This window comes from Zingiber officinale, chromosome 3A (assembly GCF_018446385.1).
Source record: "Zingiber officinale cultivar Zhangliang chromosome 3A, Zo_v1.1, whole genome shotgun sequence".
Taxonomy (NCBI): domain Eukaryota; kingdom Viridiplantae; phylum Streptophyta; class Magnoliopsida; order Zingiberales; family Zingiberaceae; genus Zingiber; species Zingiber officinale.
Genome location: NC_055990.1, coordinates 20,479,823 through 20,541,855, shown reverse-complemented (window position 1 = coordinate 20,541,855; position 62,033 = coordinate 20,479,823). Strand labels below are relative to the sequence as shown.

The 62,033-nt window shown below is 37.9% G+C and overlaps 8 protein-coding genes and 1 pseudogene across 11 annotated transcripts; 4 read left to right on the top strand and 5 right to left on the bottom strand.

Moving 5' to 3' along the window:
- Positions 1-23,134: 23,134 nt before the first annotated feature.
- On the top strand, positions 23,135-28,534 carry LOC122051318 (prohibitin-1, mitochondrial-like). The gene is made up of 6 exons (XM_042612382.1): positions 23,135-23,207; positions 23,294-23,492; positions 26,339-26,455; positions 27,400-27,570; positions 27,661-27,873; positions 28,024-28,534. Exons 2-6 carry the CDS (start codon positions 23,316-23,318, stop codon positions 28,222-28,224), a joined length of 879 nt encoding a protein of 292 aa, XP_042468316.1. The 5' UTR covers positions 23,135-23,207; positions 23,294-23,315; the 3' UTR covers positions 28,225-28,534.
- Positions 28,535-28,876: 342 nt separating this feature from the next.
- Positions 28,877-36,317, top strand: LOC122050250 (annotated as a pseudogene).
- LOC122051317 (4,5-DOPA dioxygenase extradiol-like) lies at positions 36,235-39,632 on the bottom strand. Of its 2 annotated transcripts, XM_042612381.1 has the most exons (4): positions 39,370-39,632; positions 38,868-39,238; positions 38,561-38,734; positions 36,235-36,365 (listed from the first exon to the last, which is right to left on the bottom strand). In XM_042612381.1, the coding sequence occupies exons 1-4, from the start codon at positions 39,595-39,597 to the stop codon at positions 36,356-36,358; spliced, it is 783 nt and encodes a 260-aa protein (XP_042468315.1). In that variant the 5' UTR covers positions 39,598-39,632; the 3' UTR covers positions 36,235-36,355. The 2 variants fall into 2 exon arrangements, with proteins under 2 accessions (XP_042468315.1, XP_042468313.1); XM_042612379.1 differs by lacking the exon at positions 36,235-36,365 and having other exon boundaries at positions 38,310-38,734.
- Positions 39,633-44,516: 4,884 nt separating this feature from the next.
- On the bottom strand, positions 44,517-45,828 carry LOC122051316 (50S ribosomal protein L7/L12-like). Its single transcript, XM_042612378.1, has 2 exons — positions 45,654-45,828; positions 44,517-45,225 (listed from the first exon to the last, which is right to left on the bottom strand). Exon 2 carries the CDS (start codon positions 45,203-45,205, stop codon positions 44,627-44,629), a length of 579 nt encoding a protein of 192 aa, XP_042468312.1. The 5' UTR covers positions 45,206-45,225; positions 45,654-45,828; the 3' UTR covers positions 44,517-44,626.
- Positions 45,829-46,753: 925 nt separating this feature from the next.
- Positions 46,754-50,156, bottom strand: LOC122053589. The gene is made up of 4 exons (XM_042615606.1): positions 49,967-50,156; positions 47,973-48,145; positions 47,363-47,463; positions 46,754-47,281 (listed from the first exon to the last, which is right to left on the bottom strand). The coding sequence occupies exons 2-4, from the start codon at positions 48,068-48,070 to the stop codon at positions 46,785-46,787; spliced, it is 696 nt and encodes a 231-aa protein (XP_042471540.1). The 5' UTR covers positions 48,071-48,145; positions 49,967-50,156; the 3' UTR covers positions 46,754-46,784.
- Positions 50,157-50,333: 177 nt separating this feature from the next.
- LOC122051315 (glycolipid transfer protein 3-like) lies at positions 50,334-52,985 on the top strand. Of its 2 annotated transcripts, none has more exons than XM_042612376.1 (6): positions 50,334-50,825; positions 50,961-51,016; positions 52,017-52,147; positions 52,246-52,381; positions 52,470-52,613; positions 52,715-52,985. In XM_042612376.1, the coding sequence occupies exons 1-6, from the start codon at positions 50,441-50,443 to the stop codon at positions 52,748-52,750; spliced, it is 888 nt and encodes a 295-aa protein (XP_042468310.1). In that variant the 5' UTR covers positions 50,334-50,440; the 3' UTR covers positions 52,751-52,985. The 2 variants fall into 2 exon arrangements, with proteins under 2 accessions (XP_042468310.1, XP_042468311.1); XM_042612377.1 differs by having other exon boundaries at positions 52,687-52,985.
- A 1,143-nt stretch (positions 52,986-54,128) lies between these two features.
- Positions 54,129-54,718, top strand: LOC122051313 (heat shock factor-binding protein-like). Its single transcript, XM_042612375.1, has one exon. It carries the CDS (start codon positions 54,222-54,224, stop codon positions 54,501-54,503), a length of 282 nt encoding a protein of 93 aa, XP_042468309.1. The 5' UTR covers positions 54,129-54,221; the 3' UTR covers positions 54,504-54,718.
- Positions 54,719-56,000: 1,282 nt separating this feature from the next.
- Positions 56,001-58,753, bottom strand: LOC122051312. The gene is made up of 3 exons (XM_042612374.1): positions 57,414-58,753; positions 57,193-57,311; positions 56,001-56,612 (listed from the first exon to the last, which is right to left on the bottom strand). Exons 1-3 carry the CDS (start codon positions 57,750-57,752, stop codon positions 56,465-56,467), a joined length of 606 nt encoding a protein of 201 aa, XP_042468308.1. The 5' UTR covers positions 57,753-58,753; the 3' UTR covers positions 56,001-56,464.
- Positions 58,754-58,897: 144 nt separating this feature from the next.
- On the bottom strand, positions 58,898-61,738 carry LOC122051311 (carboxymethylenebutenolidase homolog). 2 transcript variants are annotated; one of them, XM_042612372.1, is made up of 3 exons: positions 61,502-61,738; positions 59,782-60,071; positions 58,898-59,576 (listed from the first exon to the last, which is right to left on the bottom strand). In XM_042612372.1, the coding sequence occupies exons 1-3, from the start codon at positions 61,664-61,666 to the stop codon at positions 59,036-59,038; spliced, it is 996 nt and encodes a 331-aa protein (XP_042468306.1). In that variant the 5' UTR covers positions 61,667-61,738; the 3' UTR covers positions 58,898-59,035. The 2 variants fall into 2 exon arrangements, with proteins under 2 accessions (XP_042468306.1, XP_042468307.1); XM_042612373.1 differs by having other exon boundaries at positions 59,782-60,082; positions 61,502-61,641.
- Between the last annotated feature and the right edge of the window lie 295 nt (positions 61,739-62,033).

Below are 62,033 nucleotides of genomic sequence, written 5' to 3'. Positions count from 1 at the left end.
CTTTTTATCAACCATGAAGGGATTTTAAAAGGAAATTTTATTTTTTAAAATTTTCAAAGACAAAAAAGGAAGTTTTAATTGTTGATTAAAATTATCCTATTTGCTCTACATGAGGTGGTCGGCCACATACAATTAATTAGGAAAATTTATTTAATTTTTTCTTAATTAATTGTTGTCAAGGAAAGTTAAGGAAATTTTATTATAAATAAATTTCCTTATTTGTCAAAGCCAAGGAATATAAAAGAAGGGGTAGGGGTGCCTTCATGGAAAACAACCTCTATTATTTTTCTCCCTCTTTTCCTTGGTGTGGTGGCCGTTCCTTTCTCTCTCTTCCTCTTGTTGGCCGAAACCTATCTTCTTGGTGGAGCTTTTGTTTGTGGCCGAATCAAGGAAGGAGAAGAAGGAGAGAAAGCAAGTCTCATCTCTAGCATCCCTTGGAGCATTGGTGGTGGCCGAAATTATTCATCCTTGAAGAAAATTATTGTGGCCGGCCATCCTCTTTCTTTCTTCCTCTTTTGTGGTGGCCGAAACTTATCTCTTGCTTGGAGTTCTTGTGGTGGCCAGATACTACTTGGAGAAGAAGAAGAAGAAGGAGAGAAAGCTTGTATCCCTTGGAGCTTGGTTGGTGTTTTGTTCTTCGTCCTTGGTGAAGCTTTTTTGTGTTGGCCGAACCTAGCTAGGAGAAGAAGAAGGTGCTTGGTGGTTTCTCATCTCGGAAGATCGTTGCCCACACAACGTCCGAGGTTAGAAGAGGAATACGGTAGAAGATCAAGAGGTTTTTCTACAAGGTATAACTTGTAATTTTTCTTTCCGCATCATACTAGTTATTTATGGAAATAATACCAAATACAAGAGACTTACGATTCTAGAATTTCGAATATGTTTTTCGATGTTGTGTTCTTTTATTTTTTTTTTCTTTTCCTTGTGATTTGATTGTTCTTTTCGGTTAACCTAAAGTTATTTTAGGAAATTAAATATTAGCTTTCTATAAAAGGTTTTGTCTAGTCGGTGGTGGTTGCTCCCATATCCAAGAAGGCCGTGTGCCTCGCCACGTCAGTACTGGGAACCAATTATGGAAATTAATATTTAATGGAATTAATAACTTAAGGTGATTTGGGTCGAACGTGTTAAGTTCCGCAGGAGATCCAAGTCAAAACCTAAAAGAACAAATAGATTAAGTTTTGGATCAAACGTGTTAAGTTCAGCGATCCAAAATTTAATTTAAAAGAACACATGGTAGCTAGGAAAAGGTTCAGACCTTTGTACAAAATTTTTATACAGTGGAACCTCTAGGTTTTCCGAGTAGCAACCAACAATTGGTATCAGAGCTAGGGTTTTGCCTCTGTGTATTTGGTATTAGTTTAATTATGCACATGTCATACATAATTTAGGCAGGTTAATAGTAGGATGTGCTAACTTTGTGGATGCAGGATCCAACTATTATGGCTTTTAGTTATTATGTGTGTGATTGGACCCTTGGACATGTCAAGGGCATTTATATGTGTGTGCATGATTGTATTAAAATACAGCAGGAGCTGTATTTAGTTTTATTAGGATTTTATTTTTGATCTAGATACATGTACATTCCTTTTATGGAATATAGGATCAAAAATGTAAAATTCTATTTATGTCGCGGATCAAATCTTGCAAAGCGTGGAACCTTCTACGGACCAGAGGCACAGCGGAACTAGGAGCAAGATGGATGCGACAGCTAGACCCGGTGGCGGTGGCCAAATATGGCAGCAGCTTGGGATGACAACACAAGGAGGACAACTAGAGATAAAAGCCATAATAGTTGAAAATTAGATTTTCTATTTATTGCTTTTATATTATGCTGTGTGTGCATGTTAGTTTACAAGTAAAGTAGGCTAGCATAGTTAAAATTCCTCATTTATAAATAACTAAGTGGGAGAGGGATTTTTTTAAAAAAATCCCATGGTCTCCATTACTGGTTTGTAAGTGATGCAAACAAGCTTGCGCATTGGCTCTGAGTGCCTTCCTCCATAACGGATGAGCTTGTTTGTGGATCACTAGAACAGACTTCCATTTTTGGATGACTATAGGAAGTTAATTAAGAGCGTGTGATCTTCCCCAACGGAAGGGGCATAATCTTATTAATAGACTTAGTGTCAAGTAATGGTATACACTTAGACACATTTAATAGTATCCTCCCCAACGGAGTCACTACTATCACTTGTGTGACCAAAGGGAAACCAACTATTGATTTGTCATAAAACTAGATTGGCAATATAATAAAATTAATAAACCCCTCTTACAAATGTTTGAATTTGTATACGTCCACACTAACGTGGCATACAAGATTCATGGTGTTTGAGGTAATTTTATTTGTCAAAAAGTTATATTGACAAGATAGTCAATGGGTAAAACCCTCCTCTTACAAATGATGAATTTGTATACGTCCACACTAACGTGGCATGCAAAATTCACGGTGTTTGAGGTGTTGGTGAATTTAAATAATATTGTTTGAGGAATCAATGTTATTTTAAATTCAAAGAGTTTTGACCAAATATTTGATCAAAGACCGATCAACTATTAATTTTATTCGTCATAAAGTAAAGTTGACGAGATAATAAAATTAATGAATAAAATCTCCTCTTCGATTTTGTATACACAAAATTCATGGAGATTTTAAGGAGTTGATCTTGACCAAATATTTTTGTAATTCTTAGGATGTTTGTCAATCCCTAGTAGTCATACTATAGAAAAAGACTTAGTAGTCTCAATTGTAATGATTGGAAATATGACTTGGACATTAAGGTAGACTGTCTTCTTAGAACTAAGAACAATTTAGGTGTATTTAATTCATTAGTTGAAACATGTCTAGTGGTGTTATCTACCAGAACCTAGAGTGTAGATACAAGATGCCATTAATCATGTCTGCAATTCATTGTAGGGTTCCAGGAAACCCGACAACTAAATGAAAGGTAAATCACCATCCACATGGGCACTACTGTAAAAGTGGTAGCTGTTGCAGTGGGAGATGTTTATCTTTTGATAAGAATAAAATTTGGATTTTAAGTAATTGTCTTTACGTACCAAGTTTAGAAAGAACCTGATTTCAGTTTCTAAACTATTATAGATATTGTGTCTATTTTGATAACAAAGTTGTTATCAAGAAAAATAGGGAAGTTATCTATTCTGGTATGATGGTTGACAATTTATAATCCAATAACTCCCACGATGCAACAAATGGAAATTAGTAACACATCTTCTAATTTTAAGAGAAAGCAACCTTCGGAAATGAACCAATTATATCTTTGGCATCTAAAAGCTAGGTTATACTTGAGTAGGATTCATTGGTAGCTAATGAACTTTTGGGTTCATTGGTAGTGGAAATATTTCCAACCTGCGAGTCTTACTTGGAAGGAAAATAACCAAGAAGCTTTTAAGTCCAAGGGGTATGGAGTCAAAGATATGTTGAAATCGGTTCATTCTGATTTGTGTGATCCTATGACTATCCAGACAAGAGGTAGTATTGAATATTTTGTCTATTTTATAGACAACTATTCAAGATACAAATAAATTTACTTAATGTACCGCAAGACTAAGTACTTTGATTAGTTCAAAGAGTACAAGGTTGATGCGGAGAAATGTTAAAGTAAAAAGTCACTATGGAAGATCGTAGTGGCAAGTACCTCTTGAGAGATTTTAGGAGTCACTTATCAGTAGTTGGATTTCAATCCCAACTAACTGCATCTGGTACACCCCAACAGAATGGTGTAGTAGAAAGAAGGTAAAGGACTCTTATGGAATAATTAGATAGATGATGAGTTATTCAGAAAATTACCAAATTTGTTTTAAGGATAAAACTCTGAAAACGAAAGTGAACATAGTACCTTCCAAGTTAGAACTCTCTGCTCATATAGAATTGCTGAATAGGCGTAAGCCTATTTTGAAGCATATTCGGATTCGGGTAATCCAGCACATATGTTAAAAAGAGATAATAATAAGTTGGATAGGAGTTCACTTGTTTATAAGTTATCCTAGATAAATAAAAGTAGGTTTATAGTCTTAAAAATCAGAAGGTCATTGTTAGCATCAATGACTGATTTTAAAAGGACTATATAATGAACCACGTGCTCATAAGTAAATTTGTTCTTAAGGAAATAATAAAAGACATGTCTAATCTAGTACCAACTGTACAAGATGAGATACCACAAGAAAACTGCAACACGTATCACAAATGATACACAATTGCAGAAAATGTCTTGTCGTAGTGGGAGGGTTGTTAAGCAACCTTAAAAGATTCATGTTTTGGGAGAGTTTTTGAACTCGATCCCTGAAGGACATGAACCTGATCTCCGGACATATGACGAAGCACTCCAAGATAAATATGCAGCATCTTGGCAAAGAGTAATGAATAATAGAATTAGAATATATGTATTCTAATAAAATCTGGAAGCTTGTAGAACCACCAAGTGGTGTAAAAGCCTTTGGGTGTAAAAGGTCTATAATAGGAAAAAAGAGGGATAGACAGGGAGGTAGAAACCTTCAAAGCAAGGCTTGATGAAAAAGGAAACTTTTTTCACTGGTAGCCATGCTTAAGTCTATCCGGATTCTTTTATCTATTTGGCAAGTAGATGTCAAGACAGCATTCCTTAATGGAAGTCTTGAAGAAAGCATCCATATAAAGCAACCAGAAGGGTTAATTGCAAAGGGCTAAGAGCATCTTGTGTAAAGCTCAATCAGTCTATGGACTGAGGCAAAGCTTCAAGGTCTTGGAACATCCGGTTTATCAAAGTAATTCAGACCTATGGATTTATTTAACCGGGTAAGTCTTGTGTATACAAAAGGTGTGATGGAAGCGTGGTGGTATTTCTTGTACTATACGTAGATAACATTTTTGGTAGTTGGAAACAATATCAAAATGTTGTCAGAAGTAAGGGTATGATTGTCCAAACAATTCGATATAAAGGACTTGAGAGAATGAATATATTCTTGAGATCAAAGTAATAAGGGATCGCAAGAAAAGAATATTTTACTTATCCCAAGCTTCATACATCGGAAAAATCCTTGCTCGTTTTAAGCATGCAAAACTCCAAGAAAGGTTTCTTACTTTTTTAGGATGGAGTAACTTTATCTAAAGATATGTCTCTGTAGACATCAAAGGAGATAAAGGAAATAAAGGCAGTTCTTTATGCTTCGGCTATCGGAAGCCTAATATATGCTATGCACGAGATCAGAAATCTGTTTTGCCAAGGGCATAGTTAGCAGATATCAAAGGAACCCTGGACAAGGACAGTGGACTGCAGTAAAGCATATATTGAAGTACCTTAGAGGCACTAGAGATTATATGCTAGCTTACAAGGCAGTTAATTTGGTCCTAGTGGGTTGCATGGATTTTGGCTTCCAATCGGATAGGGATAATAATAAGTCAACCTCGGGGTTTTGTGTTTACTTTAGAGAGGTAAAGTCATAACTATGGAAGAGTGATAAGCATAGGTGTTTTTCTGGACTCCACCATAGAAGCTTAGTATATGGCAAGCCTTTGAGGTAGCCATAAAAGCTGAACGACTCAATAACCTCAAGATAGGCTTAGATATGATTTCTGGTTTGTCCAAAAATTATTACAATTTATTGTAATAATGTTGGTGCAGTAGCAAACTCGAAGAAACCATAAGTCTATAAGGCAAGTAAACACAATAGAGCGCAAGTACCACCCAATACGAGGAATCGTATAAACGAGAAGAAGTTGTTACCGCCTAGATTGCATCAGGTGATGACCTATAGATCCTTTCACTAAGGTCCTTAAGGCAAGAGTTTTTGATGGGCATGTTGAAGGGATGGGAATCAGATGTATGGCAGCAGATTTGGCAGCTTAGTCTTTTAGTATAAGTGGGAGATTGTTAGAGTGTATACTAAAAGCCTAGCTTTTGGTATAAACATTTATCTAGAAATAAGAATCACATTGGTCAAATGTCTACATTTATGATAAATGTAGTTGTTCAATTAATTTATATTGTAGATGACATGGTGTGTGGTGTCACACACAGATGATCATGTTATCAGTATATTATAAATTATAAACAGTAGCTCACGACCATAATGGAAAGGAACAAACCATTGGAAGGTCGTAGTGTAATTAGGTATCAGTTTATCTTGATTGTATAATTACACTAGTACACTCAGAGTGTATTGAGTAGGACCATTTGAGGTCGTTTCTTTTATACTGACTTTATAAAGAAACAAAGACCTCGGTTATTATGGAAGTATGTGCTCTTAATCCTAATATAATAACAAGCACATATATTTGATATTTATTTCTTTAATTTATCAATGGGTGAGATTTAGTTCGATAAATCAATAAGCCCGATAAGTTGGGAAATGGTATCACTTATAGTGTGTGTTGTTGATTATAAAAGGAAATTATGTCCTAGAGATACTAGGTTGATAATGTCCTCAAGAGGAGCTCATAAGGATTGTCATGTTAAACCCTGCAGGTGGACTTAGTCCGACATGATAATAAGGTTGAGTGGTACTACTCTTGGACTAAGATATTAATTAAATGAGTTGTCAGTAACTCACTTAATTAGTGGACATTCGATATCTTAAACACAGGGAGACTAACACACTCATAATAAGAATGAGCCCAAAAATGTAATTTGGGATTGGTGCGGTAGTTCAATAATAGTTCTCTAGTGGATTGAATTATTATTGATAAAATTAAGTTGTGTGTTCGGGGCGAACACGGGATGCTTAATTTTATCGGGAGACCAAAACCAATTCCTCCTCTCGGTCCCTATCGTAGCCTCTTATTTATAAAGTACTATACCCACCTTCATACCCATGAGAAAGGGGCCGGCCAAGCTAGCTTGTGGTTCAAGCTAGGGCCGACCAAGCCTTGGTTCATGGGTGGCCGGCTCTAGCTTGAACCCAAGCTTAGGTGGCCGGCCCCCATTAAATTAAAAAGAATTTTAATTTTAATTTTTATTATGTGGAAGATATAATTTATTACAGAGAATTAAAATTAAAATATCTCTCTTTAAAAAGATCTACAAAAAGATTAAAAGAAAGAGATTAGATCTCTTTCCTTATTTGCAGATTGGAAAGATATTTTATTTTTTCTCTCTGAAAAATTATTCACATGTTGAAAATTAAAATTATAGAAATTTCTTTTTATCAACCATGAAGGGATTTTAAAAGGAAATTTTATTTTTTAAAATTTTCAAAGACAAAAAAGGAAGTTTTAATTGTTGATTAAAATTATCCTAATTGCTCTACATGAGGTGGCCAGCCACATACAATTAATTAGGAAAATTTATTTAATTTTTTCTTAATTAATTGTTGTCAAGGAAAGTTAAGGAAATTTTATTATAAATAAATTTCCTTATTTGCCAAAGCCAAGGAATATAAAAGAAGGGGTAGGGGTGCCTTCATGGAAAACAACCTCTATTATTTTTCTCCCTCTTTTCCTTGGTGTGGTGGCCGGCCCTTCCCTTTCTCTCTTCTCCTCTTGTTGGCCGAAACCTATCTTCTTTGTGGAGCTTTTGTTTGTGGCCGGATCAAGGAAGGAGAAGAAGGAGAGAAAGCAAGTCTCATCTCTAGCATCCCTTGGAGCATTGGTGGTGGCCGAAATTATTCATCCTTGAAGAAAATTATTGTGGCCGGCCATCCTCTTTCTTTCTTCCTCTTTTGTGGTGGCCGAAACTTATCTCTTGCTTGGAGTTCTTGTGGTGGCCGGATACTACTTGGAGAAGAAGAAGAAGGAGGAGAGAAAGCTTGTATCCCTTGGAGCTTGGTTGGTGTTTTGTTCTTCGTCCTTGGTGAAGCTTTTTTGTGTTGGCCGAACCTAGCTAGGAGAAGAAGAAGGTGCTTGGTGGTTTCTCATCTCGGAAGATCGTTGCCCACACAACGTCCGAGGTTAGAAAAGGAATACGGTAGAAGATCAAGAGGTTTTTCTACAAGGTATAACTAGTAATTTTTCTTTCCGCATCATACTAGTTATTTATGGAAATAATACCAAATACAAGAGGCTTACGATTCTAGAATTTCGAATATGTTTTTCGATGTTGTGTTCTTTTATTTTTTTTTCTTTTCCTTGTGATTTGATTGTTCTTTTCGGTTAACCTAAAGTTATTTTAGGAAATTAAATATTAGCTTTCTATAAAAGGTTTTGTCTAGTCGGTGGTGGTTGCTCCCATATCCAAGAAGGCCGTGTGCCTCGCCACGTCAGTACTGGGAACCAATTATGGAAATTAATATTTAATGGAATTAATAACTTAAGGTGATTTGGGTCGAACGTGTTAAGTTTCGCAGGAGATCCAAGTCAAAACCTAAAAGAACAAATAGATTAAGTTTTGGATCAAACGTGTTAAGTTCCGCAGGCGATCCAAAATTTAATTTAAAAGAACACATGGTAGCTAGGAAAAGGTTCAGACCTTTGTACAAAATTTTTGTACAGTGAAACCTCTAGGTTTTCCGAGTAGCAACCAACAAGTCCATCATTCTAGGACCAAACACATTGAAGTGCGTCATCACTTCATTAGAGATCACGTAGCTAGGGGAGACATTGCACTCACATATGCTGAGTCAAAGTCAAACCTAGCCGATATTTTCACCAAACCCCTTCCGGAAAATGAATTTAGTCATTTAAGGAGGGAATTGGGAATGTGTTTGGCTTAATAAGTCATTTTGACCACATCATGATCAATAAGGACCATTAAAATGACAAGAGAAATTGGGAAATTAATTTGGGCAACTTGGGAACATCTCACACAAACTATAAGGTTTAACAAAATATTTTTGTTTGCTAGAAATGAGGTGAGATGCTAGGATCAACCAAATTATTCAAAATGTGTCATGCATCCCTTGAATAATTAGGTTGAAGAGACATAAATTGAGTATGAGGAAGACCATTACATAATTCATGTGTATTTGGTTCCTAGATCTTACTCATATATTCCAACCAAGGAATCTTGGTTGAACTTTTGCCTAGAAATTATCTAATTATGGTTGATGGTTGATGTGTTGATTGATATTGTTGTTTGACTCATTTCATGACTTTGATTGATAATAAGATAGGTTGTTAAAGGAAATAATAGCAACTTGGATATATTTTAACAAATTTGAAACTGATCATAGCAATCCTAAGTCTTAATTAATACCTTGGTTCACTATAGGTAATAGTTTTATAAGGTTTTCTGAGAATGGAACCCTAAGATTCCAAATGTCTGAGTTTTTGGTTTTAAAGTCTGAAACTTTCGGGCTCTAAACAAGCTCAGACCATAAGAGCTCATTTTTTTTGAATATATTTGTGGGTGTTGATTCTTAGGTTCTAGGTTATGAATTTGGGAGGTTCTGAATTCTTGAGTTCTGAACTTTTCAGAATTCTCGATAGACAATAGCTCAAAATTTAAGTTACTGAAATTACCGAAATCAGAATTTCAGTATTATCAGACACTGATCGGTCCACAGTTCGATCAGGAGCGCCAGAACTCTATCTGTGTAATCTGATACTCTCTGATAGCTTACTGATCGGTCCAGGGACTGATCAGGCCATTCTGATACGCATGATATCATCCTGACCGGTCTACCGACCGATCGGGAGGTTGCCTGATCGGTCTCCACGACCGATCAGGAGAGTTCCAGACCCATTTGACCTCTCTGTTCGATACCTGATCGGTCTCCACGACCGATCAGGACATTCCCTGACCACAGAAGGTTCACTAATCGATCCAGGGATCGATCAGGAGACACTGGCACGCATCGACCTTACTGATCCACATCTGATCGGTCCAGGGACCGATCAGGAAGCTCCCTGATCGGTCTCCACGACCGATCAGGACACTCCCTGACCGATCAGGACGTTCCCTGATCGGTCAGGATTTCTCCTGATCGGACAGCCGTCCGATCTTATGATCTGATCACCCTCTTTAACTTCCCCTAACCCTTTCTCCTCTCATTTCATGCCAAAGAACCCTAGCCGACATTCTCCTCAGCACTCTCCTCAGTCCCGATTCTTCTCTCCACCTTCTCCGAAAGCTACAAATGGCGCCCAGGTAACTCCTTTTTCCTTCCCGAAATCTGTTCATTGTTGGCATTTTGGTTTCATTTCTCACTGAATCTCTGTATATTGTCTCTTGTCTCGGTTCTTGATTGTTTGGGGCTCCCGTGCACTCTCACTTGTCCCGATCATGTCCCATTTTTGGCCTATTTAGGAAGAAATCAGCCGGTGAGGGTACTTCTAAGTCATCTGCTGAGAAATCCAAGTCCCAGGCACCCTCCCGACCTCAACCTTCTTCTTCTTCGAGATTCCCGAACCGACAGTTTGAACAAACATTTCAACAGAGGACATTCAAGCTACTCCCATGTCGATCTGTGGATCGAAAGTACATGGATGAGTTTTGTCCCTCTGTATCCGAAACTCTGGCTTATTATAAACTTGACTCGTTAGTCTACCTAGAAAGGGACATCAACTATGACCTAGTATCTGAATTCTACAACAATCTTCATCAGACCAGTGATGGTACTTATAGAACCAGAGTCGCTAAGAGAACTATCGATTTCTCCGTCGTAGAATTCTTTGGGTATCTAGGTTGCCGAATGTGTTCAGGAGATCCTTTTCCCATTTATCCTGATTTACCAGACCCGTTACCTCCTCCACTTGATGTATCACCTAACACTATCTATGAGTATTTCTTTGGACACCCTAGACCGGATGGACTGGATGAGTTGGATATCGAGTTTCCTACTTTTGCGACTCTGAGACTATCTCCTCCTGACTATATTCTTTTTAAGATAGTCACAAACTGTCTTCTTCCAATCACATCCAAACCTCTAGCAGAGATCCGACCATACCACTGCCTGATGTTTTATGGTTTGCGTCGGCGTCTCGATTTTGATATCATGTCGAGCATCTATTCTTCGATCATCTCATATACTCAGCCTAGCAGCTCCACTATTTATATGCCTTATGGGCATATAATTACAGATTGGCTCGAGACCCTTCTGATAGATGTGTCTAAGGGTAGGATAGTGAAGATGGTCAGACAGGATTGCAGACTTGGGAAACGGGCATTTTCCAAGTCCGGTATCTTGGGACAGGATGGGACTGTTCGATGGAAGGATGGGAGAGGTCTGGGAGAGTTACCACGGGCACTTCCTCGACAGGTTGCTGCTCCTCCTCCTGTTGCTGATGAGGTCGACCCTGACCTGTAATGGCAGATTGCGGAGCTGGAGAGCCCCTTCGATCAGCACGATGAGCTACTGGCTGCTGAGCTCCATGGACTGCACGTTCGGATCGACCAGCGCTATGATGATCTACGCAGTCAGCAGATGGTGACGCAGCAGCTGCTTCTGGGTTAGATGGCCAACTACCCACCTCCGCAGCATTTCTCGGGCCATCTACCTTCGAGCTCCAGCATGCCGCCTCAGGGTTACGTGCCTCCCGCAGATGATGATCCTCGTGTTGAGGACATTGATTGATACATTCTGTTTGTCACTTTGACTGTCTGTGTTTTGGATGCTATTTTGTTGGATATTTTTGTATGACCTGGATATTTGCTTATTTCATCTATTTATGCTGCTCATTTTCCTATTTTTCTTTATGTGTCATTTCCTATTGGCTATTGATATGCTGTTCATATGCTTTGTCTTGACTGCCTCTTATTTCTGTATTACTGTCTCATAATACATTTAGAGGGAATTCTAGGTGCATTAAGAAAAAGACGGTATGGGTTAAGGGGGAGTCTTTTGAGTCTTATCACCCCATTCGCACCTTTTCGGTGTTTGACAAAGGGGGAGAGGATATCTAAGTTTAGAGATGTATGAAGGTTTGATTTTAGGGGAGAAGATAACGGGGAGGATCTTGATTCCCGTTATTGACTTCCTTACATCGTGGTGTATTCATTTTAGGGGGAGGATCTTGATTCCCCTAAAATTATGAAAATAAGAACATTTCTGATCTAAACTTAAATCGTGTTGTCAAATAACAAAAAGGGGGAGATTGTTGATACAGTCTGACCTGGCTGTTGTTTTGATGTTGACACTGATTTAAGTTTGTATCAGATGTTAATTGAACTCGGATTGATTACTGATCAAGGTTGATCATGTGGAAGGGAAAAGTCCAAGTTGGAAACTTGGCACGCGAAGTCGGAGAGGGCTCGGTAGCTCGTTCTCCGGACTAGGTCGGAGAGGGCTCGGTAGCTCGTTCTCCGGACCAGGTCAGAGAGGGCTCGGTAGCTCGTTCTCTGGACCGGACGAAGTCGGAGAGGGCTCGGTAGCTCGTTCTCCGGACTAGGTCAGAGAGGGCTCGGGAGCTCGTTCTCTGGACCGGATTAGGTCGAGAGCTCGTTCTCCGGACTAGGTCAGAGAGGGCTCGGGAGCTCGTTCTCTGGACCGGATTAGGTCAGAGAGGGCTCGGTAGCTCGTTCTCGGACCAATCCTAGTATCACATAGGCGTTGGATCGGTCAACAGACCGATCCAGTGATACTTTGGATGACTGATCGGTCCGCAGACCGATCTAGTGAGACTAAATTTTCTGATCGGTCTGGTGACCGATCAGGAAACACTCAGTAGCACACTGAGTACAATCTGATCGGTCTGTAGACCGATCAGGAGAAAATGTCGCAGAAGAAAAAGGGGGTTGGATCGGTCTATGGACCGATCCACATCTAATCTGATCGGTCGTCACGACCGATCAGACCAGCCTCAGACCGATCAGGCTGTTGTCTGATCGGTCCAAGGGTCTGTGATCGGTCTGCTGACCGATCTACAGTTAAGTTCATTGTGCATGCGCTTTCTCTGATATTTTCTGATTCGCACTTCTTTTTGCCCATCCCTGTTTAACCTTCTGCTGTGAGTCTTTTGGAGATACAGGTTGCAGGTACCATACCAGTACTTAGTTTCAAATTAAGCCTCATCAAAGGAATGAGACAAAAGATCTTTCCACTGCTTTCTCTGCGTCAAATGCATTTGAAGCAGCAACGGCTACAGGTTGCGATTGGCTGTGTTTCTGGCAGTGATCAGGCGGCGATTGGCTTAACTCCTGGTGATTGGTTCGAGCTCAGAGGCACCAGTGAAGACCGTGGTTCTATTGGTGTGAGCTCAGAGAATCAGAAGAGGAAGAGAAGCGATTGGCGACGCCGTAGCTTGCAGCAGGGATTCGGTGCAGGTTGGCAGCGATCCGATGCAGGCTGATCGAATGCAGAGACATAAGAAGCAGTGTATGCTAGAAAGAAGAAAAGGTGAAGCAAGTGAAAAACTGTGTGTGTTTCGGTTGAGAGCTTGCTGTGTTCTTGGACTCTGTCTTCATCATCTTCGTGGCTGTGAGCTTACTTCGATTTTCCTTTGAGCCACTGTGATCTGTAAGTCTTGTGTGCTTCATTTTAAATCTGTTCGAAGACTTTGTGGAGAGGTTTCTCCACCGAGAATGAGAGCTTCATTAGCCAGTGTCATCCGGGGTGTGATCTACCGAAGATCAAGGGCTCGTCCACCTTACGGACACGCTGAGGAGTAGGGGCAAGTTATCCCCGAACCTCGTATATCTTGTGTTAGTGGTGCTTGGTTCTTTTCTCGTATAATTTCTTTTTGTTTGCTTATTTTCCGCTGCGCTAACAAACTCGCTTAGAATTTTTGTGAAAAGATTAAGATTTTGGTGGAGGCTATTCACTCCCCCCCTCTCTAGCCATCCAAAGGATCCCAACCCCCCCCCCCCCCCCACCCCTGTCTAACTACAAATCGACTCTAACAAAGTGGTATCAAAGCGAGGTCACTCTTCATCGGAATCATCGCCAGAAAGGACAACAAGCTAGAGGGAGAAGAAGTTGCTCAACTTCAAATGGAATTCCAAGATGGACTTGGATACGACACAAGAGTGCCTCCACCATTCACAATGACAAGCTTCGATTCTTGGAAATCAAGAATCGAAAATTTCTTCATGATGGAGATAAAGCAATGGTTTGCTCTCATGGAAGACTTTGAAGCTCCAAAGAATTCAAAAGGTAAAATTCTCAAGAAAAATAAATGGAGTAAGGAGCAAATTCAAAGGTGTGAGGCGAATGACAAGGTAACCAAATTATTGGTTAGTCTATTGCTAAGCACAATCATTTGTAAAATTGGAGAATACAAGGATGCAAATGAACTATGGAGCAAATTGGCCAAACTTCACGAAGAACCCTCCATTGCACCAAACCAAGAGAAATTCAAAGAGGGTGACTCATTGGAGCAAGACCAAGAGGAAGGAGACTCTGAAGTTAAGAGATGCTCAACTCAAGAAGAGGAAGTCCAAGAAGCTTCATTCTCAAAAGAGTGCAACGAAAAAGGCAAAGAGGGAGCATTCTCTTTGTTCCATGTATAAGAGGATGAAGATGGAGAAGTCTCCACCTCGAGGATTGAGGGGGAGTGTGGAACATCAATGTCGGATCAAGAAGAAATCTCTTCATCCGGATCAAATAAAGAAAATGCCACCCCTACAAGGAAAGAAGGTATAAGTATTTCAATTTCAAATAATAAAAATCACATTATATGCTTTGAGTGTAGGGGAAAAGGGCACTATAAGAGTAAGTGTCCTAAATTGGTCAAGAAGAAGGGCCAAGTGACACTCAAGGCTAAAGAGAAGGCCAAGGAGGTTGGCCCCATGACAAAGAAGAACAATGAATACATTGTGTGTTTCTTGTGCAATCAAAGAGGACATTACCAGAGTCAATGTCCTAAGGGGAAGAAACTGGCCAAGGTCAAAGGAGGAAGCTCAAATCAAGGGGGAGCTTCAAAGAGCAAACCTAAGGTATCATTTATTGAGTCTATTCCTTTAAGTCATGATAAAAAGCATGCTAGATCTAGTTTATACCATGTTAATACTATTTATCATGAAAATAGAAAGCATGATAGAATTAAGGAAAATTATGTAACTTATCATGCTAAAACCACTCAACCTAAGGCTAGAAAGATAGATTACCAATTGGGCAAGAACTCTAAGAATTTTGGATATAGGCCCAAAAATAAAAATGCTCATAAGTATCATGAAAAATCAAAATCTAAGGATTAAGGATGGAAAACCAAGTCTTGAGGTCAAGGCTCGATAAATTAGAAAAGACCCTAAAAAAATGAAAAATATTTTTAAGGGTCAAAATGAGCAAAACCTAGGTTTAGGACATCAAGAGACATAAAACAACCATAGAGGTTTGGGATACAAACCTAAGACAAAAAAGGGTGTGGCTTCTTACCATAGGGTTCCGTATAGTTATGAAACTAACTCTAGATCTAGGAGTCAAGTCAAAGATACAAGGAAAGTTATCTCTAGAAATATTTTTGCCAAGATCAATGTGACTAAGACTAATTATAAGAAGTCAAAGAAAGTCACCAAGAAGATCACAACGGAAGTTATCCCTAGAGTTGACCTGAGTGAGTTAAGTGTGAGCAAGACTTCTAAGAAGCCTAGGAAGATCACTGTGAAGGTATCTGGGGAAGTCATCCCTAGTGAATACCTAGAACATCCAAGGAGCACCAATAGGTTTTGGGTTCCTAGGAGCTTATTTTTTACACCCTAGATGAGTTTGGAGAGTGTCAACTCCAATTGGTAAGGTAGTTAAGCCAACCTTGATGAAGTTAACACTTGAAAACATTTTCAAGGTTTTTGTTAACCTTTGAAATGAAAAGGATTAATTGTTTACTCTTTGGAAGAGTAAAAAGTATCAAAATTTTAGGAATTAGATTTAATTTAAATTGGGACAAATGAGGACAACCAAAAGAAATGTTAAATTGGGAGTTTAGCATTTTTTTATGAAAATGAGGACAATCTAGGATTAGTTTTAATTTAGCAAATAATTAAGGACAATTAGTTAGATAATCTAGATATATTTATTAATGCTAAATTACTATGATTGCTTACTCATCATATATCATGACATCATATATTGCATTCATGCTTATTATGAAAAAAAATAAAGATATCATGTCATGTCATACATCATGTAGCTATAGTATGTTTTATTTTGAAAATTACTTATTTTGATGTATGTCATAAAATCATCATGCATTAGTTTTAAATTCCTTATAATTAAGTACAATGACATATACTAACAAGTGACATCCTATGTGGATGTTCATGAATTAAAATACTAGATAGATATGCATGATCTCTAGTTTATGGCAAAACCAAAATCTACATCTCACAAAGACTATAAGAGGACTTGTATGTGGTTTAGTGCACATTAGATACAAGTGAGATGTTAGGATGATGAACAAGACTCAAGATGTTGATTTAGTGCATCTATTTGAGTTTTGATATCATCAAAACACATAGCTGTGTGTACTCCAATTATTGGGAAAGTTAATATACAAGCCATGTGCATTGAGCCCAAAGAACATGGTTGGAAATTGATTTTAAAATTTATTTTAAATATACTTTGAAAAACCTTGGTGAAGGCTATCTTTTGATAGTAATTATTATTGAAAAGTTAGACACAAACTAGAAGAAACATTGAAGTTTCAAAAGTTTTCAAGTTTGTGTCAATCTTTGAAAATAAGAAATATTTTCTTAGAAAACTATTTTTCCATGATAGTACATGACCTAAATAATGTTTATAAGATTTTCATAATTTTATAAAATTTTTAGGGCATTTCTGAATTTCAACTGAAATTTATTTTCAGGAAATCATAACTTCAATCAATTAGCCGATCAATTGAAGTGTCTCAATCGATTAACCGATCGATTGAGACGGGGTTTCTCACGAATAGAAGTTCGCAGAATTGATCAGCCAATCAATTCAAAGCTACTGAATCGATCAGTCGATCGATTCAAGCAGTTTCTCCATGAATAGATGCTCATGAAATCGATCAGTGGATATTGATTGAAATGAATTCAATCGATTGAGTCTCAACCCTAATCAATTGAAAAGGCTGATTTTGGCTGGAAAAGTCTGATTTCATCACTTTAAGTCATTTTTAGTCTCATTAACCATTCATAACCCCTAGGAATATATTTATATACATTTAAGGGTGATTTTCTTGTTGAAACAAGAATGGTTTGGTTAAAAGTAGACTAAGTTGAAGTTTAAGTTGAGGTTTACATTCAAATATTGATACTTGAACTTCAAAACTTTAAGTTTTGGGTTTCCTAAAAGTTTAGGGATTCTAAATCATTGTTGGTGTAATGATAGAAATTTGGAGCATGTCTTTAGGGGGAGTCACTCTTTCAAGACATGAAAATTATTTTTCAAATAGCATGGAAGGTGGTTAAACTTCGTTAGAGTAAATGCTCAAGGTTGAGCATTGAAACTCAATGGAAGAGTGGATATCTTCATTGTTGAGTTCTGAATGTTCTAGGATAAACATTGTGAAGTGGATTAATGCTCAAGTGTAAGTATTGGATACAATGAAGGGTACGAGACCTTCATTGTTGGAATGATGAATGTTCTAGGATGAACATTATTAAGTAATTAATGCTCAAGGGTGAGTACTGAAGATAATAAAGGGTATGAGACCTTCATTGTGGTGTTGTAAACAACATGAGATGTTGTGAACAACGTGTGAGTAACTATTCAGGAGGAGAATTTTTGGTGTGTGCCAAAGGGGGGGAATGTAGAGTTTAAGTTAGACCTTCATTACCTAAAGAGGGAGTTTGCCCTCTAGGAAAGGGAAAGAATGAAGGAAACCCTCATTCATGTTTTGGCATGAAGAAGTTGAGGCTATGAGATTAGTCTAACTCAAAGGTATTGTCAAACATTAAAAAGGGAGAGATTGTCGGTGCAATATCCCTAGGTCAAGGTTGACTAAGTTGACTAAGTTTGATTCTTGATGTTTGGGTTTCGATGTTGACAATATATGGAGATTGCAGGTGTGATCGTCCGATTGGGGAGATTGTTGGTGCAATTTATTAGTGTGGGAAGTATCTGACAGTCGAACCTGTGTTTTGATTATGTCAAAGGGTCTAAAGTTAACTTGTTTTGTTATCTAACAAGTTTGATGAGATTGCAGGAAAGTCCTAAGTGTACTTAGGCAAAAGTCCTAGCTGCGGTTAGGCAGGTGGAAAACCCTAGGGGTGGTAAACCTAGGTCTTAGGGGGTGGTTACCCTAGGAGGAAAGTTTTGACGGGTCGAGAGCTTCGGGCAAAATCCTAGGGGTTGATAACCCTAGGTTGAAATCCTGATGTCGTGAACCGGGTGAAAGACTGGATGAGTCATGGAGCAGACATCCAGCATGAAGATCAGAATCTTCGGATGCTAAGCAAAAGTCTAGTTGGTTTGGAGGATCAACTGGCAACAGGTAAACTCTCTTGAGTGGAGTAGGTGAGGATGCGTTCCCCGGTGAGGGAACAGTATGCGTCGGTTCGACCTAAGGTTTCCGGTCGAAAATCCGAAGTCAGAATCAGATAGTCTTAACCTTATTGCATTATGTCAAACTCTGTCTTGCAGGATATATTTTGTATTTTGGACTAACACATCTTGCAGGGAACAAAAAAAATGTAAAGCCTCGGATGAACAGTACCCGAGATGCCCTCCATGGAGCTTGGAGGCGCCTTGGGTGCACTAGCCGAACACCTCCATGCAGCAGGGAAGAGGATGCCCTGGATGCAGTTGGAGGGCACCCTCTATGAGGTTGGAGGCGCCCTCGGGCGGCTAAGCGGTGAAGAAGTCAGGGCTTATCCATGCTGCGGAAATGGTGGGGTTGAGGGTGCCCTCCATGGGCTTGGAGGCGCCCTCCACAGGCTTTATAAGCAGGTTCCGAGCAGCAGCTTAGAAACAACACAATTTGACAACCCTTCTTCCATTTGCTGCTCAAAGAATGATCCAGCGAAGTTGCAACAAGTCCCCGACAACAAGAAGCTTCAAGATTAATATTTTCATTGTCGGTATAATTTCATTACTGTTTAATATTGTAAATTTGAATTGTAACTTTCCGAGCTTATAATGATTGCCTAAAGTAAATGCTCAACGAGCATGAGCTTTGGAGTAGGAGTCGCCACAGGCTCCGAACCAAGAAAAGAAACTTGTTAACGATTGCGTTTGTTTCTTTTCTTTATTTCGCTGCATAATTCTGAGTTTTCCGAAATGAACGAAATAACCATGAGCGTTATTCACCCCCTCTAGCGCTTTCGATCCAATACAATTTCCCTCTTGTCAAGGTTTGACCAATTTGATGTGAAGAAGCTAGGCAGTTGGAAATCCTGATGAGTGAAGTCAGATGAAAGACCCAGTGAGTGAAGCTAGGTAGTTGAGAAATCCTAGTGAGTGAAGCCAGGTGAAAGACCTAGTGAGTAAAGCTAGGCAGGTGAAAGTTCTGATGAGTGAAGATAGACAGTGGGAAAATCCTAGTGAGTGAAGTTAGATAAAAATCCTGGTGAGTGAAGCCAGATAGGTGAAAGTGTTGGTGAGTGAAGCCTGACCGGTGAAAGTTCTAGTGAGTAAAGCTAGGCAAATGGAAAGTTCTAGTGAGTGAAGCTAGGCAAAAGAAAAGTCCTAGTGAGTGAAGCTACACAGATGGAAAGACTTGGTGAGTGAAGCTTCTAGGTAGGTCAAGGTTAACCAGACACCTAGTGTTGGGAAGTTCAAGTAGGTCAAAGGAGTGACCGGATACTTGGCACAAGGAAATCCAGATAGATCAAGGGTGACCAGACATCTAGTGGAAGGAAGTTCAAGTGGATCATGGAGGACCAAACACTTGGCACGAGACGGTAAGTCCAAGTAGGTTAAATGAGTGATCGGATACTTGGCACAAGGAAATTCAGATGGGTCAAGAGTGACCAGATATCATGTGGAAGGAAGTCTAAGTGGGTCATGGAGGACTGGACACTTGGTACGACATGGTAAGTCCAAGTGGGTTATGGAGGACCGGACACTTGGCGTGAGACGGTAAGTCCAAGTGGGTCAAGGTTGACCGATCACTTGGCACGAGGAGTTCCAACAGGTCACAGTTGACCGGATGTTGGATTTGGGAACCCTTGGGCTTGAGTTAAGCAAGTCAAGGGTGGTCAATCAATCGATTGAATGGAAACCCAATCGATCAGCCTATCGATTTGGATAGTACTACGATAAATAGTAGCCCAATCGATCGGTCGATAGATTGGGAGTCTTTATCGCGAGCACAGAATATAGCCCAATCAATCGGTCGATCGATTGGGCACCACCAATTAATCGGTCAATCAATTGGGGCTGAAATTCTTGCGCGACGCAAGGAAAGCCGAATCGATCGGGCGATCGATTCAAGCCTTTTCCAGCGAGAGCACAAAGGCGCTCTGAATTGATCAGTCGATCGATTCAAGCCTCCCCAATTGATTGACCAATCAATTGGGGTATGATCGTTGTGCAGGATGCAGGTTTTGGACGGCTGAGATCGCTGAGATCTGACGTGGTAATTGATTGGGAGGAGGATCAATCGATTGGGAGCCCTAGAAGCGCAGATATAAAGGCGACGACAAGTTCAAATGTCGCATCTTCTTCGACCAGCGCTCTCATGATTTCTCTCTCTACTATTCGTCGGACTTTGAGCGTGGAAGACAAGTGCTGTTGCACTTTCCAACTAGTCCAGAGGTATCTTGTTGTGTGAGTTTGTACGAGGTTTCTCCACCTCTGGTAGTTACCAAGAATGAGTGTTTTTCATATTGGAGAGTGCGTCATGTGTGGATTCTTGGATTAGTCGCCTCTTCTTGAGGTGGATACTAAGTAAATCCTTGTGTTAGTATTGTAAGTGTTGCTTCGAAGTCCTATCCATTGCATATCATCATAACGAAGCAAGCAAATGAAGCGCGACGAGCCATTCACCCCCTTTAGCTACAAATCGACCCTAACACTTTTATCATAAGGCTCGAGCTTGGTTCGTTTTGAAATTACTAAGCTCGCGAACAGTTCAAGCTCGGCTCGTTATTAGCTCGATTATCATAATTAATAAGTCTAACTCGTTAAGCGAGCTCGATCTCGTTTTCAGGCTCATTTTAGAGCTCGTTTTTGTGCTCATTTTGTAGGCTTGTTAAATGACCTCGAAAACTCATTTGAATAAGTATTCAACAAATCTAACAATTAAAATAATATAAACTCAACACATCATTGAACATTCCAAACTACTACATTAAACTTCCAAACTCAACACACTATTGAACATGTTCGCGAGCCCTTTAATCGAGCCGAGCTCGAGCCCAAGTTCACGAGCTTATAAACGAACATGTTCTCGAGCCCTTTAAATGAGTCGAGCTCGAGCCCGAGTTCACGAGCCTATAAACGAACATGTTCTCGAGCCCTTTAAATCAGCTGAGCTCGAGCCTGAGCTCAGGATCTTATAAATAAACATGCTCGTGAGCTCACAAGCCGAATATCTTTAAGCTCGAGTTTGACTCGATAAAACTACAGTTGGTAAGTAAAAGGTAAGCAATTGGAGAAGAGATTTAGTTAGGACGCGTTCCAGGTTGAGGGAACAGTAGGCGTCGATTCAGCTTAGGTCCATTTAGGAAACCTAAGTTGAGAATAGATCCTGGTCTCGGGGAGAAAAGATCAAATTACTACTACTATTTTATTGTGCTAACTTTATTTTATAGGATAAGTATATTTTGGTTGTCTGGACTAACTCTTTTTTACAGGAAAGAGAAGACTAAAAAAGAGTGGTCCGGGCGCCCAGATTCCGAGCTCCTGGAGTTGATCTAGGCGCTCGGACCAGTTTCGACCAGGAGGGTGCTTGGCCAAGCATCTGGGTGGTCCGGGCGCCCGAAGTTAGTCCAGGCGCCCTAACCAGAAATTTCTTCCAGAAGCTAAATTGGAACGCGATGACTGGTTGAACCCACGTCAATGATTCAGGCGCCTAGAGGGAGTCCGGGCACCCGGACGTGGATAAACTTCGAGGATGAAGTTTTGATGAGAGCTCGCCATGTCAGCATAGTCTAGAGGCCCAGGAGGGGGTCTAGGCACCTAGATGGGCCTATAAAAGCAGCCTTTGACCAGTAGCTTCGTAACAATATTTGTTACAAGTTTTGCTCTTGCGCATTGCTCTGAGAAGGCTCCGACGAACCTAAAAAGCTACTCTAACAATCAACGAATTTTGTTCTTTCTTATTGTCGGTAATATTTTATTTTCCAATTCTTGTAATCAAATCTTTATAACTCATTTTTGAATTGATAGTGATTGCCCAACGAAAGCACTCAACAAGTGCGGACCTTGGAGTAGAAGTTATCAAAGACTTCAAACTATGTAAAAATTACTTATGTTAGTGTTTGTACTTTCGTGTTTTTTTTTTATTGTGTACTCTCGATTTTTGAAAAAGCGACGAACGCTATTCACTTTCCTCTAGTGTCTTTTTGATCCAATACTAACTACTAATCAATAATTACTAAATGTCTAAATATGTATTCAATATTAATATTTTTCTTAATGTAGATCCATACAAAGAAAAGAAATAGACTAGATACTGAAAGGTTGAACAATTTAGTCTATATTCAATTCAATGTCAAGATCATACACAAAAAGAGAAGATAAGAAGAACAATGAGTTGATGTGTTACTTGCCGGTGAAGCAAGTATGACATAAAGATGGATTATTGATGGTAGAGATGAAGATGCTAAGATAAATATTGAAGATGTAAGAGAATTTTATGAAGAAGAATTTGTATCGGATGAAAAATAGGAAGATGTTATAGATTTTGAGTTTGAATTCGAGTGAAGCAACTATGACATAAAGATGAATTATTGATGGTAGAGATGAAGATGCTAAGATAAATATTGAAGATGTAAGAGAATTTTATGAAGAAAAATTTGTATCGGATGAAGAAGGGGAAAATGTTATAGATTTTGAGTTTGAATTCGATATACAGAAGTGTTATAGAAATATAGAGATGAATTAGAAGAAGGATTAGAAATATTAAATTATATGAATTATTTTGTATTGTTATTTTCATTTGTATGTTGAAATTAAATAAATTAATATTTGAAAATTTAATTAATATTTTGTTTCCGGTCAGTTTATGTATTTGAAGTTGGAGGTGAAAAAAAATTTTCATCTAGCCAGCCCCCTAGGCACCTTGGTGCTGGGCAGCGGATGATCGCTTGCTTATCGCCTAGTACTTTTTAGAACGGGATTAGAATGGCAAAATAAAGTCAAGAAAATACAGAGAAAAATAAATTTTCCTAAAAAATTAATAAAAAAATAAAATGAGTGTAAGTCAAAAATATGCAAAATGACTCGGGTCACTATATAAGTCGAGTACACACTACCCAAGCTCCAAACCCCAAACCTCTTCTTCATCGCCCAAATCGCCGCCACCGCTTCTGGTCCTCTCAAACTCGCCGTTTCCGGTCAGATCCTCATCTTTTGACTTGATCTGTAAGTTTTGATGTGTTTCTTTTGGTGGTTTCAGGATTCGGCAAGGAGAGGATACCATGAACTTTAGGAAAGTGAAGGTCCCTAACGTTCCCGGAGCAGGGGCATACGGGACTCTAGTGAAGATCGCTGTCATCGGCACTACCGTCGTCTATGCTGCTGTAAATAGCCTCTATAATGTCGAGGGCGGTCACCGGGCGATCGTCTTCAATCGCATCCAAGGCATCAAGGATAAGGTATTGTTAGATATCTCGAAGGATATCCATCTTTTGATCCGGTGACTTCCTTTATCTGATTTCGTTTACATTGTCTGGTATTCAGTTTGTTTCGTGGTTGGATCCTTGTGAGAGACTCACTAGTTAGGTTTTTTTTTTTTTTTTTACTTTATTCGTTTTTGTTTCTCGTGCATTTCTCACAGGCAAACGTGCATTAGGGTTTCTGTATATAAGCAATACTTTCAAATAGTGTTCGTCTATCTTTCTACATCAATGAGCAACGTCAAAGTGGGTTTGATTTAAGATCTGCAGACACAACACAGAATGAAGATAGAAGCGCTAACAAAGCTCTCCTTTTGAATATCCCATTTAGCAGCTAGTGTTTATTGAGAACATAAGTACAGAATAGTAGTGTACATGTATGTCCGTATGAGATGCAACTGCAACCGATTTCTTGATATTATTTTATGCAATCTGTATGACTGATATAATCTTTTTAGTCTGTGACACTTCTTTTGCATCGACAACGTAAAAAAACATGAAATATTAATAGTAGTATATTATTCTGCAGTGCTACTTTTGCATCAAATAATTAATATATTGAAATATTTTTGCATCAAGTTTGAAATATTAACCAATGAAACAGAGTTTTTTTTTTTCCATTTACTATCCCTTTTTTCTCAAAATTATACTATCTTCTTCCAATACATTTAGCTATTCAACTATCTGTTTGCTATTTTATTCCTTATTAATATACACGCTTGCTGTGAGCCAAATGTTGTTTTTAACAATCCTTTAATTTTTTTTTTTTTTTTGCTTCTTAGGTCAGACAATATCTCACATGTTAAACTTGAAAGTTCATGTTTGTCATAAGTTTTGTGAAACTGTTTGTATAAATACTTAACAGGAATTTTGTCAAGATTAGACAATTCTTTAGAGAACATAACTTATTTGTCATGTTTTGATTGTTCATGGAAATTAGCAAATTTGCATTTTGGTGTTTATTGATTTGGTGGTCTATAATAGATACTATTGTTGGCCCCTTTGTCGATCGGCTAGAGGATGGTGAATAGCCTGCACAATAAAAACAAAAAGAAAAAACTTTTCTCGAACTTTTACAGCTTTAATAAATCTAACACTTGCATAAAAAAATAAGAGACTAATTAAAGAAAGGAAGAGGCTACGGTTTTTACTTGGTTACAATTGAGAATGTTGTTAATCCAAGACTCTGAAGCACTAATCAAATTCTCCTTCAGGCATAGGCGGAGAAGCCTCTTCCAACAGTTAAAGCACTCAATTATAAAGCTAAATCGAAAAAGAAATGATTACAAGTGTTCTCTTTTAGCTTTTGGGACCAGGGCTGTATTTATGGACTTGGTCGGGGCGCCAGGAAGGGTTCTAGGCGCCTGAGGGGATAAACTTTTATCTCCGTTGCAACGGAACGCGTCACGTCGTGTTCCGGATAAAAACTTGCTCCGGGCGCCCAGAAGGGTTCCAAGCGCCCGAACCAAAGTTAACCTTATGTTAACTTGTTTGGTCCGGGTTCTAGCCTCGGCTCCGCTCGCTTGGGTCCGGGTCGTCTGCTCCGGCCCCGACTCTGCTTGGGTGATCTAGGCCATCCAGAATAGAGCTCACCCGAACCCAACTTCCGGCCTTCGAGCAATCTTCCGCTCCGGCTTCTCCTCCCTCGGAAACGCCATGTGCCTTCTTTTCGTCTGCCACTCTTTTGTAGCACTTTGTACCTCAGACGCACCGAGCCTGTCGACTCTCTCCCGTACCGTTCTTCTCACTAGCTGTGTTTTTCGCTCGACTTCCTGTGTTCTTATTGCACACTTAGATACAGGGATTAAATATGAGCAGGACCTAACTTTACTTGGTTGATCATATCAAAATTATCATGGGATACTTACAACTATGACACAAATTGATGAAGCATGACTCACTACATGTGGGCTAAAAACTAGGATGGTCCAATTTATATTCTTTTTATGTATATAGAATTATTCATGTATGAATAATCTATGAATTTCATTTTTCTGTTTGATTTAACTTTATTCGTCTCTCATATAGTTTGGGACCAAACATGACCCAACATCAACTGTTTTTTAAAACTATTTTTGTTGTAGATTTTACTCTATGCCCATTTTTTTAAAAAAAGATTATATTCTTTATAATTTTTAATATAAAATGTGTATGACATTGTGATCTCAGGCGATCAATGGGTCAAATCAAGTTGAATAAAAAATCAAATGGCCAAATTGCTCAAGTTTTTTCAATCTAAAAAATATTAATGAACTATTCAGTATTTTTTGTCTTCGGAAAGAAGATATTGTTTTTCCCATGTTCATTTCATTTTTTTCTCCTTTATGACCGGAAAGTCTATGAATCATCAACAGATGCACGATTGATTCACCTTAAAATCATATTCAGGAAATGAAAGGGAGCTTCACAGAGTCTGAATGGCTTTCATGGGAGTATATGATTTGTTTCTAAGCTTTTATCTCTTGCTCACTAGCAGACATCCTGGATATGTAGATCATCTATGCTAATCTATTTGAAGTTGGGTGTAGTAATTAGGTTTAAGAGGAGTCCAAATCACTTAACCAGAGAACTTTCAGGAAATTGAACTTGTCCCATAGTGAATGTAAATGCTGTAAATGGCTCAAAACCTCAGAAAAGTGTCCTAAGATTTTTTGATCATTTCCTGTAATGCTGGTGTTTTCTACTATTTTATATATTGCTTTAAATGTTATTTAACACGAAGCTTATCTGCAGTTAGTTTTGTTCTATAGTTTGCACATCTTCAATATAATCTTCATCATATGTTTGAAGTTTGGAATGCAAAACAATGACGATCTTGTATACAGGTCTACCCTGAAGGAACACATTTGATGATTCCATGGTTTGAAAGGCCTATCATCTACGATGTTCGTGCTCGTCCTAATCTAGTAGAGAGTACTTCTGGAAGTCGAGACCTTCAAATGGTACTCCTTTTACAGCAATGTTACTATCTATAATGTTTTTTATGTCTTCCCTTGTGAGTTGTGGTGAAAATACTCACTTTGCTCTGCCTTTATCCATTGTATTTAATTTTCATTGTTAGTCATGATATGCCTGCCAGGTAGGTAGTTTTATTTTTTTTTAAATTTTTTGTTTAATAGATGATATTCTTTCTCTTTATAATCTGAATTTGAATCTATGAGTGAAGGAAATGCCAACAGAAACAAAATAGTAGAAAGGTTTCCCCAAGCAGTTCTCTCCCTCTGTTTCCTTTGGTGGGAGCAGAGAGAAGGAAAAGAACAAGGAAAGCTTTCCCTAGTTTTGCCCAAATGTGTTTTCTCTTGATTTGGGTGGAAAAGACACAATCCACAGGCCATGGAGCTCAAATCTAATTCCCAATTATTTTTTTTTGTTTTGAAGTTCTTTTTAATTTTGTTTTCTTAATATTATTTTTGTTTAAATGCTATTTTTGATGTATGTTTTCTCAATGTTATTTTTGTTCCAAAGCTATTTTTAGTTTATGTTCTCTTAATGATTTTTAAAAACCAAACTTTGAATTAAGTTTTCCTTCTGCTTTTGTTCCAAGTTAGGAAACACCTAGGGAAAGAAAGAGGATAGAGGAAACAAAATTATTTCTCTGAAGCCATTATGTATATTAAACTTTTTTACATCCATTTATGAATTTTGAAACAACTTTTCTTTTTAATTGTCTGCAGATCATGTTATTTTAAACCTTGTATAGGAGATCTATAGTTGGTCAAATATTCTGGCTTTCTGTTGTTTGTTGTACAATTTTGTAATATACATGTAACCAGCTGGCTTTTGTTGAACACTTGTAGTCATCAACCGAGTGCCATGGTATTCTCCATCTAGATTTGATTATTTGCCACCCTATTAGTTTTTAACTGTTTGAAGCTTGTTTGGTCAGGTTAAAATTGGCCTGAGGGTTCTTACTAGACCTCTACCTGACCAGCTTCCGACCATCTACCGAACTCTTGGAGAGAACTTCAACGAAAGGGTCCTTCCTTCAATTATTCATGAAACACTGAAGGCTGTGGTTGCACAATACAATGCTAGCCAACTGATCACACAAAGAGAGGTTTAATCATTGTCCTTTACTTTTGATTCAATGCTTGTAGGTTTATTTCTCCTTCTGTATGATCTTAATGGGTATCTGGTTGTACTATAGGCTGTCAGTCGAGAAATACGAAAGATTTTGACTGAAAGGGCCAGAAACTTCAACATTGCTTTGGATGATGTGTCAATCACGAGCTTGAGCTTTGGCAAGGAATTCACTAGTGCAATTGAAGCTAAGCAAGTTGCTGCGCAGGAAGCAGAGCGAGCAAAATTTATCGTTGAAAAGGCTGAGCAAGATAAAAAAAGTGCTATTATCAGAGCCCAGGTGCCCAATATCATATGCTAAATTGAGCACATAGAATGTTTATTTGCACAGACTCACTTCCCCCCAATTTATTTTCCCTATTTTGCCTCTAAGATAAATGGAGATTTTAAAGATTTACTTGGATCATTTTGTATTTTGTTTTTCCAACAGGGTGAGGCTACGAGTGCCCAGCTTATTGGCCAAGCGATTGCAAACAATCCTGCATTTCTTGCTCTAAGACAGATCGAGGCTGCACGGGAAATAGCTCACACAATTTCAAATTCAGCAAACCGAGTCTTCTTGCAATCAGACGAATTGCTGCTAAACCTTCATGATCTGAACTTTGAAGGTTCAGACAAGACGAAGAAGTAAAATGTGATTTTCTGGATTTAGTCCATCTTGAACTATAGGCGGTTGTCTCTTGAAGTGATCAATTTGCTTTTTCATAATTCTCAAAATTTGGCATTCTCGTTTGATGAGGATTCCAATTTTTTAACTTTGAGAAATATTCAGTTTGTATCAGGTTGGGGTCCATAGATCCTCTCATATATCCTCTAGAACTTATGCAAGACGTTTAATGATGCACTTTTAGTTTGACTATGCTTCTTCCTCTGAGATGTAAGTTTGATTAGTTATCAATGGTGATTGAATCAGCTTAGCTGTACCTTTTGTATTCGTTCTATTTGATTGCTTGACTGAAGGGGGTGGGTCAAAATCCATGAAGAGTAATGAGTAGATTTTGTTTGAAATTATTTTGGATTTAATTTGATTTGGAAGGAAAATTGGAATGTGTTTAAAATTGGCATTTGAAGGTTGCAGGCCAATTTCTCATATCCAATTGTGAGCCTTTGATTTGTACATGGTTGTTCTTTTACAGAAGCAGGGACCCGGGGACTGAATTCTACTTGCTCCTTTTGCTTGATTCCCTCTGGGTTGCAATTAGGGTTTTACTATATTCAATCAATAAACCTGCTCATGGTTATGCTTTGTTGACTGCTATAGTTGAGGATGATCCAAAACCTCAATGGGGATAATCGACGATTCCTCTCTACACCTCAGCAGCAATCAAAACTGTGGTAAGGTATCCACTTCTCCTTCATCTCCATTGGTTTTCGTGAGGATTCGAGTTAAATGCATTCTTGCATTTTCTAGTAGGATTTATTTTAACATACCTGATTTGTCTCTTTACTTACTGGCTAATAGTGCAAAGGATAATTGACGAGTTTAGCATTGTTCAGCGACATATAGGACTTGCTCAGGTTAAACTTGAGCGCTACGATCAGGATTCTGAGAATGAGCATGAAAAAGTTACTAAAGTTAGTGACACTTGAGAACAATATATTTATCATTACAATCTATCACTTCATTTCCATTTGTTATTTGAAATTCTAGCAATTATTGAACACCTATGCTTTTGTGTGCAGTTCGCAGGTAGGTAGCAGTGTGACCAAGGAAGCCAAAGAAGCAAATCAAGCCATGTTTACCATTATGAGTCGAAGAAACTCCATCGATGACATTGGAAGTTGAAACTACACCTAGCAAGTTGTTTGGTGATGAATTGGAAGCTTACACTTCACTACGATACAAAATACTCTCCCAACTTACAGCAGTTTCTAAAGTAACTTTTGATCTTAAAATAGTTTCCTTTTGCATTTTTACCAAATCCAATTAACATTATACTTGTGCTCTATCTCAAACACCTGTCATCTAAAGCACTCATCTTCCTCAAGTTTTGTGTTCTAGAACTTTGAAAGATCACTGTGAGCCAATTGTTCGGTGGTGCCATGTTTCACTGCTCAGATTTGAATCAGTGGTGCTAAAGTTTCTAAACTACTCAATCCACACATCTCATGATTTTGTTTTTCTCTTCACTATTCCATGAACCTGGTGCCTTATTTACAACTTGTCGGAGTTGTCGTTTTAAAGTGTCCTGTCATGTTTAGCATTAATCACATTTTTCTCCTATCTTTTATAGGATGCATTTATGAAGTGGGGCTCAAATCAACCTTGATTGTTCATTGTGATGTGATTGCCCCCCTTCAGTAATGGCTGGGCTAATGAAATAGATTGAGAAAAGAGCCCAAGCTATTGCAGTGGAAACTATAAGGATAGAGTTGCATATTATTATTATTATATTACGGTGGAATAATATGTTGGACTCCGTGGTTGTTTTGATGTGATCAACCAAGTTAGTTAGGTCCTGTTTGTATTTGATCCCTGTGTCTAAGTGTGCCGGAGCTTAGGAGCGCAGGAAGTCGAGCGGAAGACGCAGCTAGCGAAAATGACGGCATGGGAAGGGGGCCGACGGGTTCGATGCGTCCGAAGGACGAGAGAGCTGCGGAAGAGTACACAGGTGGGCGAGAAGAACGTGCGCGACATTCGAGGGACGTAAAGTCGGGACGGAAGACTGTTCGAGAAGAATACCAGGAATTGGGCTCGGGTGAGTCTTATTTCGATTGGCCGCAATCATCCAAGCGAACAGAACCAGAGCAAGTCAACCGGGAAGTTGACTTGACAAGTGTTCGATCGACCGGAAGCCATGATCGGTCGACCAAACTCCTATCATCAGAAGTCAGTCGTTGGTGACACGTCAGCAGCCACGTTAGCAACCAACTGTTGGCTAATCGGTCGACCGAATCTTCTGATTGGTCGACCGAGCCGGAGATAAACTAGAGACGTAGTCGAGCATGTTGATCGGGCCAGCTCAGGGAGAGATCGTTGGTTGATCGGTCGATCAAACAATGGGATCGGTCAACTGTCATTGTTCGATCGACTGAACACAGGCTTGATCTACACAGACTGCATCTGGATGGAAGACTGGGCAAGTACGCAGGTTCGGGGATCGGTCGACCGAATCCTCTCGAGTCAAATCCTGATCCCGAAGATCAGGTGAAATGGATAAGTCTTGGAATCCCTATATAAAAGGGTCTCGAACAGCTATTCGCAAAAACGAAAATCAACTCTGTATTTCATTTCCAAGTAACGTGTAAGAGCTTTCAAAGTATAAAAGGCTTCTCCGCCTTCATAGAAGAAGATTCTGTTAGTGCACTTGTTCAACCGTTTTGGATTAACAACCGTCTCAGTTGTAACCAAGTCAATTCGCTGAGTCTCTTTTTCTTTTCTATCATTGTTACTTTACTTTATTGTTGCTTTTATTTTGAGTTGAAAGTTTTAAGGAGGGTACTTTTGTTTGTAGGTAATTCATCCTCCTCTTATCGGTCCCGCTACACCAACATAATAGTCTATCAAGTTCATTAATTTAGGCTTAATCATGTAGTTAGCTTTAGATTGACTGTTATCGATGAGAGTGGAGGATAATACAAGGCCAAAGCAATTTAATATGAATGGGACAAAATAATTAAAAGGAAAGTAACAACGTGATAAATAATTTAATATATAAACCACATTGAGGAAAAAACATTTAAAAATTATTCATTTAAAAAAATCACTTATCATCTCAATAATATATAAAAAATTTAAAAAATATCATATTGCCCCGGCATGAGATGGAAGAGGTGGGATGAGTTCTCTAAATAAATGACGGTTTAAATTTCACGCAAAGTACATTATATTTAGGAGTTTGAAAATTTTATGATTGAAGATCCATTTGTACTTTCTTATTTACATTAGTAATCGATGAAAAAATTTTATAGGATCAAATTGATCATCTAAAAATTAGACGGATGATAAAAATTAAATATTTAAATTACCAAAAAAATTAATAATATCATCTTGTCCTTACACTGCAAGTGTAAGAGAATTTAGATTCCAATTTTAAATTAGACAAACATTTGGAGGTCGACTGTGTATATAAATGGTGTTCTGAATTTAATAGATAAATCAATAAGAAGCTAAGATTATCAAACCTTTGAGAATGATTAAAATTTTTATATTATATGAACAATTATGTCAGTAAATTTTGTGAATTTGTTACTAAAAAATGTTAAATTTTTAAAATTAACTTATTTTTATAAACAAGCCGCTTATCATATTATTATTTTTTTAAATCTGGCATTTGGCGGTATATCGATAATTTTAAAATTGCATGGAAACATCGAGGGTCCCACTTTGTAACAACCTATTTTTGTTTACGCATGTCATCGCCATTTAATTTTCACGGCCGGAGTTTCCATCGGCCACTCGCCCATTGTCCGTTGCGAGCTGGAAGCCATGGGCCCGGCGTAATCCACCGACATCCTTGACGAGACCAAGTGACGGCAGTCTCAACAGCAGCACGGGGCACTGGATCCGTAGGCGAAGCCATTGATGGAGCACAAGCAGACACATCAATCACATCACCAGTCGGCATCATCCCTTGCTCGGAAGGATCCCCACGTATATGCCCTCAATCAAGTGGGCCTCTCCTCATGCTTCATTCACGGTCGCAGCGGCCATTCTGAGAAATCCTAAAGCTTCTCGTCTCACTGATCTTCTTCCCTGTAACAAATCCTCGCCCTTTTCTTTCTTTAGATCTCCTCTTTTATTTATTTTTTTCACTTTTTCTGTGCTTGTTGTACTTGTGTTTCGTAATCAGTTCCGTTTTCTTCGTGGATGATTTCATTTCTAATTCAGTTTTTTTAAAAAAAAATTAAAAATCTTGGATTTAATAGAAAACAAATTTTTACCATTAGGTTTTGTGCTTTTCTATCTGAAATAAGGTGCCTAAACTGTCTATTGTTTTGAGCATTCTCTCTTAAATTTCATTTGTCAAGAAAAAAAAAACAAAGAATGATTTAGGGAGGGAAGGAGTTCTGTGCCCAAATGTGTCATTGTTTATTTTGTGAGATGGAAAAGAGATTAAAATGAATTAGAAGCAATAAATTCCTTGCGCTTTGGATCATTTCTTCCTTCCAGTTCTGCAATTTATGTAATGAGTAGCACTCAATGTCTCAATCTGTTAGTTCCACAAGCTAAATTCAAATATAATAATAATCTCTAACCTTCTGTTAAATTATTCAGGAGATAAAAATCATATTAGATATATTAACCTTTCTAACTAGTCCTCAGTTTTTTGTGTAGAATTTTCAGGTGCGGAACTTGTATTTCTTACAGAAATTCTCATCTCATCAACATTCTCAATGCTGAAATCCTCCCTTCACACCCTTTTCTTCACTGCTCTTATTTTCCTTTTTGTTGCTCGCATCTCTTTTTCCATATCATTCGAGACTACTGTGCTTCTTGAAATAAAAAATCAATTGGAAGATCCTCTGGGTGTTCTTGAGAGCTGGAGTTCCTCCCAATCTCCCTGCGAGTTTGCTGGTGTACACTGTGACATTGATTCTGGCCAAGTAGTTGGCAAGCTTTCGCCATCAATCTCTCTTTTGCTCAACCTAACCACTCTTGATCTTGGAGGAAACAATCTCTCGGGCACTGTCCCTTCTACTTTAGCCAATTGTTCAAACCTCAGCTTCCTCAATCTCTCTACAAATAATTTCAGTGGCCATATGCCTGATCTTTTATCTCTGCAGAACCTACAAGTTCTTGATGTGTCAACTAATGGCTTCACCGGAAAGTTCCCTTCATGGGTCGGCAAAATGCCAGGCTTAGTTCAGCTTGGCCTGGCGGAGAACAACTTTGATGCTGGACAGATACCGGAAAATATTGGCTACTTGAAGAACTTAACATGGCTTTTCTTGAGTCAATGCAATCTTCAAGGGGAAATTCCAGCCTATCTATGAATTGACATCACTAGGAACATTGGACTTCTCCCGCAACCAGATCTCAGGGAATATATCACCAGCTATCTCCAATTTAAGCAATATTTTCAAGATCGAGCTCTACCAGAACAATTTAACCGGAGAAATCCCAACTGAGCTTGCCAATCTCACTCTGCTACGCGAATTTGACATCTCACGTAATCGGTTTACAGGGGAGTTTCCTCCTGCGATGGGTAACCTGAAGAAGTTAACAATCTTCCATGTATACACAAATGGTTCCTGGGGTGAACTCCCTCGAGGATTTGGAGACTTGGAGTTTCTTGTGGCATTCTCTATCTACAAGAATAACTTTTCTGGAGACTTTCCAGTCAACCTTGGACAGTTTGCTCCTCTCAACAAAATAGACATTTCAGAGAACAACTTCTCTGGTAACTTCCCTAGGTTTTTGTGCCAAAACAATAAGTTGGAATACTTGCTTGCTCTTAACAATAATTTCTCTGGTGAGTTTCCTGGATCATATGCTGAGTGCAAAACTTTGTTGAGGTTCAGAATCAGTCAAAACAGCTTCACAGGGACAGTTCCAGATGGACTGTGGGGACTGCCGTCTGCCATGATCATCGATATAGCTGACAATAACTTCATCGGAGGGATACCTCCTGACATAGGCATGACAGCTAATTTAACTCAGTTGTATGTGCAGAATAACAAGTTTTCTGGGCAACTTCCAGCAGAGTTTGGAAATCTTTCCCAGCTACAAAAGCTATTTGCTTTTAATAATTCATTTTCTGGTGAGTTACCCTTTCAATTAGGAAATCTGAAGCAATTGTCATCTCTGCATTTGGAAGGCAATGCATTTACAGGAAGAATACCATCAGAACTTGGACAGTGTGATAGCTTGGTAGATCTCAATCTCGCACAAAACTCGTTAAGTGGCAACATTCCAGAAGCACTAGCTTTGCTCTCTTCGCTGAATTCCATTAATCTTTCAAAAAATTTTATCACAGGCCCAATCCCTAGTGGTTTACTAACCCTGAAGCTGAGTTCTCTTGATTTGTCAGATAACCAGCTATCAGGAAGAATTCCATCTGATCTTCTTCTGATTGCTGGAGATGAAGCATTTGTCAGGAATCAGGGTCTCTGCATAGACAAGACTCTGGAAGATGAGAAGTATAAGAATCTGAGCATTTGTAGTATGAGCCAAAGCCAAAAGGGTAAAATGAGCAAGCAAATAGTTGTCATGCTCACCGTATTATTGGTGATGGTTGTTCTTCTTCCTGGCTTAGCCTTTGCGAGCTACCAAAGCTTCAAACTTGAAGAGATGCACAGAATAAGAGATATGGAAGAAGGAAAAGAAAAGGATTCAGAATGGATGCTCGAATCATTCCACACTACAGAATTAGACCCAGAAGAGATAGCAAACTTGGATGAAGAAAATTTGATTGCATCTGGAGGTACAGGTAAAGTTTATCGCCTAGATTTGAACAAGAACCGAGGTTCTGTTGCTGTGAAGAAACTATGGAAGACGGTTGGTGCAAAAATTTTAACAGCTGAAATGGATATCATGGGGCTGATTAGGCACAGGAAAATACTGAAACTGTATGCCTGCTTGACTGGAAAGGGTTCAAATTACTTGATCTTCGAGTATATGACAAATGGAAATCTCTACCAGGCTCTGCACAGGCAGATCAAGGGTGGGCAGTCAGAGTTGGATTGGAGCAAGCGGTAAAAGATTGCAGTGGGGGCAGCCAAGGGTATCATGTATCTTCACCATGACTATTCTCCAGCGATTATTCACAGAGACATAAAATCATCAAACATACTTCTGAACGAAGAGTATGAAGCAAAGATTGCAGATTTTGGGATCGCCAAGTTTGCCGAAGGCTCGTTTTCAAGTTGCTTGGCTGGTACGTATGGCTATATAGCTCCAGGTATGTGTTCAAAGCAAATGCTTAGCCATTTTTCCCCTTTATTTTCTTGCTCTCTTTATTTGAACTCAGTCATTAGCAGTACTTTTCCACATGATTATTGACACAATTGCATTTCTTCTTATTGTATGAAATCGTGAAATTGTCGCACACCCACCCACCCACACAAAGGATTTAGGTGGTACGTTAGTACCGAGCATGATTTTGGTTTCTTTAGTTCATTCTGCTTCTAGTCTGCTACTACTACTAGATAGATACTGTACTGTGGTTTGTGATTATTCCAAATGAAGTTTTTACTAGATCTACTACTGAGATTGAGTTTGTTTCATTCAGAACATTGTTCATTATACTTTTCCTCTTAAAGGATATATTTGATTGAAAAAACAAAGACAGTTATTGTAGTCAGCAGGTTACATAGAATAGAAAGCACACAATAACAATGGGTAGTGGATACTTCTCGGTAATCAGTTTCATTGCACATATTTTTCTTCAGATATAAATCCACATCTGAAATTGCATCTTTTTACCCTTAGAACTAGCATATTCTCCTAAGGCGACCAAGAAGAGCGACATATATAGCTTTGGAGTAGTTCTGTTGGAATTGATCACCGGCCACAGTCCTAATGATCCTCACTTTGGAGGAGAAGACATTGTCTCCTGGGTCTCCTTCCATATTGATAATCAAAATCTCGCTGAAATCTATGATCCCAGGATGTCAATTTTTGCAGAAGAGGGTATGGGGAAGGTGCTCAAAATTGCGATTCTCTGCACCAACAAGCTACCATCTCCTCGCCCTACAAGGAGAGAGGTGGTTAACATGCTCATCAATGCAGATCCTAGCTCAGCTGCCACAGGTGCAAAGGACTCCAGCAAGAACTGCTAGTCTTTTATTCAGCAGTCCTTGTGTTTTTGCTTAGATCTTCAATGACATCTATGGCAATGTGAGAAAAGGATCTCGTCAGGTAGCCTTAAGTTTAGCTTAATGAAAATAAAATAAAATTATGGGACTGGATTTGAAGTCTATGATAGTTAGGTCCCATTTCAATTCCATGTAGAACTTCTGAAATTTTCTTAATTGTTATTCTATATAAATAAATGTAATGAACTTAGATGTTCAAGAACTTCATGTACCCTAATTGTCTTATCATATCATACCATTCTGAAAGTATTTAAAGCAGGAATTTAGTTAGCCAATTAAATTTGCTATAAAGGAACTAATACTAATTAATGTTGAAATTATTGGGAAATTGGGGCGATCGTGCCCGAGTAGTTAGGTTCGACCAAGATGATTTAACGTGTGACAAAAGGGTTTAAGTTTGGTTTATCTGTGTTATTGATTTCTATGCATTAAGTTCGTAGAGAATTGGCAAGTTGTACATAGAGTTCAATAAATGATGTTATCGAGCATCTAACGGACCAAAAATCCTAGAGATGAGGCTTTTGAGCATTGAAAGTCTTGAAAGCTATGCTTTTGGGTAAACAAAGAAAGTATTGTCTGTAGGTGCGGCCTTTAGCTATGCGGAAGACCTGCCTGATACCATAAAGTCTTGGGCAAAAGTTGGTGAAGTCCTGAAAGATAGTAAGCAAAGTGAGAATTATGTGATATTGTAATTTTGGTGTTCATGTGTGATGTTGTCCGAAAACTGAGAAAATTACATACTAGGAATGTGGCCCTAGTGTTGACTAGAAGAAGGCTTCGCGGTAGCTCTGATGTTGACCAGAAGAAGAGTTGTCTTGTAAAACCGGGAGCATTAGTGCCGGATCGAGAAAGGGTCTTCGGCGTTGACCCTCCAACGCTTAAGTCAGCTCGATCGAATGGAATAGTAGCCGTGAACAGTAACGAAAAGTATGTAGAACAATGAAACATCGCATACCTCCGTCTGTGGATGGAGACCTTCTTATATAGTGTTATTGTAGCGTCTATGCACGCATCCCAAAATGCATGCATGTTTTCCCGATGTCCTAGGAAAAGACAAGTCAAAAAATGTCCCTAACACCTTTCCTTACGAGGGCACGCAAATCTTTGATGTGACAGACTAGAAGCTTCCAAAGTACGATTTGTATGTTGGACATGCTCTGTTGTCGACGGCACAAACTTCCAAAACAGTACAATGAGATATGTTGGTGGGTCCCAATATATGTTGACCGGAGGCCGCTCGACAAGGACATCCTAGTTCAGTCGTAGTGAACAGAGCTATCGGCATTTCCTTTACTCGGATTTCCTGTTGTCGGAGGGCTACCTTTTGAGTTTTGTCAGATGGACATGTCGTCCGATCTGCAGGGACGGTTGGCCGGTGGGTCGGGCGATTTACTGTTTGTCTCTTAACTCCAATCGCAAGTTTTCAGAGGATGGTTGTTCGGACGGTCACGTCCGATCGACATTGGAGGCACATTCGGCCAACTTCGCCTGAATGCCCGTTCGGCCAACTTCGCCTAATCTGTGGTCCTTGGCATGTAAAAAATCCCTAATTAATATTGAATTCTTTTATTTGTGTTATTATTTTCCTATATTTCCTCTAACATGAATTAAAGCACAAACACGAGAACAACACCCTAACTTATAATTGAGATTTTTGTTTTCTCTTGCAATTGTACAAGCCTAAATAAACTCATTAGCTGTTCATCAACAATCCATACTTACATTAATCTATAGTATGAACTATAACTATAAAGCATCGTTGAGCTTCATATAAACCCTAAACCCCATAACTCATCCTTGCCTTCCCCTCTGCTATGGAACCAATCTCATATACTTTAAAAGAAAAGGAAAGAAATTAAAATAAAAACCTATCCGGCCACTTTTAAAGTGCACATGAGGTTCAGTCGTTGCAATCAAAGAAATTAACTGCACAACGATGTTTAAGATAATCAGATATTTAAGATGGTCTAGGATAATCACACATTTTTAAACAACTGAATGTTTAGAAACAGATTACAACATCAACAATACAAACAGGAAGAAACAGAAGTAGTACTAGAACACACACACACATGAAACATGGCAAAGCTGTAAGATGCATTAGGGAACATGCATGTGACCCTAGAACACACAACAGAAGAAAAATGCCTTTCATGTAAGATAATTATGAAATACATGTGATTTCAGGTCATTTGGGAGCAACAAACCTGTATGAGGCATAAGAAAGATTAGAATTTGACCAGCTATGATGAATCAAGTCAGCCTTTGCCCTTTCCCCTGCAGCTCCTAGAGCCACATGCAATGGATAGAAGTGGTCCGGCCATGGCTGTGCCATTCTAGCATTAGGTGCCTTCTCCATGTAATTGTTCACCTCATTGTATCTACCAAAACCAAAAGGAACAAACATGGAGATCTCTGTAACTAAGAATAGTTAAGATCATGGGCAAATTTGAAATTCGTACATTTTTTGTGATGAAAAACTGATTCCGTATTTTCTTCGAACACCTTACCTACCTTCCACCGAGAAGCGCCTCCTTGAGCCAGGTATCGAAGTCGGACGCCCATTGCGCAACAGGGCCATTCTCCCTGCTTAGCATTCTCAAGTTGTGAGTGGCGCTGCCGGAGCCGATTATGAGCACACCTTCATCCCTAAGAGGAGCCAATGCCTTGCCCATGTTGAAATGGTGTGTGACATCCATCTGTGTCTGGACTGAGAGCTGACAAACGGGAATGTCGGCCTCGGGATACATCAGCATCAGTGGAATCCATGCGCCATGGTCGAGCCCACGTGCATTGTCTTCTTTGACATGCTCAAAACCAGCATTCTGGAGCAGCTCCTTCACTCTCCTTGCCAGGTGGGGAGCGCCTGGCGCAGGGTACTTGAACTGCCACAACATTGTATCGGTTAACCCTACCCGATCGCCAGAGGAAGACCTTGCAATCCGCACGCATCCAACAAACAACAGATCGAGAGAGAGAGAGAGAGAGAGAGAGAGAGAGAGGAGCAAGGGAAGACCTCGTAGAGGCGTTTGGGGAAGTTGTAGAAGTCATGGATGGTGTCGCTAGATCCGTCGATGGCGTTCACGGTGGGCGAAGCAGTCTCCCAGTGTCCGGAGACGACGAGGATGGCCGTGGGCGCCGCCGGAAGCACCTTTGACCTCCAAGACTCGAAGAAATGCCTCGCCGGCAAGCTTTCGTCGACCGAGAGCATCGGCGATCCGTGGGACAAGAAGAAAGTATCCATCCTATAGAGAAAAGGGATGAAAGAAAGGGGATCGGATGTCGACCTATAAATATGATCTAATCGAAATTATAATATTAAAAAATAAAATATTTCATTGGCACCTTTTTCTATTTGTTCCTCCTTAATATCATTCAATCGTAAATATTTGCCCCAAATGGTACATAAGGTAGTGTTAGTTTTAATGTTTTATAGGCATTTGATGAATTAACATATGAAGTTTTTTTATTAGATTGTTGATTTAAAAATGTTAGATTAATGGATTGTTTGTTGTAAATGTTTTATAATTTTTTTTTATGATCGATAAAAAAAATTTTGTGAGATTAAATGGGTCAACTATATATCTGTTTGTTAGGTATCAACTAAAAAATATCAATATTTGCTGTATGAGCGATGAAAATTTTCTAAGAGTTTCAGCTGAATCATCTCAGAATTTATCGATGTAAGTTGTATACTTTGTACCAATTTAAAAAATTATAAATATTTACCCCAAAGTTTGGTGTCTGGTAAGAGATAAAGTGCATTTCCCAAATAATCATATTTAATTGATGATTAAATTATTAGTGAAACTAGAGGGCACTTAGTAATCATCATACTTTTTGAATTTACTTGGTAGATAGAATATGAGGTTTAACTATCTATTTTAAAATTAATCGAGTTGTAAGTAAGATGGTAAGATCTGGATACTTATATAAAAAAATTCATCAATATCTAAAATATGTTATCGTAATATTTGTGATTGAATTACTGGTGAGACTGTGATGCCATATCACAATCCATCGTTACTTGAGAGGTAGAATATGAGATTGAATTGTCTACTTATTAATAGGATTGTAAAATTTAAATACCAGATATAGAAAAGTCATCAATATTTTAAAATTGAGTATTTAAGATTTAGGATTAATAAAAAATATCAATATTCTCTTTTTATGTTTTCCATGTCACTTGTCATTTCTTCGTTATTATTTTCTCTTTTTTATAGCAGTGCAAAGGATAATGCAACTCGTACCTGGCAAGAATAGTACGTCTTAATCTTTTATAACCAATTATTTTTAGAGGTGTATGAAGAAATTTTCTATGCACGGATAAAAAACAAATTAGAAGATCATGCAAGTGGTCAATAAATTTAAGCCCATTTTTTATTAGAAAAAAAATCTTCTATATTATACCATAACTAATATTTAAATTTTAATTTTTTTTAATTACTCATTGAATGATTTAAGATAAATGAGAGAAAAATCCCTAAATAAAATTTCAACTCTGCATGCAATTCTATCTTTTAATATATATATATATATATATATATATATATATATATATATATATATATATATATATATAAATGAGAAAAATCAATAAATAAAATAACAACTATGTATACAATTCTATCTTTTAATATATATATATATATATATATATATATATATATATATATATATATATATATATATAGATAAATGAGAGAAAAATCCTTAAATAAAATTTCAACTCTGCATGCAATTCTATCTTTTAATATATATATATATATATAAATCCCTAAATAAAATTTCAACTCTGCGTGCAATTCTATCTTAAAATATATATATATATATTCACTCTTTTTTATATAAAATTTTATTTACTTCAATTTCTATGCATAAATATTATTATCTAATTGTCCTTCATATTTTTTTTAATATAAAAAAAAAATAAAAAATGAGTATAATTATTCTTAAATTCGATACTTTAAACTAAAATCGAGTATATTTTTTATCGAATTAAATATAATTTTTTTCCGGTTAATATAATTCATCCTATATTCAACATTATCTAAGGAGAATCTAATATCTTTTTTTTATCAAATTGAGCATAATTTAATATATTTTTTATACAATTGAGATGGAAAAAGAGTCTACTCAATTTGATAGAAAATATACTAGATTTTAATTTAATGTGCTGAATTCAAGTGGAATTATACCTAAAAAAATATGAAAGGCAATTAGGTAAATTGGTATCCATTATATTTGGTTATGGAGTGAAAAATTGAGCATGATTTTTTTCTTACTTAATATAATTTATTCTAAATTCAGCATGAGAATCTAGTATATTTTTCATAGCACAATTTAAAGAGAATCTAGTATATTTTTTATTCAATTGAGGTGATAAAAGAGTCTTCAATTTGATAGAAAATATACTAGATTTTAATTTAATGTGCTGAATTTAAAAGTAATTATATTCATTTTTAGATTTTTATATTAAAAATATAAGAGATAATTAGATAAATTGGTATATATATATATGGAGTAGAGATAAAAAAATTTAATATTTTTTTACCATTGAATTTCCGCTTAACGTTTTTTTCTTAATGTTAGAACGAAGTCATTCAATAAAAGTAAACAATAATTTCCATTCTGACCAATAGTCTAGTTAAATAGTAGAAGAAAAGCAACTATGATTTTCTTTTGCCGTTATGATATGTTGAATTTTTTATAGCTTTTTATCTGTATTATGATACTTGTGTCATAAAAGATGATTCATTTATATCCCTATCAATTCGTCTCTAGGTTAATATAAAGAAGACAAATCATAAGTAACTGCTATCCATTAGTACAAGTGACAAGTTATGGTAGAGATATGCCTAGACACACCGAGTTTTGATCTCAATATCTCATATGACAATATTTCATATTTCAACCATCGCACCACTTCGAGAAAATCTATATTATCATATTCTTGACGTTTGAAACAAGTAAGACGGTCATCTATAACTAGATGGAATCCATCTTAAATCAATCAATTAATATAATAATTTATTTTTTGAATCATAAATTATGGTTCAGATAATCCCATCTTCCATATTACATATACATGACATAACATAACTAATTAATATTTTTCTATCCAGGTCAAAGAAGTTAGGAAATCATTTGGTGTGTAATTTAGGAGAATTTTTTTTTTCTGCTTTCAAAATAAATTAGGTAGGATCTCTAATTCTACAGCAAAGAAATTCATCTTCATCAGATCTCTAATTTATTATAATATGAAATTAACGTTTTGATATTAAATTGATAGGAATCGTTTTCTATCTAGTAGGGAAACAAAGAAAAGAATAACTTCGAGGGATGACCATTCACTTCAATAATAGAATCAATCTCCAATAACTAAATAATTTATTTAATTAATTGAATCATTTTATTATTTTATAAAAGATTACATAATATCTCTTGATATAGATATATATAAGAATGTCTTGTCATCATAAAATCAATAACTCTAATGACTTATTATAATAGAAAAGAAAGATTAAATACCAATCAAATGACTTATGCTAATAAAAAAAAAAAAACCTATTCTAAAGAGAAAATTAATTATAGTGACTTATTCTAAAAATATAATATGTAGATAGGGTTGTTTCAATATTTTTATTTGGAGAAAAACATAGATGATACGATAGACGTCTATGGTAACTTGATGATAAATTATAAATCGGCTATGTAATTTATCTTCTTTTACATAATTTGAAGTGAGCATAATTATTGATCCTGTCTGAAAGTTGAGAAGACGGTTAGCTGAGAACGTAGTTCTAGTGTTGATTGGAAAAAGACTTCGCAGAATTAGATGCGTTAGTGTCAGGCCAGGAAAGGACTCATCGACGTTGTCCTTCCGACATTCAAGTAAGTCCTCGATTCAGTGGAGAGAGTGTAGAATAATGAAGCATCACATACCTCCGTCTGTAGTTGGAGACCCCCTTTTATAGTATATTGTAACATATGTGCATGCATCCTAAATTATGTGCATGGTTTCTAAACTTCCTAAGAAAAGATAAGTCGAAAAATGTCTCTTACACTTTTTCTTAAACGAGCACATAAATTTTGATGTGACAGGCTAAAAGTTTTTAAAATACGATTTACTTGCAGGACATTCTCTGTTGTCGGCGACATAAGCTTTCAAAAGAGTACGAAAAATGTACATATGGGTTCCACTCTCGGCCACCTGGGAGTCGTTCAGTCTGGACATCACCAGCTTGACTGTATTGAAATAGAAAAACATTCTTGTAATTTTTTTTTTTTTTGTTAGAAAAGCTCGAACATTTATGTTTTTTTTTTAAAATCTATTATATGATCAAATAGAACAAGTTGGTGGCATTTTTTTTTTAATTTGTAAATCCATTTCCTCTTTTGTCTAAAATAAAAACACTTCGTTTGTTGATGAAGAAATGTCTTAATAACAAAATAAAATTTTTAAAGGAACATTTTAATATTTTTGAAAGTGAATTGAAGTCATCTTCAAGAAACACATCAATAATAACAATCAGGAAAGCAACAAGGATGAGGACAGGATGAAGATTGGAGAGGACCTCAAATGCTTTCTTCCCCGAAAGCATCAAGGATGACAAAGACGCGACGAAGACAGGATGACGATGACGCAACGAAGACGACAGCGAGAACATTTCTATGCAAGGCTATATCACATATAGCTTCCTTCCGGAAAATACTTGGTACTTAATAAGACTATTACAATAGGTACTTCTATGTGAGACTATATCACTTGTACCTTCTGCAATAAATTTTGAAACAAATGGATGTGCCAAACAAGCGGGGTTTTCGGTTGAAAAGTCACTGGCAAGTTGCTATGAAATCTCACAAACAACTTTGGATGACAGATAACCTTTTGTCATCGACTTCTAAACCCCGCAGCCAAAGCCGAAACAGATGTGTCAAGTAGCACAGAAAGTGCACAATTCATGTAGCATCAAGGACCACTGTATTTGCCAATACTCGATACAGTTGGTTTATTATGTGTTGACAGAAAAGATTACATGATCAAAGTATTTGGAAACAAAATTAACATCCAACAACCCTTTTCGTTTTCGGGTTACTCATCTAAACTTCTCTTATCAGATGGTAATGGACCAGCATTTGCCCTAGTTTTTTAGTACAAGATGAAAAGCTCAATAGAGAATGAATGAACTCGAGCGTCGAGCATAAAACATAGACACGAAAAGATTTAAGTCATCGTTCCACTGAACAAGGCTTCTAAAGGTTCGACTACTTCACTCCATAACAGCAACACCACCAGCAGCTTTTATCTTCTCTATGATGTCGTTGGCCTCCTCCTTCGTGACGCCTTGCTTCAATATGGCAGGTGCCTTCTCCACCAAATCTTTAGCCTCCTTTAGACCAAGATTGGTAAATGCCCTGACCTCCTTGATCACCTTAATCTTTGAAGCGGCATCAAACTTCTCCAATTTAACATCAAATGCTGTTTTTTCTTCTTTCTTCTCTTCGGCTTTTTTGGCACCGGCTCCCGAGTGAGCTCCAAAGCTGAACCCCTGAGAAGATATGGAATGAAGCGCAGGTTGATTCAGCCGCAGATGGAGGGTAGGTCCAATCTGTTTAAGTTCCTCCGGAGGAAGGGCAGCAATTCGGTCAGCAAGCTGCAAAACTTTCTCAGATGGAGGAGCCTTTGGACCAAAAGGTTCGTAGACTGCTGGATACTTGTAGCGTTTTGGTTTTGAATTGGTCTCTCCGGCAGCAACATCACTGAAGAGGCGATCCCAAGATGATAATGCAGCTCGTTTAGACAAATTTGAAGAATACCGGAGACATTTCACCCCCGTGATCAGCCTCATCGTAACGCTGGTATCAAAATCTTGCAGAAAGTTCATGTTTTTAAGACTCAAATAATACTACTTGATCTATGAAAACAGGTGGGCATTCTCCAAGTAAACAAAGAAACACATCGAACGAAATTTCTAAGAAACATTGTCATCAAAGAATAAATGAGGCATTTCCCACCTGTAATCAACCTTATGATGATCCTTTTTATCAAAATTTTGCAGAAAGTTGAGGTTTTTAAGACTCGATTACTACTACTTGATCTATGCAAACAGGTTAGTATTCTCCATGTATTGGTTTGAAATTGATATCAAATGAACTTTCGAAGTAACATCATCATTCAAATTACACCCAAAGAAAACTAAGAAACATCGCGAGAGCATGTCGTCAGCGAACAAGTTGTGGTATCTTACCAACTAAAAATCGAATGGACGAAATCGACACAGATATGGAGTTACTTACTCAATGAGACGGCCGGGGAGGATTGTAGATGCTGGGATCCAACAGAGATCGACGAGATTAAGCGGGCGGATGGAGGAAGGGGAGGGAAGGAGGCGACTCCAGATTTGGGAGGGTTTTTAGGGTTTGATAGAAGAGGAACACAGGTTCGTACATTAAACCGTCGGATCGGTTACCTCAAAAACTAATAAGGATGCTATTTACATAGTCATGATTTCAACCTGTAGCTCAATTGTTAATAGCTTTTGGTTCAGATCAGAACGTCATCGGTTCAAATTTTAGCTCACTATATTTTAATTATTTAAGAATTTCTTTTATGTTTAAATGATTTTATGTTAAATATATAAATTTTACTATTTTATTAAAAATCTCCTCCCTTTATTAACTAAGCCTAAAATGAATTTACTTTAATATCTTTTTTTCTATTCACATTAAAAATAATTCCAAAGTTTATTAGTAATTCCACAAGCGAAATAATGAATGATCTAAAATTCGAGACTCAGCTGCGACATATTATTATGAATTTTTCTTATTATTAATTTTCTCTGGTTATTTTATATAAAAAAATATAATTCTCTTTAATTTCACATCTTAGAATTGACTATAAATATTTCAGACCGACAATATTAAAAAATATACTTTTTTTTATTTTTTTTTACTAAGATAAATATAATATTAAATTAAATTAAATTTTATCATAGGGAAACAGTAAGGATGAAAATCCAAACCCCTAATGCCTCTACTAATGACTCTATTTTAATATTTTAATATTAAAATATTTTAATTAATATAATTTTATTATAAAGGGTCAATATAATTAAAATGCAGAACAATATTTAATTATATCTCTATCAAAATAATCGAAAACAAGTCAAGTTTTTGTTTTGCTCCAACATGTTATTTGTGATCATCTTTTGACTAAAAAAATTGTATTATTATTAATTATTACTGCAGTATAGACCTGATAAATCACATTCCACATGAACAAGTTTATTCTAACGATATAGAAAATCAACGTCGTAGGTTTATCATATAAAGCATTAATCCATTTATTAAGGCTCATTTATTTTTTCATAAACAAATATTTTTATTTTACTTGGTGTAATATTTTTTTTTATAACTATATTCATATAATTACTCCCACAACCTCTTCCTATGAATCCTCTTCCCATTGCCTTTCTGTACAAACCTTGATGTATGAGTGACCTTAACGTCATGCAGCACATCTCCATGCCTGTGAAGCCTCCGTGGTTCCTCGCCATTGACGCGTACAGAGTGCTGACTAATCCCGACTCTCACCCGGTGACTCCTCGCCCTCAAAGATCTCTCCAGTTGAATCCTTCGTCGTTCCCTTGATCTCCGAGAAAGAGATCTGGCAAATCTAACTGACCTTGGTGTATGCACGTATGATATGCTCTCGTCTGATCCAACTCCGCTTGAACTCAGTTCGTAAACTTCCATCCTCCTCCGACGATCTTCTTTGGCATTCTTCAACTTAAACCACACAAACATGCAGCCGTACTCGCAAGACGAGTAGCAAGACATTAAGCATTGCCAGAGCATCTTGCAACCTCCCTTGCAAACGCATTGCCAACATCCGATTTTGTAGAGCACGTAGACAAACAGCAGCACTGGATCGGGTCGCATGGGTGAGAAGGATAGCATTGGGGGATATAATTTTATCGCAAAATAGTGTAGGCACAAGCACTTACCAGCATAAAGGAGAGCAAGAACTGCAACCATCTTCACAAGATTGGCAACACAGAAATTTTCGATGTAGCACAAAAGATCCCATGTCGGTTCACATACTGAGCTGATATCAGTTTATGGAAATCAGATAAAGAAATAGCACGAGAAAAAATATACCACGTCCTACTGAAACTGTTAATAACCTTCTAAAAACATTTACAAAAAAAATCTTTGATGATCAAAAGTGTATTTTTGATGATCAAACAAAGCAAATTTGAATATTAAAAAGTAATCTGTGAAGAATTTGGACCAACACTTTGTCATCCATTCCCAACTTAAGAAACAAAAGTTTAGCATTATGTTAGAGAGGAAAAGAATTCAAGTCATAGCATAATATCTTGTTCAAAACCTACTTATTGGCTTTGCCATGAGGAAGCTAAATATGGGAATAGCAAGGCATACGATACTAGCGATGAGGTACCGATGATTTAGGATTTTCAATACTTAGTAACGTAAATAAACAAATTCTGGTTAGGATGTCAATTGAGTGTTAAGGAAGGGTGAAAAGCAAGTGAAAGTTGAATATCGTGTTAAATATAGCAAATGGAACCAGTAGCTAGCACTTTTTGTTACCTGCACGATTTGCCAGAGAGAAAATCTAATGGAGCTCCAAATATGTCGCCAATGACATTGATAAACCCAGATGTTACTGAACTGACAACATTCCCCATTGATTCAACTTCACTTGCATTTAACACTGTTTTGTCCAAAGATCACTGTCCTATTGATTTCCTTGCTAAATTTCCCTGCAAGACATGAAATTGGAGATAAATCCCGAGCAAGGCATAGACGTAACACAAATAGCATTCATTTAGGTTAGTAGCGTTGGGGATTCAGTCAGACTGGGGAAGAGGGAGACCGAAACAAACCAATGAACCTAGCCGAAGCCGGGTTGGGCATCCAAGCCATGGCACATTGGTCAGACAATGTCCACAGTCTTGCCTAAGCATACAAGACCTCTGTTAAACAACCAACTCGAGACCTGATGCCCAAAAGTGGAATAATAGGGGCACCTCTTCTAGACAAAGACATCTGCAACCTTAAGCATACTTCATTGACCAAGCACTGATAATCAACTGACATGTCACCATCAACGTGATCCATCATATTTGCAAATAATGTACTCATTGCATCACATTTTAATGCCCTGGATAGAAGAAAGCTCTAGTGATTCATGCCTCAGCATAGCCTACCACTAACATAGAGGACAACCCAACCTTACTAATAAAAGCCTATAAGAGTCTGGTAATACACATGTTCAAGGGATCAAACACTGAAGGTATAAAACTGATGCCATTTTGATGCATGCACTTTCTGGATCTCTTTAACTCATATTGACTTCAGCATAGGGTCTGTACTAGGAATCTCCAACGTTGGGATTTTTTGCAGGAGTCGACAACATTCAGATGCACATGCCTAACCCTGCTCCTTCTGAATATATATATCCATCTTGGCTTGCCAACTTAAGTCAGCCCCTCTGAGGCTGAGGACATTTCCTAATCGATCAATGGAAGAAACAGTTTAAGAAGTAATTGGGAGAGAAGGGGATTTGTATCAGTTAAGTTTAGAACCCTAGTATTGAACTTTCCCCCTTTTCCTCCCTTTCAGATATTGAACCGGAGGAGGTTTAACTAGTGCTTCACAGTTTTGATTTTAAGATTTCCATTTCAACATTGAGTTTGACGGAATATTTGGATCATTCATCAATCAATGAACCAATATTTGGACCAGGCTTCTGTTTCTCACCTCCACTTCTGCTCAAATCTTAGTGGAGTCAACAAGATCAATCAGATAGCAAGTGCTTCCTCCCATCAAGAAATCTAGGGTTTCAACCATGGCTTCCACGAATCCTGTTGATCCGAAGTCCAGCAATAATGAATCCAAAGGATCAACATACAGTACTGCCGATATGATGGCATTCATACAAAACCTTCTGGTGCAGATGCAGATCAGGTTCCAGGTGATGTCTAAGGACATAGTTGAACAGATAGATGAGATGGGAAGCAAGATTGATGAACTGGAAAAGAGCATTAGTGGCCTCAAAACTGAGATGGACGCGGAACCCAAAGTGAAGTCGAATCCGGAGCCACAATGACAGATTGATGACATTGTCTGAATCAGGTCTACAATAACACACTGCACCTGTCTTACTGAATCATCTTTGTGAGTTCATGGGAGGGATGCTTTTTTGTATGCGCGAATGTAATTTCAGGTGTTTTCAAGACGACCTCCATGCCAGAACTAGAGAAAAGCTTGTCGATAAAAATTTCTATTCATCCACTGGTCGACGTAACCTTTAAGAATAGGGTTTCCTCAAATATCATCAGGCATCCACTTAATAATTCATATGCTCCATTGTCAGAAGTTTTCGCACTGATAGAAAATTACTTACAAAAAGAGTGTAATTTGATATCAGATGAACTTCCTAAGTAACATCACCATTACAACCACACCCAAGGAAACCCAAGACACATCACGAGGGCATACATCAACCAGCAAACAAGTTCTTGCATATTACCAACCAAAAATCGAACAGATGAAATCGATACAGATATGGATTCACTTACTCAATGAGACTGCCGGAGAGGATCGGAGATGCGGCGATCCGACCGAGATGGACGAGATTAAGCAGGCGGATCGATCGAGGAAGGGGAGGCAAGGAGGCGACTTCAGATCCGGGAGCGGGTCTAGGGTTCGAACGAAGGGGAGGAAGAACACGCACACACAACGACTACTCACGATGAAACGATATTTCAATATACAAGTTAGTTTCCTTTTTCAGTTCGGACAGTTACTTTAAAATAAAATTAATCATGTCATGAACGGATCTTAAAGCAGGCGTTTTGTCTTTTAGGCGTTGTCGATTTGTTACACTTGTCCGCGTTTGGTAAACAAACCTTTTCTTTCTATCCTCCACAGTAAACAGTCGCTGTGCAAGGAAAAAATAGCCAGAGAGGCCCAAAGGCATCTGTTACATCAGGAGCTCTCGTCGTATTCCCTGCGACGGAACTGCCCAAGTTGAGCGAGCTGCAATTATCAGCATGAGATTAAACAAGGTTATTCCAATGGCGAGCGTCAGCGGCAGTCTCCAATCTGGCAATCTCCATCCACTGGCACGCCTCGTTGACCTCCCTAATTCTCTTCGCCTGTCCTTGCCCACCCGCAGGAGATCAGACATGGCCAGGAAGAGGCGGTGCCCACGCGAGCAACTGGGCCCAGACCAGACCATCAAGAGGATGAAGCCGGCGAGGAAGAGCAAAGGCGAGGAGGTGGAGGTGGAGGAGGAGGACAAGAGCCGTGGCCGGAGACAAGGGTGGTCGGATGTTAGGATGGCACTGGAAGAGCTCTCCCTGTTCAAGCTCGAGGAAAGCAAGGTCTCCGCCATGCCTCTTCTCGCTGCCTCCAATCTGCTCCTGCATCTCCTCGGTCTGCTGCGTCTCTTTTCTAGTTAATGTGTTTGAATCTTGGAGGAAAAAGGGGGATCTGATAAAGAAATTTTGGTGAAAGAGTTTTTTTTCCCCTCGTTTTTAGAATTTTTCTTCTGTTTCTTTGATTCTGCAGATAAGATTGGTCCTACGATGCTGGTGCTGAGGCTGGATATACAGAGGAATGTTGAGGTGATGACACTTCATTTTCAGGCGTTTTAGTATTAATTATTTGCATCTTGCGGCTGAAGTTTTTGCTTCTGAATCCATAGCTTCTGCTTGGTTCTTCAGTTTTTGCTTCACAAAATGAACTTGTCTAAATAATCTAGTTAATTCCCCAAACCTGTGAAGATTTCAGGGTAAAATTGCATGAACCTTTATGATATATGGAGAAATGTTGAGGTATTGAAACTTTTCAGGCATTTTTAATATTTTTTATCTTGCAGCTGAAATGTTTGTTTATCAGTTCATAGTTTGTATTTGATTCTTGAACTTTTTCTTCACAAGGTGAACTTGTGTCGACCATCTATTTAATTTTCCCAACTTGTAAAGATTTAGGGTAAATTACTTGAATCTTCATGAATTAAGGTGATTTTTTTTCATGTTTAATACCCTTTATTGTGATTACTTCAAAAAGGAAGCATTTATTTTAATATATTTTTCCTATCAGCCAAGTTGGTTCAACATGATCTGATTCCCTTTAACAAATTTGAGTTATGGTTTCGACAATAAAGTTCAACCATAGACTATAAATTTAAGAGAAGTGATGATTTTGATATTTCGAGGGAAAGTGGATAAACCTATCAATATATTATTTCTAATACATATGTGTAAATAGTTGATGCCATTGCCAGCCCCCCTCAGGCTAGTCGTTACAAGCATTCATCCTTCTCAGATCACAATGATATGTCAATCTCTGACGGTGTTTCAGTAATGCTTCGATTAGGTGATGAACGAGTTCAATGGAATGTTTAGTCCTTACGTTTATTTCTGATGAACTTTGATAGAACAACTATTCCAATGGTTGTTTGCAAGATGAATCTGGAATACTAATCCTCATGAAGTTGTTAGTCTCCCCATACTTTGTTATATGTTTATACGTTGAGACTATTATTCTAAGATACATCACTATTTTGTATCAAAAAATAGATAGATCATAAATTTTACTGAAATCGTCAAAAATTTTGTTCAGAGAGTGGAAGAGGTATTCATGTTGGATCCAAACATGAATTCAAGTTTAATCGAGATAGTGAAGAAAGAAGTAGGTGAGGGCACTTCGAGAAAAACTGGAAGCTGTTCAAAAGCTATTCTTTGGCTCACCAGGTACAGCCACAGAAATGGATTCAATTTTTGTGAAAAAAAAAGAGATTAAGCTCAAATAAGTATCTAACTAGTATTTCTTTTTCTTGATGATTAATTAGGTCTATAGTTTTCGGTTTAACTTTGTTCCAAAAATTGGACAAGAACCCTGAATTAAAACTTGAGCAAGTAGTGGAAGAAGCATACAGTGAGGTTTTGAAGCCATGTCATGGTTGGATCTCGTCGGCTGCTTACAAGGTAGCTATTTATCCTGTGTCGGTCGATGTGTAAGGTTAATGATTCCTTTGCCTCAGGATGCTGCTAACTGGAGTTTGAAAATTGACAGATAGCTTTAAAACTGGTTCCAGAGAGGGAAACCTTAATCAGATTGCTCATGGGTCAAGAGCAGGATTATGAAGCTCTGAAACAAGACATCAAGAGCTATGTGTCGGTGATTCAGCCACTTTTGGATGAAATATGTGCCCTCTTGGTCAGTGAAATCCTTCTGAAAATCACTTCATTTTCTGTAAATTGTGTTGTTCACATAGTTGGATTGATCACAGTAATGTGTTTCGTGATGAATTGCTGCAGAGGACTTATCATTTGGATAAACTGAAGTCTACATGATGACCTGCCATTGTCTCTGCACTCCTTGTAGATAATGTGAAAGGAAAATTGTACAGGCACTGCTTTACTGCATGTTACTCTGTTTTGTCTCCTGTTTTTGTTGAATAAGAGGGACAAGATAGAATGGGCTTGTTTAAGAGGTTGGGGAGTTCATGGAAAGAAGAAAGAGATAATATATTTTGGATGTTTGTGTATGTAAAGTTTTTCATCTGTGTAAAATATTTTGTGGAGAATTTTTTATAGGAAAAAATTTCTATGTAAAGGTCTCTTCTTTCTATTTTTCTCTTATAGTTTTCGGTCAGAAGGTGGACTTAAACCCTATAATTATGTAGTAGGAAAAAATCTTATTTAAATAGTTTACTCCTTGTGTAATAGTGGTAGAGAGGAAGATATTAAAGTGGATAGGCATAGATATGAGGTTGTATAAATAAAAACATTAGGAAAAAAAATCAGAGTTGGAGTAAGAAATCTCAGAAAATACAAATATACATAGTCTACTCCGGATATAATTTTTTTTTTAAAAAAATCAATTTAAATCTACATTTCAAATTTTGACCTTGGCAGAACATCTGGATCATTGATAGGAATAGTGCAACCAACGATCATAATTATTATGGAATTACTATTTCAATTTAAATCTGTCAATGATCGAATCGCCGTGATAGACGACAATTTCCTCCTATCGGAATGGAGGAAGGTGTGTATATATATATATATAACATTTTATTTTCTTAAAATGTAAGATTTTTTTTTTTGAGGCTAGGAGTTAGCTATATAAATGTTTAATTTATTTTTTTTAATTATATATTTTAATATGATATTAATTTTAATATTAGTTAGATATTAAAAAAATTATTAGTATAAAAAACATCCCTTATATATATGTAAGGGTAGATATTCTATAAAAAAATATAAAATCTGGAGGTCAGATTTTCTGATCCAAAAAATTCTAGATCAAAGGAGGCCCTATATATTTATTAGCTGGATGTATTGGACTCTACTTGTTAAATAGATAAGATCTAATTTATCTAGCCAATGAATGAGCAGGGGACCAGGACTGGTCCAGAGATCCTGGACCAGAAGATCCCTGTCCTAAAATCTGACCCGAATCCCATCTATTGCGGGATGGGATCCTCTGGACCGCAACCCTCTTGGACCAGGGGTTGTTGATAGGTGGGATCTCATGAACTTAGGTAGAGTCCATAAATTTACACCTATGAATGAAATGATCCATTCTCTGGATCGTAAAGTGCGATCCAAAGGATCCGATTTCATCAATGACCCTCCCTTACCCAGTTACCTTATGTCTAATAAACCGTCTCTGCGAACCGGACAGACCAACTAATGGGCCGTTATTTGGACCGGGCTTCGATTTCTGTAACCTCCACTTCCGCTCAAATCTTGGCGGTGTCGACGAGGCCGAGCGAACAGCTAGAGCCTCCTCCCATCTGAGAAATCTAGGGTTGTGGCCATGGCTTCCACGAATCCCGTCGCCCCGAAGACTGGCGATCATGAATCCGAAGGATCGGTGCAGAGCACCGCCGATATGACGGCGTTCGTCCAAAACCTTCTCGTGCAGATGCAGAACAGGTTCCAGGCGATGTCCGAGGGCATAGTTGCAAAGATAGATGAGATGGGGAGCAAGATCGATGAACTGGAGAAGAGCATCATTGACCTCAAAGCTGAGATGGACGCGGAACCCACGGTGAAGTCGGATCCGGAAGAAGGCAAGCCTTCTGACGAATCTTCATGAGCGAGCCACATGTTGATGACATTGTCTGGATCAGGTCAACAGTGACATATTGCAGTTGTCTTATTGAGTTATCTTTTGTGAGTTTGTGTGAGGGATGCTTTCCTGTGTGTGCAATCTAATTTCAGGTGTTTTCGAGATGAACTCCATTCAGAAGTAGAGAAAAACTTGTTAATCAATATTTCTATTAGTCTACTGGTTGATGTAACCTTTAAGAATAGGTTCCTCTCATATTATCATGCATCCACTTGATAATTCATATGCTCTATTGTCAGAGGATGTAGTATTGTCAAATTGCTTGAGATTAAGCTGTGGACGGTGGTAAAATCTTAAGGAAGGAAAAGGAGGATATTTCTATGTCATCCGTATAATGGTGTGTTATTTGGACAATTAAATTCTTGAGTCTATCACCACAGGTCATCTTGCTTCTTCCTTTTCATAGATTGTTCTATTCATTTATGTTGCTACCGATAAGGATTTCACATTGGTTTGAATCTTATCATATTTTGTGTGTTTTTCACAGATATTCTATGCTTACTTTCATGAATAAGTGTTAAAGTAATGCATATGGGTTTAACTGGTGCCCATTATTGAGGATATTCTTTTAACTTCATAACATAACTTAGTTTAGTTTCAATTATTTGATTGCTATGCTATTTGTTTAACTGCATTTGCTACATCTACAATACTAGCAGAGTCTTTTCTTTATCTGTGTAAATATGACTGGTATTATTTCTCGCCTGGAACTTGATGATAAGCAGAATCATGTATCTTTGGCTTTTTGTTCGCTGTGTTTAATAAAAAATCATGAGTCTCTCCGGCATTACTTGGAATTAAAAGGATTTAGCATCAACAAAAATTCGGCTGATGTGTTCATGAAATAGTCAATTTCAAAAGGGAGTTGTCATACTGAAGTTGTTGCATTTACTTGAAACTTTGATAGTTTTACTTCTGTTTGTAAAGTTTGAACCTTGTCCTCGACGCGGTCTATGTTTTGGTTTACTCTCTGATACCATAGTTGATTGGGTTCTCATGTGTAGCATAAATACATCATACTACATTACAACTTTTGCAACCATGATTTTGGATGTACAAGCAATGTTACTTGAAGGAGCTGGAGTAGTGGTCTGGTTGTATTCCCACCTGTATGTTCCTCGACTATCATTGTTATTGATTTTTTTTGTCAAAGTCGCCAAAAAAAATTTCACATTCATTCAGTCACTGGTGTTACATTCAATGTTGCAGAACACAAGTAAGTATCTAATTTGTTACTTTCCTCAGAGTGCACATTCTTCCTTAACTGACTATTATTTGTTTTCAGAAACCCAGCTCTTCTCTTAATGCTGTTTGATGTTCTGTGACTTGGTCAGGCTGAACTTTGTTGTTATCTTTGAGATAAGGTTTCAGCGCTCTATGCTACCTTAATGGCTGAAACACAAACTCCATGCACCACCTCGCTGTTGAACAGGGTCTCTTTGCTCTTGTAAGTTTCAAGGAAGATAAAGCATAGATTTTAGAATTGCACCAATGCTTCATAGAACCATTAATGTGTGGGCGTATAATATGGTAAAGAATGAACTAAACTAGATCTCCTTATGCTTGCATGTGGCTAGTTCTATGTTCTTTTCTGTTTTTATATTGTTCCTTTTGTCAACACATTTATGATATCACTGATGTAGATATAAGGATTCCAATGAGATTATGCTATTAGTCCATAATGTGCTATGATATGTGATGTTAAGACATGCGCATGACTTTGACTAACCTGACTTTGGGCAACATGATTGAGTATTAACTTATTATCTTGTATCAGAACTCAGAAGACACTCCAATCCATAAACATACACACTAGAGTTTTAACTGTTGGCTCAGTTCAGGCACTACAATTGTTATTGTAGCTCATCTTACAACAATGCTAACATTGTTAGACAACTATGAGAAGGATGTGGCATGATTTCTTTTAATTAGGCCAGGAGCCAGAAGTTGTTCTGCCATTTAGTGCTGACCAGGTAGCCACCTACTCCCATGCTTTGCTTCCTCACGGCTAATGTGAGGCACTGAGCTTCATCGATGCACTGCTCTACGAAGTCTTCGCTGCTTGTATTAAACAAACTGTAGCAATCATGAAAGGAAATCAGTGATCTAAAGATTGGCGGCATCATAATAAAAATTTGCTGAACTCGTTTTTATTCCTAGATCCCTCTTCCAACAATATGTTTGTATAATTATTCATGAGAAATATTTCTTTTGTCCTTGGTGCAACGAGAAAGTTGTTGCCGTGTGACCTAGATACAGATTCGAGTCTCAGAAACAGGGTCTTGCAAAATAGGATAAGATTGCATATAATAGACTCTTCCCCGGAATTTTGCATTAATGGGAGTTTTGTGCTCCACGCTATCCTTTATCCCTCTTCCAACAATATGCTTGTATAATTATTCATGAGAAATGCTGCTTTTGTTTCATCCCAACCGGAAAAAAAGAAAGTTACTCGAAGACTTTCGTCTAAAAGGTGCTAAATTACTCTTTGTTCTGAAAAAGAGACGACAGTTGATATACTAATGTTACATCTATTGTCCTAGCCGATGAAAATAAATTATTTTTTCCTTGTTTGGCACTCTTGACCTCTTTCCTTGATTACATTGGCAGGGAAAGATAAATTTTGAGTTATAATTACGGGGCAAAAGATGTTTACCAGCAACATAGGGAGGGTTTGCTCTGGCTCAATACTAGAACTGATGCTTCCAGTTTCCTGACTTGGCTGAGGACAGTTTCCAGCTTTGGTCCTTCCATTACAAGTGCTTCCACTTCCACCTGTTTATCAAAATTCAGGTAAAACAAGGACAATTAGCAAGTAATCAAGAATTTGATTATTCAAAATTCGGCACGTAATCAATGCTACAGTCTAGAAATTGCCTCTGGCTTGGTGGATTTGCACAATAAGGCAAGAGAGTCTGCAAAGTTGTGCAGCTCAGAGTCTCCAACTCTGCGAGGAGGAAGGCAAAGGAGGAGAGTGAGGAGGTCCCCTTTGTTTGCCACATGAGTCAATGCCCACATCATGGCTTCCTTGGCCTTCCCACTCTGGTCTACCACCACCATCACCCTCTTCTTCTCCATCCCCACACTGCTATCCCCCCACACTCCCTGAGCCCTGCTGCTCTTCCTCCCCCAACTCCTTGAACCTTTAGAAGACTTGGAAATGTAGGAAGAGCCATCCCAATTCATATTTCCTCCACCACCACCATGGCTGCCCATCTTCTCCACAGCCCTGTGACTGGTACTTGAGCTTCTCAAGACTAGGTAGATGGAGATGATGATTATGCTTTAGCATACTGCTTTTTCCCTTTATTCTGACAGGTGAAAAGCAGATCAAAAGTACTGGATGCAAAGATAGCAGTAAAAACAAACATCATGTGGGGAAAATATGTGATTTGGATCTATTTCTGCACTTTCAGATGTGGACACTGACAGTGATATGTGTGACTATTGGCTATGGTTATTCTCACACAAGACTTGAGATTTAGTTTTGCTGTTAGTGAACAGTGGATAACATGGTTTTGCTTCATGGATTAACTACTACTGTCTTCTTTCGTGCACAATGGTACTCTTGCCTGGTCTACTTTAACAGTGAGTTAGTGATGATTCATGATTGAGAAACGTGAGCATTTTGACACACAACGTTCACGAGACCGCTGAGTGTGGAGGACCATCTGTGGTCGAAGTAGATCTGCATTAGTTTGGTAAGCTAAAAAGGAAAGATACCGAATGAGGCAATTATCTTTCTGGACTTGTCGGATGCCGAGTTTTGATAGACTTGGCATTATCATTTTCAGCCTCTTATTCAATTCATTGCACTGTTGTTGCAAAGGACGGGAAATACAGAAGAAGAAAAAGCTGCAATATCCTGATTTGATTATGGGGAATATTGTTTCAATCTCTCTCTTCGCATTGAGCATATAAAAGGTGTTGATGCAGACCAAGTAGCAAAAGGGCAAATGGATTGTGGAACATATGATGACCCATTGGTGAGTATCAATTTTTTTTTAATATTATTATTAAGGTTCTTATTAGTCACGGAAAATACCCAATCAATATACATACAAAATTGGGCATAGATGATGTTAATAAACTTAATAATGAGTGTAATCTCTCTCTCAAAAGTAAAATGCCGATTTTCTCCAGCAGTTTGATAAAAATTTATTTGCGAATCAAACTAGAAAGTTGTATTTATTTTAATCATTATTGTTATTTTTATAAGTTGGGTTTATCCTAATTATTCAAATTTGTTATTTCATCATGTTGTTAATTAAAATAATAGTGGCAGAGGTTAAGGTTTATATTTATATAATTTGCCCATCCACAATCTTTCTTCCCTGTCTAGCCCATGTGAAATCTTTCAGTTTGGTGCAGTCTGTAACAATACAATTAGATCTTTTTTTCCCCAACATTATTCATCTATATACTTGTAGTTTGATTAGATATGAAATACAGACGGAGGAGGAAAGGTTGTTTGTGGTGAAAAGTAGTGTGTTCTTGCCTCACACAAGTAACTCAGTTTCCCTTACAAGCAAATTATCATGCAACCAATTCCTCATGATAGAAAAAGCATCCTCTGCAGCTTCATCTTCCTCCTCCGACTCTGGTCGATGCACAAACCCTTGTCCTCTGCCATGGTATATCACGACCCTCGAGCCTTGAATCTTCTTCTCAATCTCATTCAGTGTAGTTACAGGACAGGAGGGATCGTTATCTCCGGAAACAAACAAAACCGGTGTTTTGATGCTGCTCCCTTTGGATGGGTCCATGTTTGAGCCATAGAAACAGATGCCGGTGCCATAGTATGCTTGCTCATCACGAGATAAGGCTTCCATAAGATGTCCACCGCCGAAAGAGAATCCGATGACGCCGAGTTTTTTTGAGATTCCGGCAGCTAGAAATTCATCAATCATCCAGGCTGTGCATGCGTCGACATCTCTAGCAACCCTTTCAGGTGATTGTTTGGATAACCAGGAATCGAACCCATCCACCGCCCAGTTTAGCTTCCATGGATTCGCTCGAAATAAATCAGGGACAAGAACACTGCAAAACAATGCATTATTAGGAATGAAAAAAACCCAGGCGAATGTATTGGTAGGATAATCATGGTTCAGAGTTTCTCTTTTAGCTAATTCAACCTATGTGAGCAGCTAAAAGAGAACAATCCTCCCAAAAATTGTAGCCATGGCAAACGAAACACCATTCATATGAAGCATTGAGCAGCATTTAAGAGTAATCAGATATGTACTTGTAGCCATAGCAAGCCACTCGATAGGCAAAGTCCCTTGTAGCTGAATCTTCAAAACCAAGTGCATCGGATAGAAGCAGCACACCTGTTCCATTGTTGTTCTTCACTGCCTTCAGTAAGTATGCGCGGAAACTGTCCTCGCCCTCTCCGATAACCAGCTCAACTCCATTGACAAGCTCACATGCTTCATCATCAACATCATCCTCTAGTTCCACTTGACTGCAAAGTGACTTGCCGGTCACTTTTCGGCCAAGAGGCATGCCTCTCCTGCAATACAAGTTGCATCTCCTCTGGAACCAAACTGAAATGTTACAGTCAGCATATGATGGTAATATCTCAAGTAAATTAACAGAAATGTGACATGGAATGGTTAAACTTTAAAGAACAATTAGCACACTTGTTAAAGATAGAAATTTGATTCGTAAAAATCACAAATTTTTGTATTCATATTTCAAATGGGTCTCAAGCATGTGTGGGTTTCAATTGAATCGAAAAAACTTCAAAAACTGTTTCGTTCGAGTCCATTGACTACATTTACTCGATTGCGAGCAATATGTATGCTGACTCAATAACTGACTGAGCCCTCGAACCATGATCATGTCAACACAATCATTCTAATAAATTGTTGCAACAACATCCTCCATTATGCTTAAGTGGACATTTCCTGCGTCTCAGTAAAGCTAATGCATGAACATGTATAGGCACAATTATTAAAGTTGAGTAACCAAATAAAAAAAATATTGTTCAGTTATGTATTTGAAATTTAAGAGATCTTTCTGTTAATCCACGATCCGGTCTTTCTGTTTCATCTGTTTACAGATCAAAAAAATGTGAAATCAATAAATAACAAACATGAACGAAACAGAAAAGGACAAAAATAGGCGCCCCTTTATTTTCAAATCATCAAGGGATGATCTATTTTGATTTTTTTTTTATCAAAAGGCATCCCACCTCATCAACTCCCTTTAAAATAATACAAATATCCTCTAATATATTATTCACTTCTGACCCATTAAATCCATTCAATTGGTTAGCTGTATGAATAGAATAAAATAGTATTGTAGCAACTATGAATTACAATAGTTGTTTCATAACTATTATGATAGTGAGTTGAATCTGTGTTATAGTAGCTACGAAATCATAGCTGCTATATATTTTTGAACTTAAAGTATGTTGGGCGCGTTGTAAAAGCTAAGAAACCGCAGAGGTAGATGATAACAATACTCAATATTACAGAACAGTATTGGAGGATATTTGGGTAAATAATGTATATGGCGGGAACAGAGATTACCCAAGAAAATTAAGGTTTTTGTTTTGATGTTAACCCACTTTCCGGAGATCTATAAACAAGAAAATTGAAAATTAAAATCCTATCATCACAGAAAAGTTGGACTTTAGAAATCCAATCAAACTTTTGACAGTTCTCAGGTATTCCTGAGACTAAAGAACCCTATATGGGAATTGAAGTTAGAATCCTCAAGTATTCTTTTTTAAAACACAAATTCGAATTCCTTCTCAACCGAAACCGGTTTTAAACAAGATTATGGCCAAAATAACATTCAGAATCCATTGCTTTAATTCAAACTTAGAGCTAGATAGGTTATGCTCAAAAACCGAAGAAAAAAATTTCAAGCATCGGAAGAAATATTCCAACATTAGATGAAATAGTTCGAGATAAGAGCGTGAAACGAAGAAAATGAGATGAAAGGCATCGACTTACGGGCCTGTGCGATAAGGGGGGAAAACGTGGACGCAATCCGCTTACAGAAGAGGAGACGCCGCCACTACTAAGGAGCGCCCGGGTACGCCCAGGGGAGGAGGAGGCTACAAGTGCTCTGCGAGGGAGTAAGGGGAGGAGGGTGAGGACGGCGGAGGCGGTGCCCATCGACGGGAAGAGCTGCGGCCGGAGAGCTAGGGCTTGGGAGTGGACTGGAGAAGCGGACAAGGAGGCGCATCACAACTTGAGAAATATAAGCCTCCGATTCAGATATTTTTTTTGAATATTTTCAATTTGCCCCCTGCCGTTTCTCCTCTTCTGAAAATGTCTTTAAAATTTTCGCATATTACTATTTTGTTCACAATTACATATTGGAACTCCAAATAATGGTGCAAAACTCGAATGGTAGGGATTTGAACAAACTCAAAAGATTTTTAAAACAATTTTAAATTTGCATTATTATTAAAGAATTTTATTTTAAGAATATCAAGGGATGACGATGAATATTCAAGTAATTGAATATTTGTGAATTTAA

Bases quoted from the DNA above. Each gene is read 5' to 3' on its own strand.
- LOC122053589 (XM_042615606.1), bottom strand. From the start codon at position 48,070: ATGGGGAATGTTGTCAGTTCAGTAACATCTGGGTTTATCAATGTCATT. The intron at 47,464-47,972 runs GTAACAAAAAGT...AACTGATATCAG, and splicing joins CTCTCTGGCAAATCGTGCAG to CTCAGTATGTGAACCGACAT. The intron at 47,282-47,362 runs GTAAGTGCTTGT...GACCCGATCCAG, and splicing joins TCTTGCTCTCCTTTATGCTG to TGCTGCTGTTTGTCTACGTG.
- LOC122051318 (XM_042612382.1), top strand. From the start codon at position 23,316: ATGAACTTTAGGAAAGTGAAGGTCCCTAACGTTCCCGGAGCAGGGGCA. The intron at 27,571-27,660 runs GTTTAATCATTG...GTTGTACTATAG, and splicing joins AACTGATCACACAAAGAGAG to GCTGTCAGTCGAGAAATACG. The intron at 27,874-28,023 runs GTGCCCAATATC...TTTTTCCAACAG, and splicing joins GTGCTATTATCAGAGCCCAG to GGTGAGGCTACGAGTGCCCA.
- LOC122051312 (XM_042612374.1), bottom strand. From the start codon at position 57,752: ATGGGCAGCCATGGTGGTGGTGGAGGAAATATGAATTGGGATGGCTCT. The intron at 57,312-57,413 runs GCAATTTCTAGA...TTTGATAAACAG, and splicing joins GCAAATCCACCAAGCCAGAG to GTGGAAGTGGAAGCACTTGT. The intron at 56,613-57,192 runs GTAAACATCTTT...TGATTGCTACAG, and splicing joins AAACCCTCCCTATGTTGCTG to TTTGTTTAATACAAGCAGCG.
- LOC122051316 (XM_042612378.1), bottom strand. From the start codon at position 45,205: ATGAGGCTGATCACGGGGGTGAAATGTCTCCGGTATTCTTCAAATTTG.
- LOC122051315 (XM_042612376.1), top strand. From the start codon at position 50,441: ATGAGATTAAACAAGGTTATTCCAATGGCGAGCGTCAGCGGCAGTCTC. The intron at 50,826-50,960 runs GTCTGCTGCGTC...TTGATTCTGCAG, and splicing joins TCTGCTCCTGCATCTCCTCG to ATAAGATTGGTCCTACGATG. The intron at 52,148-52,245 runs GTACAGCCACAG...ATGATTAATTAG, and splicing joins GCTATTCTTTGGCTCACCAG to GTCTATAGTTTTCGGTTTAA.
- LOC122051311 (XM_042612372.1), bottom strand. From the start codon at position 61,666: ATGGGCACCGCCTCCGCCGTCCTCACCCTCCTCCCCTTACTCCCTCGC. The intron at 60,072-61,501 runs GTAAGTCGATGC...GTTTGGTTCCAG, and splicing joins CCCCCTTATCGCACAGGCCC to AGGAGATGCAACTTGTATTG. The intron at 59,577-59,781 runs GTACATATCTGA...ATTGTTTTGCAG, and splicing joins GTGGCTTGCTATGGCTACAA to TGTTCTTGTCCCTGATTTAT.
- LOC122051317 (XM_042612379.1), bottom strand. From the start codon at position 39,597: ATGGATACTTTCTTCTTGTCCCACGGATCGCCGATGCTCTCGGTCGAC. The intron at 39,239-39,369 runs GTCTTCCCTTGC...ATGTTGTGGCAG, and splicing joins TCCCCAAACGCCTCTACGAG to TTCAAGTACCCTGCGCCAGG. The intron at 38,735-38,867 runs GTAGGTAAGGTG...TGGTTTTGGTAG, and splicing joins GAGGCGCTTCTCGGTGGAAG to ATACAATGAGGTGAACAATT.
- LOC122051313 (XM_042612375.1), top strand. From the start codon at position 54,222: ATGGCTTCCACGAATCCCGTCGCCCCGAAGACTGGCGATCATGAATCC.